At 39.0% G+C, this 66,520-nt stretch overlaps 9 protein-coding genes across 9 annotated transcripts; 4 read left to right on the forward strand and 5 right to left on the reverse strand.

Moving 5' to 3' along the window:
- Positions 1–213: 213 nt before the first annotated feature.
- Positions 214–2,343, reverse strand: LOC114733247 (uncharacterized). Its single transcript, XM_028920669.1, has one exon. The coding sequence runs from the start codon at positions 1,889–1,891 to the stop codon at positions 512–514; it is 1,380 nt and encodes a 459-aa protein (XP_028776502.1). The 5' UTR covers positions 1,892–2,343; the 3' UTR covers positions 214–511.
- Positions 2,344–8,614: 6,271 nt separating this feature from the next.
- LOC114733258 (protein SCO1 homolog 2, mitochondrial) lies at positions 8,615–11,725 on the forward strand. Its single transcript, XM_028920679.1, has 7 exons — positions 8,615–8,879; positions 9,365–9,497; positions 9,642–9,717; positions 10,567–10,767; positions 10,860–10,949; positions 11,065–11,197; positions 11,284–11,725. Exons 1-7 carry the CDS (start codon positions 8,806–8,808, stop codon positions 11,390–11,392), a joined length of 816 nt encoding a protein of 271 aa, XP_028776512.1. The 5' UTR covers positions 8,615–8,805; the 3' UTR covers positions 11,393–11,725.
- A 735-nt stretch (positions 11,726–12,460) lies between these two features.
- On the reverse strand, positions 12,461–13,413 carry LOC114733313 (PLAT domain-containing protein 3-like). Its single transcript, XM_028920760.1, has 2 exons — positions 13,286–13,413; positions 12,461–13,199 (listed from the first exon to the last, which is right to left on the reverse strand). The coding sequence occupies exons 1-2, from the start codon at positions 13,355–13,357 to the stop codon at positions 12,708–12,710; spliced, it is 564 nt and encodes a 187-aa protein (XP_028776593.1). The 5' UTR covers positions 13,358–13,413; the 3' UTR covers positions 12,461–12,707.
- Positions 13,414–23,472: 10,059 nt separating this feature from the next.
- Positions 23,473–26,165, reverse strand: LOC114733312 (probable trehalose-phosphate phosphatase J). The gene is made up of 11 exons (XM_028920759.1): positions 25,704–26,165; positions 25,457–25,597; positions 25,291–25,362; positions 25,085–25,177; positions 24,935–24,997; positions 24,740–24,841; positions 24,573–24,650; positions 24,368–24,437; positions 24,215–24,285; positions 24,001–24,093; positions 23,473–23,874 (listed from the first exon to the last, which is right to left on the reverse strand). The coding sequence occupies exons 1-11, from the start codon at positions 25,959–25,961 to the stop codon at positions 23,806–23,808; spliced, it is 1,110 nt and encodes a 369-aa protein (XP_028776592.1). The 5' UTR covers positions 25,962–26,165; the 3' UTR covers positions 23,473–23,805.
- Positions 26,166–38,358: 12,193 nt separating this feature from the next.
- LOC114733299 (ethylene-responsive transcription factor ERF060) lies at positions 38,359–40,052 on the reverse strand. The gene has a single exon (XM_028920746.1). The coding sequence runs from the start codon at positions 39,649–39,651 to the stop codon at positions 38,701–38,703; it is 951 nt and encodes a 316-aa protein (XP_028776579.1). The 5' UTR covers positions 39,652–40,052; the 3' UTR covers positions 38,359–38,700.
- A 2,563-nt stretch (positions 40,053–42,615) lies between these two features.
- Positions 42,616–44,712, reverse strand: LOC114733292 (uncharacterized). Its single transcript, XM_028920736.1, has 5 exons — positions 44,531–44,712; positions 43,859–44,418; positions 43,710–43,763; positions 43,398–43,582; positions 42,616–43,058 (listed from the first exon to the last, which is right to left on the reverse strand). Exons 2-5 carry the CDS (start codon positions 44,286–44,288, stop codon positions 42,975–42,977), a joined length of 753 nt encoding a protein of 250 aa, XP_028776569.1. The 5' UTR covers positions 44,289–44,418; positions 44,531–44,712; the 3' UTR covers positions 42,616–42,974.
- A 2,013-nt stretch (positions 44,713–46,725) lies between these two features.
- Positions 46,726–49,882, forward strand: LOC114733272 (acyl-coenzyme A oxidase 2, peroxisomal-like). The gene is made up of 6 exons (XM_028920704.1): positions 46,726–47,168; positions 47,380–47,495; positions 48,009–48,889; positions 49,218–49,397; positions 49,482–49,648; positions 49,750–49,882. Exons 1-6 carry the CDS (start codon positions 46,747–46,749, stop codon positions 49,880–49,882), a joined length of 1,899 nt encoding a protein of 632 aa, XP_028776537.1. The 5' UTR covers positions 46,726–46,746.
- A 3,108-nt stretch (positions 49,883–52,990) lies between these two features.
- LOC114733275 (putative ETHYLENE INSENSITIVE 3-like 4 protein) lies at positions 52,991–54,322 on the forward strand. Its single transcript, XM_028920708.1, has one exon. It carries the CDS (start codon positions 52,991–52,993, stop codon positions 54,320–54,322), a length of 1,332 nt encoding a protein of 443 aa, XP_028776541.1.
- Positions 54,323–61,304: 6,982 nt separating this feature from the next.
- LOC114733273 (inositol-3-phosphate synthase) lies at positions 61,305–64,239 on the forward strand. The gene is made up of 10 exons (XM_028920706.1): positions 61,305–61,492; positions 61,658–61,726; positions 61,838–61,973; positions 62,081–62,328; positions 62,437–62,663; positions 62,749–62,864; positions 63,017–63,193; positions 63,281–63,469; positions 63,570–63,632; positions 63,853–64,239. The coding sequence occupies exons 1-10, from the start codon at positions 61,305–61,307 to the stop codon at positions 63,970–63,972; spliced, it is 1,533 nt and encodes a 510-aa protein (XP_028776539.1). The 3' UTR covers positions 63,973–64,239.
- The last annotated feature ends 2,281 nt before the right edge of the window (positions 64,240–66,520 follow it).

Genomic DNA, 66,520 nt, shown 5'->3' on the forward strand with positions numbered 1-66,520 from the left:
AAATTAATTTTTTAAAAAAAAAAAAAACAAAGAAGAAGGAAGGAGAAGTGGAAGAAGGTAGATGGAAGGAGCGAGATTGGGGACAAAGGCCTGCCACCAGGAAGGGAGGCGACGTGGGTCCGTTGTTCATTCTCTTATTCACACACAAGCCAAATGTAAGGCGCTATGCCAAATAGTAGAGAGACGGATTTGAAATTCCAGCAATAAACAATATACGAAACCCACCACAATATTCCTTTAGTATATATATGAATGTATATGATCAAGAGCATAGCTGAAAATCAAGAGCGATATATAGAAGAAAAATGAGGAAGAAGGGAAAAAGCTAGCTGCCAGCTATTATTTACACATAATTTGAAGGGACCCAAAGGACCCAAAAAGAAAAAAAGATTTAAAAAAACTGTTTAAGTCGATGGTTAAGATGAGAATACGGAGATTCCCTCTTTCATGCATTAGATTGAACAGATGAGATATTAATTCTTATTCGTTTCCTTTCGGTGGATGTTGTTAATTAATCCGATGAGCAATTAATCCATGATTCCACCATACCTTCACTTCTCGGCACAGCAGCAGCACACTCCGGCCCTCTCTCTCCATGAAAATTATCCGAAGAAGCCAAGTAATTTACTGTCCCGTTCGTGACTCGCTCAGTGTTACTGTAGTTGGGGCCGCCGAGAGACCCCACAATCGATCCATCATCTCCTCCGTTGTTAGCACCCATGCTCCTCCTCCTCGTCATTGCTCCGTCCGATGATGGCGAAACCATGTTTCGATGAAGCCCGCCGACGTTGGCGTTAACATGGGCGTGGGTCAATCCCAATTCCCCCAAGGCGCCCATTTTGAGATGTGAATCAGCAGAGGGCGGAATTTCCAAAGAGCCTCGGGATTTAGGGGCGAGAGTGGAGGAAGAATTCTGGGTAGGGAATTTAGGTGGAGGTTGGAGGATGGACTGGAAGTTGAGAATCGGGGTGTGCATGTTGTTCACGTTGAGAGCAGGCTGCTTCAGAAGGCCCAAATCAGAAGACAGTTGGTAGTTAATGGAAGTCGGAGAATTAGTAGTGGGATTAGAAGGTAAGGGGTCAACCATGGAGGACGTTGCCGGAAATGACTGCATTGGAGCTGAAGAAGAAGAAGACAAAAAGGGGTTTGGGGAGTGAAGTTTGTGGGGAAAAGGCCGGAGAAGATAAGGAGGCAAGGGAGGGTCCAAATGGGGAGATCTTAGAGCAGAAGAAGGAGCAGCAGAACCAAAGAGATCCAAACGGGCTCTGGGGAAAGAAGAGGAAGTGAACGGAGGGGCCGGAATTCCAGTGAACTCCTGAACCATGGCACGGAAGTTGGTGGTATCCGTAGTGAGCACAGTGGTGGGTGCACGCCTAGAAGCTCTAGACCTCTTCTTTGGGTTTCGAACGGTGTTGCTATTGGCGCTGTTGGAGTGGGCTTGATCAGTGGCGCCTGACACGGAAAGCAATCCTCGTGAACAACTTTCTTGAGGCAGACTTTGCTGTGAAGCGGGAAACGCACCGCCTCTGCTTTGACCTCCCAATTGACTCAACCCAAAAGCTTGGTTCTGTGCTGACGACGAAGGCGGCATCAGGGCGCCAAGATCCGCGGATCTGCCGGGTTTAGACCACGCCATATCCAGGTTCAGGAGCGGGTTGGGATTCGAAAGCGACGGTGATCTTTGGATGCTGTTGGGATTGGGATCGAAGTAATTCGACAGAGGGTCCAACATATGGATGTGGTTGAGCTGAGGCTGTGGATTAGAACTGGCGAAGGGGCCGACGTGCGCGGATGGGTTGTTCAAGTAGGCGGAGATGGATTCGGTGCGTGAATCGTAATCTTCGTCACCACCGCTGGAGGATTGCATACTGCCGCTGTTACCCGAATCCATGAGAGAGAGAGCGGAAAATGGAAAGACGTAAAGGTGAGAGAGATGTGGGGGGTGTGGCAGAGAGACTTTGGCGAGTTACTTACACATGACCATTTAAGAGGGGGCTACAGAAAGAGGTATGGAGCGAAGAGAAGGAAAAGGGAGATATTTCTGGTTTCTGGAAGGAAAGCTTTCAGAAAAGTACCCACGTCTTTAAGGCTCTGATCTGCAACCCAAACAGTGCTACGTCTTGCTTTTTGCTTTGTCTCGGAGCAAAAGGATACACGTACAGAAAAGAATAAACATCAATTTATTACCCGAAGAGAGAGGGCGTACGCATCGGCATCGGTCGATAAAAATTTCTGTGTTGGGGTTTTGGGACTTGAGAGCATTCCCTTGTCCCGTATTAGGGTTTCAGAGAAAGAGATGGTTCTCTCAACCTTTTCTTTTCTATCTTAAAAGGTTGGCCGCTCTGACCCGGAAGAGATCAGAGTGGGGTAGCCATGCCAAGGGAGGGAGCGTGGTGATGGCGGAAGGTTAGATGGTCAAAGTATGCGGGAGTTGTGGTTTTGATTTGCTGTGTGAACCGGAAAATATACCGGTCTCGCAAACATAATACACGATTCTTTAATTCTTTCAAATATTAATATTTTTTTTTCTTGCTCGTATTAGATTTCCCGGCACAATGAGGTGGGCAAGCAACCAAATCAGAGCGATGGTTGTTGAATTATATTTTGCATAAAGTTAAGATTGGCCCTAAAGAAATGCGGGAAAATGCGTATATTGCATAAAGGTGATTAGCGAAGCAGACGGCTCCGTTGCCTTCCATCCATACCGCTTCAAGAAGCCAATACAAATACGTACAACATAAATCTATTAACTTATGAGCCATAAAACAAATCAATCATTTTAAAGAATAATCCTCCAAATAAAATATCCATCTGTCTAGCCACATGTAAAAATAGCAAAGAAGTGCTATATATAAGTGAAGCTTCTATAATTTTCCGATATATTTGACCCAGCCAGAATTTTTAAAATACAGGAGAGACCACCGTCGTTTATTAAAAGGCTGGAACGGAGAATCTCATACAGTGCATGTCCACTCCGGAGGAAGAAAAATGGCGATGTATCTTTTATATAACGTAAGGGAATAGGTTGGGGGTGTTGTATGTGGCTTTAAGTGAGATGTAATGTACTGGTGCGTAGTGGTACGTAACTGTGTGGTGTAGAAAGGGAACAAAAGTGCAATGGGCATTAGGATTATTTATTGGGAGGTGGTGGCTTGGCTGGGCGGATGAATCAGTTGAACGACATCAGATGAGTTCGCTGCAACCATCGGAACCAAAAAAACGCCTTTAACTTCATACAAAGCCGACGACGGGTATCTTCAAAATAGTCAACCTGTTTCAGTGAATAAAGCTGTCGTCCTTGCTATATTTCTTTTACCATTTTATGGATTTTGTATTCTTTCGCTCCAACCATTTCTCACGTCTCTTCAGTTTACACGTAATTCATATCTTACAATTGATTGATTCCCCCCTCACACTATTCTATTATTTTATCTCTTCTAGCCCCTCCAACCACCGGTCAACCGTTCTACTCATCCTCAACGTGCATCAACATGGCCCTCGAATTAACCCTCGTTTGGAATTTTTTTGTTTTACTGCATTTCACATTCTTTGCGACAGATTAAAATAAACCTACAAACTACTCAACGTATGCATTTACCGCGAGTCAAAAGGTTACATAATTAATATCTTTCTTTGTTTTCCCCCCTGTGAAAGTGATGATAATAAATACACAGCAAAAAACGACTCCCAACAGCCTATCAGACGAGTCAATATTACAAAATATGAATGGAAGGCGGATATTTTTGCATCAGTCTTCATCGCTCCGTAACTATTTCAATTTCCGGAGACATCTCCATGTCTTCCACGTCTGTTGTTTTTCACAAAATAATAGATGTGAGATAAATTCATATACGTGTGTGCGCGTGAGAAAAAGAGTAGTGAGATTGCAGGGATGGAGTACGTAAGAATATTAATTGAGGAGAGCCCTAATTGACAAAAACAGATGCGTACAAGAGAGGTGGGCAAAACTCAAAAGTTGAGGGAGGGGGTGCTACTGCTTCACAAGTGAAGTATAGGAATAAGGACACGTGGGGGGGAATTAATGAGGCCAAAGCTGATGAACCAATGATGTGTCCATGAAGTTACTTGAAGGAGTAAAACTAGTTTAATTGGTGAGCTGAGGGGGGAGGAAGATGTATGCTCACCGTCCCTGTACCTAGAAAAGATATATAATAAGTCTTCACACACAACAAAGAGAGATTAGGAAATGATGATGATGGGACCAGGTCGTCTAATAATCCCCCATTTTTATCATTAACAGTGCCCTTGGCTTGTTGCCTGATTTGATGATGGATCATATATATCCTCAATTATAGATTTTATCGAATCCGCAGAGAAAAAGAGGTCCAGAATTCTGTGACACAGGGACCCCTGCTCCTGCCCTTTGTCTGCCTTCATGCTGTTTCCGCATGTGAACCTCATATATATATACATACGCACAGCGTTCCTTCCTGATGATCATTAATTAAACAGTCTCTAAACATGTGAATGTGATTCCAAAAAAGGCTCCGCACCATTCATCCTTCGTCAAACGGCGCGTCGTACATGCGTTGGGGGAGGCCTTAACCTGCATGTCACGTAAATGGCAGATACACATTAAAATTAAAATAATATATATTTATATTGCACGATGTGTATACACTATACGCCTTCTTTTGTTCCCGAAAGGCTATATCATAATATAATATAATACAATACAATATGCTGATTATATGTTGGACAGATAGATTTGTGATACATGAACCACAGAAATTAAACGAGAGAAGCTAGCTAGGCGGATAAAGCAAGAAGCCGCTTAATTTAATTTACTGACTCGTACAGTCGTAGTATTTAATTAGATATGGAATCCAGTTATAATTAAATATGTTATTCTTTACGGACAGGTAGCAGAAAGGAACCCTTTTGTTTGATTCAGCCTTAAAATCAGCTGCTCAATAATTTATATTTTGACAACGGATTAGAAACCAAAAAATGGACTGCGAAAATGACCCGTCGCGATTAAACAAATCTTTCTCGGCTTGGATGTTTCCGTTCAGAATTCAGATGGATTAAAGCTCATTTCTGTCACTCAAAAATATTTATTGTAAAAATCTGAGAAGGCAAAAGATGGACAAATAATAGCTTCTATTGATTAAATACGTGTGTTTGCGTATCAAGTAATCTATGATCACCATGGATTTCTTTTTCTCCCAGGACGTCCCTCCGCAAATTAACTTTCGAGTTTTATGCACCGATGCGCAGGACAAAAGAGAATCGTATGCTTGTTTTTCTTTTTCAAGTAATCAAGTCGGTACCAAAAGTGCCTTTTTATCATGTGAAGAACACTCTAATATTAATGAACGATCTTGATGAGAGTTCTTTACAGAGTTGTTGTTTTTTTTAAAAAAATTTTAGGCGTATAATGGTGAATAATTGAGAAATGCACGATTAAAAGCGGTGCGGATTAATACATTCCAAATCCCCTCAATATATTCTCCAAATCGAAATGCCTCTCCAGTATTCAGCAATCAGCTCCACTTATACGAATATTTTCTTGCCTCGCCTTTTTATTTTTATCAGCTCCGTTATTCTTCACCATCCATCAAGAATCAAACGCAACTAAAAAGATGGATACCGTAATAGCTTCAAAATAATATTAGATTGACACACAATGTTATGCCCGATAAATATAACAATAGCAGCAATAAAAATCATATAACGCTAAGGCAAAAAAAATCTAGTCAATGATATATACACCCTGTTATTAATAATTTCCTTGTTTTCCTCCGATCGATGATGTGCGATCAAGCTGTATTGCCAAAGCGGCAGTAGAGTTTTTATAATATCTGGGTTTGGAAGAGTTAAAAAATTGTTCATACCCCAATCCGTACGTTATTCAAAAACATGGATTTTTATTATTAGAATTTGTTCAGTAGACTAGACCTTATTCATTTATTTTCCTCCTCTTTTAAATTTACATTTTCTGACCGGAGAGGTATTTTGAATCTTGACCTGTATAGTATATATCTGCAGTGCGGTGCAGAAGAACAGAAAGGGACGGGGGATCATGCTGAATTTTTTTAATGATGCTTTTACCTAATCAGGCCAACAATTTGAAGATAGAAATTGATTCTTAGATGTATGATTAGACACCACTAGTTAACTTTTTTTAGTTGTTTAACTTTATTTTTCAAGGAGAAAAAAATTTGAATTACATGCCAAATCAATTAACTCGATCAGTTAATTAATATTTTATCTGGCCAGGTCAAACAAGTTGTGGTTAGGTTCACAGGCTGCACAATCAAATTTAAGTTTAATAAAAAGAAATGGCAGAGGGTCAAGCAAAGTGTCAAAACTTGGAAATATAAATAACATTTCAGAGTTATAGCCTCGTAGGATGCCTCTTAATTAGAAGACACATAACCAATAGATGCAGAGCTCTTTGACAATTATATCTATTATTCTTCCAAGTTAACGGAACTGGTTTATGAAATACCTCATCATTCTATTCTAACTATACAAATTAGTTCGGTGAATGTTGAGGAATATTGTGTTGAGAATTAATTTTAACGAAACAACTACTGCTAAGGAATAACAGGGAAAAAAAAGCGCACTATTGGATATTCAACGTTCAATGAAAGTTAGTCGTCTCACACATCCTATCAATTATAGTAAGTCTTCCATTGAGTTTGTGCGATGCCCAGCTATACATTTCAAAGAAACATATAGCCCACTAAATTGTATATGAAAATTGAGAGAAGATCCCCAAATTACTGGCACTTGGTGAGGACAGAGGTAAAGGGAAAAGAGTTTAACTCTTTAACTCTTTTAATCCTTATTTTTCCTGGGATCAAAACGATGCTGAGGTATATATTTAGAAAAGAGAACCAAAGCAAGGTGGGAAGAGCGAAATGAATAATTGAAAAGGGGAGTGTGATAGATGTGTTTTGGTGAGCGTGGGATATGGCGTGGAGGATAGAAGAGGGATGGGAAAGGAGGCAACGTCAGTTGTGGAGGCTGATTTGAGATTGATCAATAGATTTGATTTGGAGATAGCGATGTGAATAGACAAACATAGTTTTCAAGTCGGAATCTAATGTGACCCGGTTTTCATATAATCGATTCCAGTCCTTGTTTTGACAAGTCTAATGCTACCTAACTGTTCTACCACCAATTCTCTTTCCCTTTTCTCCCCTTCGTTTTTTTGTTTGTTTTAAAAAGCCTCTAATTATTCTTCGCTTACATTTTTAGCCATTTCTAGAAGTCGTGAGGCCGAACGATACAAGGACATTAAATTAGTAGCTGAATGAGTGAATTGTGTTGTTTGTAATTTAGTCATTTAAAGTTAACATGAATGAATCTATTGCAGTGTACGTGTTTGGATAAGTAGAAGGAACAGGAATTTCACTGTGAAATAAGTAGGAAAAAGGGGACCATGGACGGAGAAGGAAGGAAGGCAAGGAATAGAACAAGTCTACGGAGTGGGTGAGATGAGGGGGTCGAGCACACTGTACACAAACCACAAGGTGTCCTTCGTAGACGCAAGAAACACCCCAGCTTGTGCTTTTCAATTTGACCATTCTCTCCTCTCCTCTCTCTTCATTTCTCACCCTAGCTTATTCACCACTGCTATCACTTTAGTATTCAACATAACTTTGTCTTATATATTTCTATCAACCAGATGAAGATTTTATATCTTATAAGCATCATTTTATAAATAATAACGTTAATGATGCTATAGACACATGCACCAAGCCCAGACCCATGGGCCCCTTTCAGAGTTAGCCCGAAAGCCATAAGAACAATGATGACAAACTATACACCCGGAATAGAACAGCGGGCTCCATCCTGCCATTAATTACATTGACTTGTTTATGAATGAAGCAGAGTCAACTGCTTTATAAGCCATGCCATTTCCTTGAATTTTGGTCTCATCTCGTTTGTTTGGTACAAAACATTAAAAATGAAAAAAATAAAAAGAGAATATAATTGAGAAAAATTATTAAAAAAGTCTTTAACATAAGTAATTATTTATTACATAAGATTAGACAAATCCATAGAAGTAGGATTAGGAAATATCATTTATCTTCATGATATTTTCCAATCCCAAATACATAGGTTTGTCCAATTCTATGTAACAAGCAACCTCTTATACTAAATACTTTTTTTAATATATTATCACAATTCCCAATTCCAATCCCTACTTTTTTTTTTTTTAATGTCTCAGACCAAACGGGGATCTTAGAGCAGTTGCTGATAAGCTTATTTGATATTACGAGTGACCACAGCAGAGGAGTTTTCTTTCCTCCTTAAGTTTCGCTCTAGTTTATGGGGTTTAAAAACAACTGTAAGACCCCCCCCCCGGCGGGCGCCGGGCGGGGGGGGGAGTGTTATAAGTGCGTGATTGCTGGCATCTGTTTTCACCCTTTCTATTCCCCTTACTTTCAGAGTTGGACCACTCATATTTCTGGGCCGAAGCTCACTATGCACCGGTTTGGAAGAGAGGTGTTTAAACTTTGCGAGTCATGGGCTTCGGTTTCGTCCAAAATAGAAATTTGAGCGGTGTTGTTAATTAATCTCCGACGAGATCCACTCATAAAATCAGAGGAGGCCAAAAAAAAAAAAGGCAGTCGGGTTTGGGACCGGCCGGGGAAATCCTGAGGTTGGGCAGCACGAAAACCGTGCTCCAAGTCTGTTACGGTGTAGTTGAAGAACAGGCGGGCGTCAGCTGTTGCTGACCTGCTGCCCGGGAATGAAATCAATTCAGCCTCCTCAAATCCATTGCTTGTAGTTTCATCGGAATTTAGAAATCCAAAATCCCGAAGCATGCCCGTTTCTAGGTTTATCCTGTTTTCGTCCAACCGTCGCTTCACAAGAGAGGTTTTCCGTCTTCTTCCGAGGTCATTTTCTGCGTCCCTTCTTTCTTATCGGTTATTCACCTGTAAGCTTTGGTATTTGGACTTCCAATTGTTTCATTTATTTGCGTGATGAAATGAAACGAACACATATGAGTTTCTTTTTCCTTTATTTGAAATCATTAGACTAGAAGATCACTTTCTTAATTGGAACTTGCCTGAGCATTTCCGGTAATTTGGTATTGGACTCTTCTTTCATTCTTTGTTTATTTTTTCCTTCTAAATTTAAATTATTTATTTATCTTTAAAATTTCACTTATAACGAGCATTTGGAGTCCCCTTTGATGTTTGCTGTAGCTGATACCATGGATTTTTTTTGTTGGGAGGGGGGGGGGGACAGCTTAATTTGGCTGTTTCCGGATGTAAATCATTGTCTAAACTGTGATCCTGGAACAATATCATGGTTGCTTTTGAACCAATTGTTATCATGTACTTATTTTTTACTCTGACTGTTAATGGAATTATATCAGGTCTAGCCCCTCGAAGAGAGTTCAATCTTTTAGCTATACAAAATCATCAGAACGCTGTAAAGGAAAACCGGATTCTCCTTCTGTGGTGCATTTAGAATCGCATGCCTCTCGTACACCGGCTACTTATGTTATTGTATGTTTTTCCTGCGGCATTATGAGATTGCTGTGCACTGTTTGTTTCAATGACTTTTATTCTCATGCAACGGCTGCATCAGTGTCTATATTGTGTCTACTTCATTGGTTTTCTTGCATCATTCGCGCAATTGATTCTGTGCAGCCAGCTGCTATACTAGGGTTTGCAGGGATAGCAGCATTTTTTCATTATAACGATGAGAGAAGAGCTGTTCCTAAAGGTACTTCTATTGTTAAGTTTTCTCTATTAATCTTAGCTAAAGACTCTTAAGTACAACCAGTCGGTGACGGCATTTATTTCTCTCTATAGCAGCTTCGAATTGTTTTGCCATCCTCCCCGTTCTTATGCAACATAAGCAAAGTTAGCAGTGATTCTTTTCCATGATCAGCCGTTTATAATGTGCTAGCGTTGTTTTCCTGATAATATTTGCTGCCAGGGAAAAAATAGTGTACTGGTTTAGATGCATGTCTTAACATGAAGCTATCTAGTTCCTGTAGACTATGGCTTGCAATATGATTGTAGATATGTTTAGTGAGGGTGAGGTTGCTGCTTGTTCATGCAGACCCATTGAATTTCGATTTGTTGAAAGTATGTATATGCTTTCCTGTGGTACAAGTATCTCAAGTAGTTTTCTTTATAAGATTTTGTGCAGTTTCCTTTTCATGGGTTGAACGTTTTGTAAATTTAGCACTTGACATTAGAGTGGGATGGGAGCTAGGGATAGGTTTAATTGCCATTGATTTCTGACTTTATTGGAACTGTTATATGAAAATGGATGTAATATATGGGAAAGAAAATCAGATAATTGAGAGGATAAGAACCAGCAAGAACCACACCATCATCTCAATTTTTTTTTTAAGAATATTTTTAACAGTCGCTAATGATGTTTGGACTTTGGTGGGAGTACATTGTCTCATCCTGAAGTTCTCTCTTTCTGGTTTGAGGTATCAAAGCTTGTTGACTTATATCGATTATTGAATTAGACGCTTTAGTAATGTCAAAAGAGAGTTCCAAGCTTAAAAATGGAAGTTCAGTTTACAGTCTTATTTTCTTTTTTCTGTTGGATCAGGTCAGGCTGATCGCCGTTCTGCAAGTGCTGTTGGGGGACCCATAATTGGGGGTCCTTTTACTCTAATTGATACAGAGAAGCGAACGGTTACGGAGCATAATTTTCTTGGAAATTGGGTTCTTCTTTACTTTGGGTATACCTCATCCCCCGACCTGGGGCCAGACCAAGTCAACATTATGGCCAAGACAATTGATATGTTAGGTGCAGCCCTTCTACCCCCACCCCCTTTTATTTTAATAACAAGTTGTTTTTCTTTGATTAACCTTAACAAAGTGAATTTTATTTGGATGAAGAATCAAAACAGAATCTTAAGATTCTACCAGTATTTGTTACGATAGATCCTCAACGTGATACTCCCTCTCAACTTCGTGAATACCTTAAAGGTTCGATTACCTGACACCCAAAAGTCTCACAGCCTATAATTTTTCAAATTCTTTGCTAAGATCTGCTGTGTAGTTTTCCCCCATTAAGCTTTCCCCTCTCCTTGACAAATTGCAGAGTTTGATTCGAGGATTGTCGGGCTCACCGGACCTGTGGGAGCTATCAGGCAGATGGCCCAAGAATATCGGGTTTATTTTAAGAAGGTAGAGGAGGAGGGTGGTGATTACCTTGTTGACTCTTCCCATAACATGTAAGTCGCTCTTCTGACCTCCAGTCCTTTGGGTAATTTTATGAGCATGGACTTCAGATGGACAATAATTGTGTAAAAACAATCAGGTATTTGTTGAACCCTAGAATGGAGGTTGTGAGATGCTTTGGAGTTGAGTATAATGCAGATGATTTGTCAAAAGAGATATTGAAAGAACTGAAGGTAAACATGTCTTGATGCACCCGATGAATGGTCGAGGGTTGACTGTGATGCCAATTGCCTGTTGATTGAGCACCGTCTTCTTCCATCTCATCTGATCGAATTGATTTCTCTGTTTTGGTCTTTTGAGCATTTTTCTATCCGAATTACGCCAAATTTCTGAATTTGTAATTCATTTGAATATTGCTGATGCCGGAAAGTAGGCCGGAGAAAGTGAGTGAACATTCGCTAGTTAGAAAAGTTACCGAAAGTTTTTCAAATTCGTAAAGGCGGTGTTCACTTGTTTGAGTGCATTGTGGTCTCATGGGTTGTCATCGAAATCCATGGAATGCGTCCCTATTCCTTCGTGCAGAACTCACATTCTTGGATGAGGTGATCATAGATGGACTCACTATTGGGAAGTGAGAAGCGCGGCTGGCTACTTCGTTTATTAAAATGGATGGATGGGCTGTAAAATTACAAGGACTTTGATGCGCAAGTTGTGATTGTATTATAATTTTATATCGTTAGTTTTACAAAAATAAAAATAATGAAAAAGTAATACAAAAATACAAAGGAAAGAGAGTATATGCGATGAGCAGGGATGACAATTCATTGTCGAAGTCCACTTTTTATATGAACAAGCTAGAACTTGTTTTGCTTTGCACTAATCCGGGATCTTTTTTTTTTTTTTTTAATCAGCTTGGCATGGAAGCTTAGAACGCTAGATTTTCTATATTAATTGCTTCTGACTTTTCATCCAAGTGGTCCCAGAAAAGAAATAGGAGATCGCCCCGTCTCTTAGCCGCATTCCCCCGATGGTAATGGTTTTTTTTTTGGGTCACACCCGATGGTAATGTTTTAAATAGTGAATTCATATGACCAACAAATATTAAGAAAAATAAATATTGAATTGCAAAGAGATCAAGATTCGCGTGAAGAGCTAATGAATTCAAAGGAGCAGGTGTCCAACTGATGTGTTTCTTTTTCCTTTTTTTTAATTGGGGTGGCCGGTGTTGTGATGTTTTAATGATGTAGTGTTTTTGTTTTATGTCACTTGTAATTGTAACGCTCGGACGTAGATTATAAAGAACACGTGGCGTTGTCTGATTGCGGCGATCGAGTAGGTAGGTCCCGCACCATGAAGGGCATTTTTATTGAGTTACAGTCCGGTGACCGGATCCGCATCGCCTCCCTAGCGGCGACGCGTTATGATCTATACAGATACCAAGCATAGATCAACAACAAAACCGGTACAAGCCCTCAGATTCCCACATCCATTACACAATAATACACAAGACGAAACACTGACGACCATCTCATGAGTTTCAAGTTTCTAAATTGCTAAGCTCGGTCACACGGTTGTGAGGGTGGGCCTCAGAACGGAAAGTCCAGATCTGAAGCCATCAACGAGAGTGGTACGATCCTGATCAAGCTTGGCGGAGCAATAGTCCCTTGCCGCCCACAGCTGATAGGGCGATGCGTCCAGAGCGAGCCACTGCTCCACCGTGAACTGCTTCTGGGCGCAGGACATGTGGGGTCCAGTGGTAGTGACCTCCACGTAGTTGCAGTACCATCCGTGATGGGCACCAGCGCCGTCGGAGGTGACGTTGGCGGCGCAAACGGGGCTGTTGAGGCAAGGACCCCTGCCGCTGAAGATGTCGAGGTTGCCGCGCTCGAAGTAGTCGTAGTTGTTGCCCATTAAGCCGCCCCAAGCTTCGAGGTCTCTGATGTAAATGCCATAGCCATAGGAGTCGTATAGCTTGAGGCCGATCTTAGAGTCGGTTCCTCCCTTGAAGATGGATCCAGTCCTAACGTACACCGTGTACACGCACTCGTACTCGTCCTGCATTCATCAGTCCCATTTCGATATTTCGATATTGAAACACAGAACCAAGCGGATGAAGAGAAGAGATGAAGAGAGCAACTTACGGATCTAACGATGGAGGCGAAGCTGAGTGAGAATAGAAGAACGAGAGAGGACAAGGCAATTTTGAGAGCCATTGTTGTGTGCGGTGAGGACGGGTAGCGAGAAGACTACATCGATGCCTCTTTATAATATGGGATGCCTCCATTGGCCCAAACAATAAATGGATGTAGATCGGCACCACGTGGTCAAGGTGTGAACGTCTGATCATTCCTCATTTCCGCCTGCCTCCTATCCTCTAATCTCTTTCTTGTTTATTTAACTTTTTTCTTATTAAAAACATTAATTGTGACGATAGAATTGTGCGAATTAAGCAGCACTGTGCGAACCATGACATTATTGAGTTTTTATTTTTATTATGAAAATCTAATTATGTCTTCGTTTATTTATTCCCATTTTTGCGTCGTCCTAATTTTATATCATAATAGACATGATGGATTTGTGTTAGACATTTTTTTTAACTACGAGATGGATTTGTTAAAATTAAATTTTTTTAATGAAAAATATGACAAATTTTTATTTTTTTATTATAAAATATCTAAATTAGACATGTTTGCTTATTCTTTTCCTCTTGTGAGTGGTTGTGAAAGGACAAATACGAATAATTTCTGGATTCTGGTCAAAAGAAACAGGACAAATAAATATTATTGTGCACCTGGGTATCTATCAGTGTGTACGCACATTAAACACATCATCAACGGAAGAGAATAATGTTATCAATAGATATTCAAATATTTTGAACATTTAATTAGCATTAAACTAAATGTTTATTCCATAACAAGTCATTTTTTAATAAAATGTGATGCGAATAATACGGTTTTATGAGAAATGTTTGAGGTTTTTTAACTCTTATTTGTGCCTCATTCCGCTTTTTTATGAGCTGTGTGTGACATGGGGAAGTAATGTAATTTTGCGAAGTACCAGTGTACTTATGCGTATGCAGGATGACGGAGTCCGTCCGGGGTGCCTTGGAATTAGAAACGCTGTTATCACGGGGAAAGGACAATCACAAAGAACAGGACGAGATTAGGAAGATGCTTCTCCCAACCAAAATCGGTTGTTTATTTGGGCCAAGTAATGTGATTCCACACGGCGCAGACCACATGCCACGGGGTAGTCGCTTCTTCACTGCGTATTTTCTTACTTTCTTTTAATTTAAAAATTAGAATACCGTCCGTAGATATTAATTTTATTTCCCACAACACTAAATCAAGCACGGAATACACCAACGGCGTATTCGAACGGTAGAATGATGCAGAAGAAGACAACCCTGAGCATTGCTGGCTAATTCAATTCACAGGGAAACTCTAATTTGCACAATAATTACAGAAATGCAGTGCCATGATTCCTATTTTTTTAATCCAAATGAGAATGATGGATCAAGTCACTTTGTTAATAATATTTTATACAATTAAACTATACGGACAGCGTGAATAGATCAGGTGGAGGAGTGATCGTGTTTGGATCATTACTGATTTACTGTTACTGAACATCGCTCTCTATTTTCTATTACAGGTGCGGTTTCCTGAAAAATGTGGAAACACGATAGGAAGAGCTTAGAAGGAGTGGGCGGGGCTAGACGGCGCCCCACTGGAAAATGAAAGGGGGACAGGTGTACATCTAGGACTGGATAGGTGCTGTAATGCTAACACCTTCGATATTCAGCTCCGGACTTGCATTTGTCATGTTATAATAACATTTTTTGTCCCCGTCTTCTTTAACTTCACACGTGGCTACTCCATATAAGAGCTCTTCCTCTTGGAAGGAGTTTTTTTTTAATAGTTATTTATGAAATACGCGAAAAAATTTGTATACAAACATGTTTCCAAACAAGTTATTAATAGTAATGCAATTTAATTCGACAAATTATGCAAATAGATGGATATAGATTATCCTACTCATTCTTCTGATCCCAAGGAGCATATTCCAATGGATGCAAAATATCCACCTAAGCAGCTCCTTTTATCGGCGAAGGCCAGCATTTTTTCCTGGCTTCAGTCTCAGAGAAGATAAGTGCCCAAAAAAAAAAGTAGCTCCACGCAGAACACGCGATACACGACAGGTTGTGATGATTTCCGGCATGGCCCGCAGGCATAGATAAAATTTTAACGGAGGCAAATCTAAAATTTTTAATTTGTACCGCCATTGGTCTTATTTATAAGACTCAGTTGGCAAATTTAAAAAGATTAAAAAAATAAGTTAAATTAGTTATTTGTAATAAATAAGTACTGTTTTTATTAAAATATCCTTACTAATCATGTATATTGATTAAAACTACTATTATTAGAAGGATTACCTTAGAAAAAAATATAAATATGAGAGGTAACATGAATTATGATCTTATATTTAGAATCAAAATAAAAATTAAATAAGATCATATATTAAGAATCGGAAGTAATAATTTTAAAAATTAAAATAAGTTTTTTAAAATAATTTCTATTTTACAGCTATTTTTATCCAGAGTGTCCAGCTTTTAATTAGAAATCAGTATGATGGGGCTCTGTATACTGTCACAGCAAGCGAAAGCTCATAATGAGTTTCCCTGCTTTTCTCCGCGGAAAACGGTGATGGAAGGTTTTTGTTCCTCACCGTTTCCAAAAAATTTTCCCAATTAAAAGCATCTGAATTTTTTAAAATTTCATTCCTTTTAAACTAAAATCGGGAGTTTATCAGAGTTAAAGTATGTTTCTAAACTCGCAAAGCACTTATAAAAGTATTTAAAGGGAGTATTTGGATAATCTTAGAATCACTTTTTATAAGTGTTTTTTTACAAATCGAGGCAACCTCCTTCGTATATTTACTTCACATACTGTAAAAACACTTTTCAAATTATGGTTTTATTTTTACCCAAATACTCTCAAAAATCATCTACCAATAAAGTCGTTATATTTACAGCAGAATTTAAACCAATCTTATAGATTACGAGTTGGTTTCTTACTAACTGACGTAACTCAGCAAAGTATAATGTATTATTGACAGGGCTTCCCTCCGATAGCATGATGACTGACGAGGGGCGGGGAAGGAGGAGATAATGGAGAGCCCACGTTTGACAAAGACAAGACAAGTGCGCTGTTGGGGCACGTTTCCGGCAATTGTACTGCTCTTATTGCATCCACAACATAAATACAGTACAGTTGATCTTTCCATCAACCCCAACGGCCGCGATCCACGCTGTCCACGAGAATAACGTGGTCCGGGCCGGGTCTTCTTTTCATTTGGGCCGAGACTCTTTCCATCCAAAGATCAGCCATGGACTCCAATAGCAGCCCAATTCCCCATGAGTTACGATCCTTTCTGGACACCCGTTCTCGCGTAAATAGGGGGGGGGGGAAGAGGAGTTTGGTTGTAAATTATAAACTGCTTGAAAAGTAAATTGAATAACATCTTTTTTGTTGTTCTTAATTTAATTTCACCAAATGTAAGAATCATGTTTTCAATCATAGTTCAAATTAGATTGAATTAATTTAAATATTTAATTAAAATAATCAAGATATTCCTCGTAGTGAAGAATTTGCAGAATCAGCGTCTAGGAAATGTTTAGGCACTTCCAAGTTTCAACGTCCCGACCGACGCTCCCGCTCCTCCAGCAGCTCCCTTCCTCAGCAGTTGCGGATACTAATAGGGGCTTTCAAAAGACAGAACGCACGTAACTGAAAATTAATAACCTGCTGTTACGTTCTACGGTCTTTGTGTTTTCTGTTGCAGGTGACTTCGTGGTTACTTGATCTGATCTGATCTGATCTACCCGCTGGTTACTTGAGGCCAAACAAGTCTCCCATACCCCACAAGTTATATCGTTCCCCGAGAACAAGGGGGATACTTCTGAACTTAACCTCCCCCTCAACTGTATAATTATTGAATTATATTAACGACATGATAGCGATTGAAATACCAATTTATATATGTCATCGTCAATTCATTTGTCCTGGAACTGTTCTCCTATATCTAAATATTGGTTGGAATCTTTTCTTTATTCATTTTTCTGTCCCGGGCGAGCGTAAAAACTATGGATAGCGAGAGTATTAAAATTGATGAATTGATTAATTATGACAAAAAACAAATGATAAATTGATATCCTGACATAACATCCACGTAGCATGATCTTAACCCAGCATAAAATATGACAAAGCAGGTCGGATTAAGGAATATTGGGATAGGATAACCGGATAAGCTCACAGGATATTCCTTCTTCCGTCGCAAATTAAAGTATAACTGAGACCAGCACGCACACATGTTCACTTGCAATTTAGTAGTAGTATTTAAGTTTCCCTTGAACGTTCCAATCGATCTATATTCTCATATCCAACGCATGCTCCCTCGTTGATTAATTAAATCCCAAATCCAAACAGTCTAGGGACAATACCCTGCCTCGTGACACAATAATATTCGAGTGCGAATGCGTTACGGCGTTTTGTTTGTTAAGAAGATTGTAGAGGACTTCTCCTTGCATAGCATGTTATTCTATTCAATTATAATACGACGTATCCCCACAATAATTGCTGGGATTTATATGAAAAAGACTATCTTGTTTGACCAACATTGCACAGAGTTATATATATACACACAATGAGTGAGTGAATATTGTCCCATTTCAGCTGACTATTCTGATTAGTCCTCCGGCCCTCCCCAAATAAAATAACACATGCCCGTCTGTCTCAGACTAAATTTATATTTGTCTAAATCTAACTTAGGGTGCCACATAGCTGTCACGATAATTGACTGAAGTTGACTGAAAATTACTTTAATCAGCCTGGGCCCGACATGCCCATAGGCTATGAACACAATCTGAAGTGGCAAATTTTGTCCTTTCTCAACAATAATCCAAATCACCCAAAGCTAGATCTACTAATTAATTCCTTTATTAACCTATAATCAAACATCTCTGTAATTGACCCCTCAATTCAAAACGACGCCACTAACCCCAGATGTCTTCTTACTTTCTTTTTCCCTCTTTTGTTAAGCACGGGCACTTCATGATCTTTACAGATGTGTGAATAGGATACATGGGACTATAATATAATATTTCTTCTAGTCTTTAATATAAGACATCATTTGACTTTTAATTTAATCATAAATATAAGACTCTAATCCACTTTATCTTTCATATTTATCTATTTTTTTTCAAGGTAATCATTCTAATAATAATAATTCTAGCCAACACACTTAATTAGTAAGGATATTTTAAGAAAGACAACACGTATTTATTACAAATAACTAATTTAACTTATCTTCTTAATCTACTCAAATTAGTCAAGTAGTTTTTATATTTAGGATCAAAAGTAGTATGACACGAAGCAGGTGTCCCTTTTTCAGGGCTTATTCTTAATTATAAAGCGTACCTGTGAAGCAGGAAAATTGTTCTTCGTAACTGAAAGCGTTCAAAGAACTTGGTCGCTAATTTGAAATATTGAGGCCTCCTGTGTCAATTAAGCGGTGAATAATGGAACTCTTTGTACACCGTACCGAAAGTTCATCATCATGGCTTGGAAAAAAGTCCAATATCCAAATGCAACTTTTAAAATTAGCCACGTCTCCCATTGTATCAACCTAGAAGGATAGTAAAATAACATGAATAAACCTCCTCATCAGCACATCGATCAGAAACCCACTCCAAGATCGGTCTAATCAGGATTATGCGAATGTAAAATTAAATTAGAACTGTCGCAAACTTTTCTTCTTATGTTAGAAGGTCAATACATATGAATATTGCTTGGGATCTAATTAAGATTGCCATTCCAGTAATCTCAATCCAATTAAATCTGCCGATCGATAACCAGTTTTTTCGTACGTACCTTCGGTTCTCATAACGTCAATTATCAAGAAAAATGCAAACATCTCCTTCGTTTCACACACACACACACACACACACATTGTGACATGACTTTTTTTAATGCTGCCCCGGTGATGTCTTATGGGTTTAAATCATTTTATATATCATTGCTTTCTTTATTCGGATAGTGCCAAATTCATCTTGATTAGACTGTGCTATTACCTTCTGTGTTTCTCGGTGAATGGAAGCATATCACAAGACATATAGCATAATATTATGAGTAGAAGTCTAAAATAGAAAGCGAAGATAAATGCTTACTTTAACTGTTTTATCCAGCCAGTAATCACGATTAAAAAAAAAAATTTCTGCATACCACCAAGTGTCAGCATCTAAAAATGCATACATACAAGAGGAAAAGGTAATTAATGGGCCAGTGAGTGGAGGAGGAGAGAAGCCAAGTTAATTTAAAGCTAAGCTTTGCGGATGGCAGAAGCAACGGTTGATCTTTACTTTTTCATTCACTGGGGGAAAATGCTAAATGATTTGGAGTTAGGAAAGGGAAAAGAAGGAAAAGAATGTTGGAATTAAAGGAGGAGAGCTTTAAAGTGGGTATTATTTGAAGTTTTGGAGGATTCAAACTTTTAAACAGAGGTCGGGTAGCTATCAGCGAAGGGGCTTACCCTTCCCACTGCTATTCCTAAGCTACTCAGCACATGCTTGGTTGGGAATAGCAACCACCCTTTTCCTTTTTTCTCTTCATGCCTGACCTCCCATGTCCTTATTACCACTAACATATATGATATATCGTTCTCTCTTTTCTTTTTTCTCCCCTCCTTTTCTTAAAATTTCTTTCCACCCCCCCCTAACTCGCTGTCCCACTGTGTCGCCCTCTTTTCGGGGTTCATGCATGTCCCTTTGCCCATTTCGGTTCTTTCCTATATTTTGCCTTTTAGATTTAGTGTCCGCTTAGTTTCTTAGTTTGTTGGTTATAATTATTGGCACATATATTGCCTAATTATGTCAGTATCGATACATGTTTTACAGGCTCAGAATTCCAAAGTTTCTCGATCACCGAAAGACACATGTCTTGTTGGATGCCTTATTCTTCATTTCCCCTTTTATACCACTTATAACTATCACATATCACAATACTTTGTTTTGACAAAAAGTGTTTTCTTTATGGGCAAATTTACTTTAATTTCTCATTAAACTAAGCAACGCGTGCGCCCGCACACGGATTATTTCATTTTTAAAGCTGTATTTGATATATTCATTAATTTTCCGTTCATTAGCACATGTGCGGTGAGTCAAATTTAAAAAATTCAACTGCGCGTTACTAAGGCTAAAAACGAAATGAATGGTGAATACTACTTATATATTTTGAGGATTTTGAAAATTCAACTGCATGTTTGTAAGGCTGAAAATGAAATGAGTAGTGAATACGCATGCAGATACTGTGTGGCTTTGTTCGATGTTGGGTATACGGTGTTTTTCTGATTTTGAGAAAATGGTGGGAAGGATATAATATTGATATATGAGGTGATACCGTGATAGGCAATGAAGAGGGAAGAAGTATAAAAAGTAAGTAGGAAAGGACCAATGAGAAAGCAACACACGCTCAATCATGCAGTTATCTGACAAGGAATACGTATCAAGGAGAGAGCAAAGGGATGCACTAAAGAGTAACTATACCATACATAATATAAAATAGAAGCATTCACAGAAAAAGAGGGACAGGGTACTTTGCTCCCCACGGGCAGGGCATCTGTGCCCCCATGTGACCACCACTTGCACTTGGGCCTTTCACAGCTACTGCATAAACTCACGCACCCAAACTCAGCAATTATTAAACTTCTATTTTTCTTCATAGATCTCCTCCCTGGGCTCGACCCTCAATGCGGGGACCGATTCCTTCTATCATTTACACGTGTCCCCTTTCGCCCCTTCCCTTCAGACACGTGTACTTTGAGGACCATTCCCCATCCCCAGACAGCACAGATTCTGACACCCCTCCTTGGAGCTTCCCTCCTCTATGCATGCCCTCTCTCCCTCAACCTCTCTTCTCTCTTTCGTTTAGTTTCAGTTGTTCTTGCCTTGTGTATGAAATGCTATCAAATACTAATTCTATTCTCTTCAAGTCAACTAATATAAGAGCCAAGAACGTGGATATTACGGACCTAAAAGGTAGTTGACACAATTTGTGTGGGTGGTTGTGAGAGAAAGAGAGAAGTGGGAGGTTCAAGTTTCAACTCTTGCATCTGGCCAATAATTGAAACTGAAAAGGGCTTTAGTTAAATTCAAGGGAGAGGCATCTGTAATGGGGATGGTGGATCCAGTGGTCACCATCTTTCCACGTCCAGCACACAGCAGCATGCAGGTGGATCCATCCGAGCGTTTCCCCTCCAAATATCTATGCTTATATTCTTCACTCTTCACATCAAACCCCTACTTTTAAGTGGATTCCAACTCCTCTTTCAACCATTTAGATTCCCTTAATCCCTCTCTCTTCTGTTTCACTTTCACTGACCTAACCTTTCAGCTTTAAGGCCCCCTCCTCCCTACCTGACAAATTCTAACTATCAACTCACCCTCCTTTTCTCAGATTCCCTCCCATTCCTTCCCTCCTAAGCATCTTATCGCCTCCCTCTCTTTGTAATCCTCTGCATTCCCCCATTCAATTAAAGCATCTAATGCTGTTCGATATCACATTCCCATCATATTAACATATTTTGAAAGCTCCGGGACGTGGCAGCTTTTCCATCAGAAACCATCGTCGCGTCAATAATGTGCATTGTTTCATGCTTCCAGAACATGGGCACACAGGCACGGCTTTCGGCATGTGTCTTATATATATTTGGGTCGTTTGTGATCGTTTAAATTGTTTCACATTTTGTGCTGCCAACTCGGCTTTCTACTAATTATAAAACAAATAAAGCATGGCTTTCATTCGTATATATGGAAGTCTGACAGCAAAGCATAACCCTATAAATGTAATTATACCCGACCTTTCTGCCTTTCCCCCAATAAAGACTGCGAACGGGATCTGTTTCAAATTTAATATGTAAAACGAAGCACCTTTTAAATGGGACATGAAATTTTCCTTTCTTAATTTATGGCCAACCTACCTCCATGTGATTACACAACCTACCAATCTAACTTAAATAATCGATATCTCTATATCATTCAGGAATGTTCACATACGCTCAATTTTTTTAGTAACAGACAAAACCAGTTTACATGCATGCTGACCCAGTACTGGTTCCATAAAGAAAAGATAAACACTTCAAAGGCTGTGACAAAACAATTATTACTTTAATATTCTTCCTCTTTGGGCACCAATAATTGACTCACCTAGAACCGAGCAGCTTCTACTATGTGTGTGCATACATACTGATATTTTGGTGATGATACTGAAAACAAGAGGCAAAAAAAAAAAAAAAGCCCCATGTAAGTAGGATAAAGTGAGGAGTTCGGGAATCCAATAGTGCCAATGATCACTGCAAAAAAGAATGGAAGAGGGAAAGCCATAAATGGCAGTGTGTCAAGGCACAGACGAAGGAACAATAATACAGGCGTTGAATAATGTGGCATATAGTACAACATTGTTAGAGCACCAAAGGTCTCGCTCACAAGCCACAACTGCCACTTTTTGAGTCATCTACAGAAACAAGATAGAAAACCTTACAAGACAGTTGATAAGGGGCCCCCTCGCATTACCTGAATCTCCAAAAAAAAACCCAAATCTTAATAATGCCTGTGATTGTCTTATTTCCAACTTAAGGATATCTTACTGAGATGGGGGAAGTTATTTATCCTGCCGCTGTATTCCATACAAGTTCTGGTCTATACACGTGTCCTCACTTCACTGTGTTCCTAAGCAGCCAGCACCAGCATTGTAGATTTCCAGGATTTATACTTAAAATGGTTCTGCATTGTAGCCAATAATGAAGCGAAACGTGGTTCGGCTACAGCATAGTTTGTTGCATGTATTGAATTCATTATATATGTTAAAAATAGATTCGGAATCCGTAGTTACACTATGAATCGATCTGTCACCAAAATATTCCATTTTCCTGCGCCGGTGACTCGATATTTGGGTTCTTCTTTGCCATAGAATAATAATGTCCATTAATCAAACATTCGTCCATCCCCATCAAGGCACCTAAGAACTTTGAGAAGGGGTAACCAATAATTGACGTCTAATTAATTTAGACCTCCAAGTCCAATGAACAGCGGAGGCTGAATATAATTGGCACGGGTATAAGTGAAATTGACATCTGTGAGTTGCTCCTTACACTTTAAGAAATTCATGGGCCAACGATGTCAACCACGTAATTTAATTTCAACTCGTCATTCAACACTGGGTCAACGAAGATCGATGTTTTCAATTCTATATAATAAAATAAACGAATTGGTCCTGAGTTTTGGGGCTCGAAAACAAGACAGTTATTATTAAGAATATGTGTATATACATATGATATGGAATTAGTCATAGGAGATGGAAAACAGAAATAGTTGAATGCATTTACATGAGCCTGAGAAGCTACAGAAATTTTCTCTGCAGTCGACTGGTTACATCAATGCAGTTGAGTTTGGGAAATAAGAACGACACTTTTTGTCATTCCTTTTCCTTACATTTTTGTGTTTTCCTTCTGAAATTGAACAAAAATTTAAAAAGCCCTATATATCCTACCCCGAACTTAATATGTAATTGGCAGGGTATGGATGTACATGTCATCCATATAGAGTACACATTTACACTTTGGAGCATGTACGCTGAGATGCTTGCTTCCACTCAACCAAACGTTGAAGAAAGTCCTTCACCTGCATGCATATTAATGATTCTCAATAAACTAAAATGAGGGAACTATATATTAAGAATGCCGAGGAGCTTTTTTTTTTTTTTTAAAAAAAAAGGTAACGAATGACCAGTTGTACACTTGTACTTGCCTCCTCGGGTTCCTGCAAAGAGTAGGATGCACTTGTGTCCCTCGGAAATTTTGACACAAGAATGCCTAAACCTTGTCCCCTCTCTCTCAATTTCTGCTCATCATTAAACGATTTACACAATTTAATTAGCGTGAATTATCCCATGTTAAGGAAATTCTTAATTAGTAATCTTTCATAGAGCTCTGAAAAGTACAAATCAACATTAATGGAATACCTTAAAGGCATCTTCGTCGGTTCGATCATCACCAATGTAGACAGGGAAGACATCAGCGCAATTGGCAAATCCTGTTGAAAATAATTCGTTATTCAGATTGCTGTGCGAATTGTTTAATATTGGGCTCATTGTTGCAACCAAACCTGAACTCACCAAGTGACTCTAGCAGAAATTCTAGGGCTTTCCCTTTGTCCCATTTAATAGCGGGACGAATCTCAAAAACCTGTATTAAACAAATAATGAGTGAAAGTGAGACATTTCTCTCGATAACTTTTGTTTTGATAGGCGATCTTAAAATAAATCAAATACCCCCAGGAAAAGCAGACGAGTAAAACAAGAAAACAGAATTATGGCCCACCTTCCTTCCTTGGGTTAGACGAAGCTTGGGGTACTCCTTAAGCACCGATTTCACTTGGTGAGCCAGTTCACTCCATTTCTGTGTATGGCGCATATATAATTTCAGTTCGTCTGTAACTGAGCTATATTCACATGAAAATTTACACACGTATGGGCTCATAACCATACCTTCTCATCAACACACCGATAATGAACAGAGACGCAGAACTTGTTGTTCTCCACCGTCGCTCCTGGTGTTGATTTGGTTTTCTCAACTAACGCTTGGTACACCTGAAAATGGATTCCATAAACAACTTAAATTTAGAGCCTTGTAGATTGACATGTAACCAAGTAGAATAAGAGGGAAGGGGAAATAAGACGAACCTCATCTATCATGGGAAGAAACTCACTGGCAGGCTGAAAAAGAATTGCCTCTGCTTTGCTTTCCTGTCGATCATGATTAATGTAAATGACAACCTTTCTTGATTAGGAATTTAGAATACTATACATTACGGTATTCAACAAGTTGCTCACTTTATTGTATTTGGAGCATCTTGTTGGGCCTCTGATATCCATGCCATGGCTTCCCGCATAATATAGCTCCGCCAGGCGAACAAAGCTGTATACCTGTTGTTGGCAGATTAAAAAAATTAAGTTAATGGAGGGCCGAAACATAAAAAGAAAAAAAAAAGATGGAAACCATCATTTAATCGCAATGATAAGCAGGCTCTTAAGATTACCTTGTCTCTGCATCTGCCGCTTACTATGGCAGTGGGAAAACACCTCGCGAGTTTTCTTACTGCTTTTCTCATCTGATAAGAATATGATAAAGCTGATATTAGCAGAAATTCCAACATGGAACAGGGAAAAGGAACAGGACGACATGGTTATGAGCTGACAACTCACTTCATCGGACATGAAAGCACGGTCGGGGTCGTTAACGATGGGCGAGAGCGTGCCATCGTAATCCAGGAACATAACGATCTGCTTGCCTTTGGAGGCATCGATGATTTGCTCAAACATGTCTAATGCAGAGGGGTGGTGAAGCTGTTTCATAAACAATATTGAATGATAAACAAAAGGGAAAATCAATCCAACATTTTTACAAACAGGGAGTAAAGCGGAAGGCGATGCGAGTGTGAGCGATACTCACAATCCAAGAGCTATGTTCTTCAGTGAGAGAAGGAGTGGATTTGGCATGGGTGGGAGAAGAGGCTCTCATGGAGTCAACCCAAGCATTGATTTCGAGGTTCTTGAGCACCTTCCTCCGGGGAATGGAAATATAGGCGGAGGGCGCGGAGGGCGGTTTGTGTGCCGTGGCCGTGAAAATGGAGGAGTTTGAAACAGAGGCAGAAATAGCCATGTTGAGCCCGGGGTTCGCATCCGAAACCATCACATTCTGCTGCGTCATGATCACTGCCAGCGCAAACACAAACCCAACGAGTCAAGACAGAGTGCAAACAGAAGAATGCGAGAGTAGGTGCGGATGTACAGGGCCAATGGGTGTGCAAAGAAAAGGATATAAACCTGTGAAGGAACGAAAGAAAGTGGCAGGAACAATATAATAATATATGAATACCGGAAAGGGAAGAAGGCTGTAGAGTTCGGGGAGAGGAAGCAGAAGGGGGTGCTGTGGGAGCAGAGGAAGGGAAGAGGGTGGATTTATAGGAAGAAGGCAAAAGGCTGGGGCGATGGGACCCACAAGTTTGGAAAGGACCCGATGTCCGCCGGGGGGGGCCCGTGGGGGTGGGCGGGCCAGGGTCTTCTTGAGGAGATGGATGGGATTGACCCCGCATCTTTGCCGTAGTTGCAATGAAGCCACCGCCGTTTTCTGTGTTATTTTTAAGGATATAATTAAATGAACATTAGAGGAAGGAAAAAAGAGGGGTCGTCAACTCATCATAACTACCAGTAGTGCCCGACATCCCTCAGCCGACTCTTTCTTCACGTGGCCTACTCCCATTTTACTCTTTCTCTGCACAACCATCTCTCTCTTTTTTTTTTAATCCCTTTATTATTTTCTTTCCCTTTTTTTCAAAGACCAATTTCTTGCAACCAGTAACTCTTTTATCCGCCTAATTTGTGTTTTGGAGGGGTGAATTTATTCCCATAATTGGGCTTTGAGTTCATTAGGCCTCTTCAGTTTTCAAAAAAAAAAAAAGGCCATCCCCCTCTGACTCTCAAGAGAACGGCACGTGTTCGTTCGTTCATGCAGCAAGTAAATTTTAGGAGTAGGATGCTGAGTAAGTGAAAATGGATAACCTTGTTCTAACTTCTTATGATAAAGAAAGAGCCGCGTCTCCCGGTTAAGAGGCGGCGGGCGCCCGCCCTGTCTGCAGTAAGTAAACAAGTAAACTATGCCATAAAAACATGCACCTGTACTTTTTACAATGGGAGGGTATATCCCACCACGACTTTTTTTTCCTCTTTCAACTAAACTAACCACAAAAGGAAGCATACTATTTTTCTCCTGCTGTCAAATATTATTCCCTTGCTTCTTCGCATACTCTCTAATAATTTGCCATCGCAGCCAATAAACAAAATAAGGGAGTGGCAGGTTCATGTGACAGCAGTACATGGAAGGAAAAGGATAGCAGGGGGTGGCTGGATGGGGAAGAGGCACAGGTGTCGAAGAAGCAGAGAGAGCTTCAAAATGGAAGAGGAGAAAAGCAAATAGGAATCACCCACCTGGCCTGCTCCTTGGTCTCTAGTCTGTACTCTGGACGCTACTCTTCTACCTCTCATTATTCGATGCTTGAAGCTCTGAGCAGTAAAGCCAAACAAAGGTCCAAAAAAGCACAACCATAAAGCAAACCCACGTCTGTCAGACTAATAATATGAACCGGAATGTTGCCTCCTTTCTTGCGCTATCAGCCTGCCATGCGGTTCACCTTAAAATATAGACTACATACTGTTAAAAAGTTTTGACTGATAATTATTTTTATCGATTTTAATAAATTGTTCATTGAAAGCTAGCCGAAGCTAGTTTTCTTCCCGCTCACCAAGACCGAATGATGGTCAAATCCATCATAGTTTAATTCCAAACTGCTCCCTGGAAATGGAATGGCACCCAAAATTCTTTCTTTCCCTTTTTCCTGATTCATTTCCTTGCTGGCATTCTTGTTTCATCAATAAGCTACTGAATATTATATGGCTTGTATTTCGGATCTTCGTCGTTCTTGCGTGTTCTAAGTCAAAGAGTCAGAAGGAGACAGCGAAGCTAAGTCAGCATGTCACCAGAAAACAGAAACTATTAAAGACACTCCGTATATGAAGGTTGGCAGTCAGCATCAGCAATCAGGAAAAAAAAAAACCTACAGAATTTGTTCACAGATGGGAATGTGGCAGAATTACTTGCCTCCCAAGTTTCCGAATCTCTTAAAATATTATCAACTAAAAAAACAAATCTAGTTAATAATAAGGAGCACAAGATTCTGTTACTAGATGGTCGTCGGGTTCAGATTTATTCACATGCGCAGCGTAGGGTCTGCTTTCCCCTTGAAATTTGAACCCTGTGGTGTTCATATATATGTGTGTGCGCATGTGTGCGCACTCTGAGCATCTTTTCAATCTTTAAACATCCTTTCTTTTTGGCACCTAACTACTCCATTCTCGTGGGTTGAAGTATTGATACTGATTAATGCTCAGCATTCAACTTCAACTTTTAGAGGATCCATTCTTCTTTGGCGTCTTCTCCACCCCACAAATTATTGTTAGTTCTATTCAAAACAAGCTAAGGGGGCCTCAGACTTCTCGGTGAAGCTGAGAGCTAAATGCATTAAGATCTAAAGTTGTTACCATGTTAACCGCACCATCGAAGAATAGATTTCTGTCTCTTAAATATATACCCTCCGTGTTCGCTGAGGGGTCCAAATGGGCGTGCGCACATGTATACATAAAAAGCAACAATATGGCCAGAAATTAGGCTAATATACCCTTTCCTGATGACCCGTAAGCTCGCCTGGTTTAATTTGCTCCCGATTGAATCAACTTTTCGATTTGAATATTATTCTGGCATCGGGGTCTCTGACACGTAAGGCTTAATTTGGCTTTGTGTAAACCCGGCGAACAGAAAGTAGCTAGGAGCCTCGCCTGAGTGGGAAGGATGTGAATCTCTGGGGTTCATTATGGAGATAAACCCAATGAATTACCGATCAGTGATTAATGGCTTCAAGAGAATAAAAAAATTGTACCATTCCTTTTCATCAGTAAGGAAGCACAGAAGAAAAACGCCAAGAGGTGAATATTAGAACATAATAAGAAGTCTCACGTTTGAAAATATTCTGAAAAAATGAGAGGCATATAAACTTGCAGTAAATTTTAATTCAATTGCTTAAAGTGTTTTTCTTTTAAATGGCATTAAATATTCATTAAACACCGCAGCATAATATTTGTTATGTGTGATTTAAAAAGACATCAGCAAAATATATTGTATGTACGGAGACGGGGGGTGGCAGCAGGGAAGAAGAAATCAAAGTCAAGAAACAGGAAGGGACCCCACAGCGGGGAAGGGCATGATAGGCGATGAGGAGTGGTCAACGGGAGATGCAGTCAAAGGTCGGAGGGCTTAATTAGGGGCAGCCTAATCCCACCCACACACCACACGTGTGTTTCGAGTCCCCCGTCCCTTTCTCTGTTTTCTCCTCATCAGATACACCGTGTGGGCGTGTTTTCCGACGCGCGCGCGCGCACACACCCGCACCTTCAAAATGAGTCTGGAATCTCCTCCTTTAGTTTTTTTTTTTTAATGGATATGTTATATAGTTTATTTATTCAGATATAAAATAATTAAATATGGACCCATTCAAATGATAGCTCCTCTTACTCCGGTACTTGCCTCCTTTTGAAGGTCAAATTTAATTATGGGCACCGATGATTGAAGTGGATTAGCTTCTTACATATATCTGCGCGCATGTGTATACTCTTTACATCTAAATATATAAAAGAGCTAGTTATACAATTTTTTTTTATTTTAAATGTGAGACATCGATGAATTTTCTTTATTTGTCACAGTCATTTTTTCTTAAAATAATCCAGGGATAATTTTTAATGTAAATAACTAAGAAAATGACATTATAAGAACAGCAACACATGTTTTTCAAGAATAGCTAATTCTTTCACATATGGCAATTATAGTTACATAGCTGCTGTACTTATACGGGGGAAAGGGACAAGGAAAGCAATGGAAGAAGAAATGTGGGGGTCGGTGGATTCGGGTTCCGTTTGGTGAATAAGATCCCAAAAGTCACATGATGCGTGACGTGGACTTTCACTATATAATTGGACGCCATACATACCAACCGGACCACCCATGTTCATTATATGTAGATATACATATATATGCTCTGGATTGTGTTTGTATTCTCGATTCTTGGGAGCGCAGATTAATTTATATTGTTGGATTTATACATGTGCGTGTGCTTGGGGCGGAATATATATATATATATATATAGGGTCATTATTTGAGTGAAAAAAAATATTTAAAAAGGCAGGAGCAGTTGGATATATATATATATATATATATATTTACAGGCAATGAATTGGAGGGAGAAGAAGCAGTGGATTGGGAGCAAGCAGAGGGAGTGGAATTAATGAAGGTGTATGAATATCTACATGATTTGTGTGCGCCACAAAACAAGAAAAAAAAGAAAAACCATTCCCTTTTTCTCCTCACACTTAGCTTGCCGCCAACAAAAGCACCCTCTCTAAGCTATAGCCTTTTTTCCACACCACATCTGCCATCCGTCTGTGTCTATCCACACAAGATCATTAAATAGTATCACCATTAATTCCATGATTAATTAAATCCATGAGCACAAGATTAACTGGATGTGAAAGTGGAAACTGAAGTCGGTAATTTAATTGGATCACGTGTTAACAATACACGTACAACATGGATGTGCTCATCATGTGTATATATTTATATAGCAGGGCCATCTTATCAATTTTCCTTTCAACCCGACCCACTCAATCGTGAGTTGACGACGCGGATATCTATCATGTCACAAGCAATTAAGCTGGAATGTCTACAAACAGAAACCCATTGATCTGTTGATCAGAAAAGGGCGAGCATTACTGTGATGATCGATTACCTGAACTTAAAATTGGTGAGAAGAATGAAAAAGAAATCATGAAAGCGAAGCAACGGAAGTGAAGGAATAAAGAGAGCAGGGAAATGTATGTATATGTGGAGGACGGAATGCGGCTGAGGTTGAGGACGTCGGTGCAAAGGAGTCGAAGGCTACGCAGCACGCACCATCCATCTCCATATCGCTGTCACTTGCATTATCATCATCCCGCCGCCTAATCTCTTTAACAATTCCCTGCCCACGCAAAAACAAACCAACAAACAACATCTATCGATCAATGTCGTCGTTTAATTTGTGTGAATCCTTAGAACCCAAGGCATCCAACATACGCCAGGCTTTTGTTTGTTCGTTTGTTTGAAGCCCCATATTCATTTAAACGCATGAAGCACGTCCCAGCAGGGTCCAGGGGTATGTGTGTGCTCATCACCTTCTTATTTCTTAATTATATTAACACGCGCACTTTTAATGCGTGCCAACCCATTTGCCTGTATATGCCGCTCGCTTATGTGACCACCAAATTAAAGGAGCTTGTTTTTCGTCCTTACACGTGTGTCTATACGCACAGACACACATACTTGCACCTCAGTATCCTCCTTCTTCGCAACCCCGTCTCTCTCTCTCTCTCTCTCTCTATATATATATATATATATCAGCATTGATCTCAAGTTTGCACCTGGTCATTCATGATCTGATCTCCAACTTGAAGGCGTCATTTTCAAATTTACTCTCCCGATGTTTTTAATTTCATCTTTAAAAATATTTACTCGACTCACACTCTCACAGTCATAGGATTCGATCTGTGACCAATAAGATAAATTAGTATTAACTTCATCTTTAATCCTTTTTTTTTTTCCTTTTGGCATAAAATAACAAATATAATATTTATCTATCTATTGTTTTCTCCCCTTTTTCCGTTGTGGCGTCTAGTCATTTATTTGATGCGTGCCCACCCTTTTGTCTTCACACTCTTTTGCTTTGCAGGTTTTATCTTGCAAATTCTTTCTTTTCTCCTCAGACTTCAATGATTGGGAAATATGGGGGGAAGCAAAGCACCCTGTTTACACAATATGTACAAAACCATGATGACTTTTTTTGAAAAATAAAATAAAATAAAACATGTCACTTTCCTCCACTGGTTATCTGCTAATGGTGCCTTTTGAAGGAAGAGGGAAACTACAGAGAGAAGGCATGAACATATTATAATGATGCTTTATTCTGCCATACCCCGCATCTTTTCGTGCATTAGGACTAAATGATCGCCAGATTCAATGGTGAATTGACCGCCACTCAAAGCTAAGCAAAACTAAATATTCTGAACCGTTATGGCTTGAAAGCTGAACCAGCTAGCTTGCTAGCCAGCTCTATAACAAGATTGAATGAATGTGGAGAAATAACAAGAATAAAATTGAGAATACTACATCCGTTAATCATCTTAATGATATATGCATGGTTTCATATTTTTGCGCAACTTATTCACTCCTTATCAGCAAATGAGTACATTAAGAATGTCGAAATTTACAGAGAGAGGGAGGCATATATGCAGTATTATTTCCTGTATTCTATGTATAGGACACATATGCAGGGTTTGACACAAGGAGGGGAAAAAGCTGCTGTAATTTAAATGAATGTGTGAGCAAGGCGAGGGATGGGATGTTAATTTCGGGAGTGGATATAATGAAGCGAGTTATACCCTTTATCTTTGAAAGGACTAGCATAAAATGAGGTTGAATCCCCAAGATCTTACTAAGAAAAGAATGGTTTTTTCTATCGCATCAATCTAGGATTCGTCTTTCTTTAATTTCTGACCCGTGCACTTCAAAGAAGTTGATCACGAATCCACTATCTGTGCATATGTAAACAAATTCTTTGCAGTATACAGCTTGATGGTCCATATCCTTAATCTTTCTTTTAATTGACACAACGTCGATCATCCCCCTCCCCTTTTTTATTATTAATTGAGTTCCTTATCCTCACTTGTTACCACGCGCGATCCATAATATACTGCCGAAATCATAATAGTTGGATTTATTGAACTAGTAATATAATTCGTGATTAACATAATATAGCATCAAGCTATTTTATTCTCTCACCTAACACTGTTATGTTTGAGAAACGGGAATAAAGATTTAATCCTAGATGCGTCCTCCAGCTTGTATCATATTGGCCGGCCGGTGGAGTAGTATTCATTCGCCATCTTTGGATCTGTACTTTGGAGTAAAGAGGACTGAGTTTCGAAAAATAAGAATAAAAGAGAAAAGGATATGGAGATGAGAATGGATAAGAGATAAAAATCCCCACTTTATATATTTAATAATTGATCTCTTATTCTTCTTCTTCTTCTCTTTCTTTCTTTGTTTTTTTCTAAGTTTTGGCTTTTATATGTAATTAGCTTTAGGGAGATCACTTTGAGATGATCTAACTGTATCGCAACTGAAACAGTTGGTGGATGTGACAGAAAGGGACGTTCCTACGAGGCCCCAGGTCGGCATGGTGGCCTTCCCACTTCGATGTCCAGTGCCGTCCCCATTCTTCTTTTTTCTCTTCTCCTTGATGCCATTTTTTTAAGGGGAAAAATCAAATCACTACATTTGCTTGTTTTTACAAAAAAAAAAAGGGAGAGAGATTAAGCATTAGAAAGCTAGACCAGGGATGTGATTTATGCCTCCCCACTCCTTTTTAAAGTGTGCGGTTCTTATTTCTTATGCGGGCAAGCCACGTGCTATTCCCCCTTTCTTCTTTTTAATATTGTTTTTATTGGATCTTTTCCTTTTTCAACTAAATCACTTTAAACCCTCAAAAAACATACGATTAATGGAAAAGAAATGAATGGATATTTCCAAATGACTATACGAATTAGCCTTTTTGTGTTTGTTAACCATTCAAATTATGTATTCAATGTTTTCTTCTGTTAAGAAATTACATGTATAATGATAATGTGTACCCACCTATCAAATCAGGGCTCATCTGAATTAGAGGTGATGAGATTAATTTTGGGTATTTTAGCAGAATAGACATTGAGCAAAAGCTGGTATGTATGGCTTATGACAAAATCAGAATTCTGGGTCAAAAAATAGATTTTGGCATGATATGGATATTTCGAATACTTTGAAGAAAGTCAAGGTTTTGTTGTTAATATATAATTGATGATTTTTAAATCAATACGACAGGCTCTTAACAAGTACTGCAAAATCAGTTGTACATTTAAGTAACAAAAGAAAATGATGATTTTGTGACGCGTGTGGCTGTGTCTGCATAATAGATGCGCATTTCACACGCACACGCACTGACGAATCATTATACATACAACAGTAGTTAGCTTAATTTTTTCAGTAATCCGCGCTTGTCGAATTTTGTGGGAATCCCGCGTGCATGTATATGACACGGTTAATGAAGTTTTGGAAAAATAAATGTTTAGGGAGGCAGTTATGTGGTTTTACAGTTTTAGAAAGACGAAGAAAGGAAGGGAATAAGGGAATTTATGCAGTGTGAGCCACAAATTATAATCACAATTACTTCACTTATGAACCATATCCATACTGATAGATACAAATCACACGTCCCTATGTCGCCCATCTTTGCCTAATCATATATCACTCCCCAATATATATGCCTGCCTTCCTCCTTACCAACGCCTTTTTCTTTTTAAATAAAAAAAAGGTTTAGGTGAGTTAACAACGTTTATATTTACTACTTCTCAGTATTATTCAATACTCCTCTGGTCCTAAATATAATATTCTTATACTATAAGAGTCTTATATTTAGGACTGGAGGAGTATTATTTTCGGAGCAAGGGGAAATTGTAAAGACCCAGCAGGGAAATTGCGCATATATACTGTCACACATGCTGTGAGAGCGGTAAGGGCCTTTAGTATATATGGTTGTGGGGGAGAGGGCCACTGTTCCAGTTCCATTAATTTGAAAAAGCATGTTATTATTCTATTTGCGGGTTTCCCAGATTAATTCCAGATTCCAAAATTCCAAATGGGATGGACCAAATCTGTTGGATTAATTCCCCAGCTCCAATTATCCCTTTATTAAATTCGAATCTCTTGTCATTTCAATTGCAAGATCTTCATATGTAACATACATGCATGTCTCAGCCCCCTGGACGACCACACAAGTGTTTGGAGGCCATATTATACATACAAGCAGCGATATATTCTGCCTTCGACCGTACATACTTATTTTCAAACTTCTCGTTTAATTTCAAAGATATTTCCGCCTGTGTGTATAACTAGCTAGCATCTCCTATATATATTGACTGCTAATTTGACCAGAACTATGATACTTCGTATGAACAGCTATTTAAAAGAGGGGGGGGGGGGACCACGTGCGACCTTAACAAACAACTTGCCCTAGTAAATACTGGCTCACACATCATGCCATCCTCATTTGCATCTTGGATCGCGAGGTTCGTTTACTTTTTGAGTTTTTGTTCGTCCTTTTGATCTCTTTCAAAGGAAGCAGCTAGCTAGGTGCACTGTATTCCTCAGAGTCCAAGGTTCGCACGGGATATATATATATTAACATTTATATTATTCATGATCTGGTTAAAAAACAGTTTCTCCAATAATAATGCATGCCACATTGTGGAATCCGCGTGCTCAAAAAGATTAGGAGAGATTACCTGTTCCAAAGATTTGATAATGTTAACGATTATATTCCTTGTTATGCAGAAGATGTTAATAATATATGGCACGCCATCCTCATGCTGATTCCGATTCTCAGTTTACTCCAATTCCTTTGCCCCGTATAGTCCATTTCTCTGTGTAATTCCTGCCTTTGTTTATATCCTTTTATCAGCGTTATATGGATCCCCAGGATTCTCGAGATGTAGATATCCCTTTTCTTTCTGGTAAATCACTCGTCCCCTTTACAAGGATTTCCATTCTTTTTAGTTATCTGTAAGGGATCTTTGGCGCATAAAATCTTTTCGATTCACAGGATCATCCCCGGCACTTGGCATGATTACCCACCCTATATCGAAGCATAATAATATAATACCGATCGATACTAACTCTTTGTTGAGATTTAAGAAGGTGCTAGTGCCAGTTATCTTATGCAGAACAAATTATTATTACACGGTTCTTCTCAAGTGATATGACCGTCTCCTAATTATTGAGGAAGACAAATTAAGAACAGTTACCTATCATTAAGACACAGTGCGCAGGAGCTAACTAACTAACCTAAATATTGTTTTGGTCAAAAACTTTCTTCCAAAGTGAAGAAACATAATGATTGAGAAAATTGGTTTATTCAGGTAAATTCATCATTTTCAAGATATTAATTGGAGAGACTATCCACCTTTTGTGGCGTGCTATTTTTTAACCCATCACCTACTAGCATGTGCGTGAGGTGACACTGACAAGTGTGATCTATCTCATTTTATTTTGTTCATGAGCAAGACTGAAATATATTTTATTTGGTAATAAATGAGAATATCACATAAACTTCGAACGGGTTGCGATGCCCAAAAAAAGAAAAAACTTCCAACGGGTTGCCTCACAATTATTGGAACCACGAATGTCTGTTTCTGCAATGGCGTGTGTATGCTTCTTTCACCAACCTTTTGTGTGCTCCATGGGCTCCAGTAGACTCCAGTCATCCAAATAAAAGGCCTGTAATGGGCCTGTCATATTTGGGCCTGATTGATTCCCCAATGAAGCCCAAGTCATTAAATGCTATCAGGTTTGAAGCGCGACCAGCAAAAGAAAACTACTCCTCCGATCCCTAATATAGGATCTAATTGTTAAATTAATTATGGTCTCAAATATAAGACTTATTTCTCATATTTACTAATTTTTTCTAAATTATTTTTATGGATACTTCTTCAACCACAATCAAGTAAGTGAGGGAGGAAGGATATTAAAAAAAATAATTATAATATTTTAGGAAAAATATGTCATATTTTTAATAATTAACTAAATTATCTAACTTTCTTAATTTAATCAAATTAATCAAATAGGTTTTATAGTAAGGACCAAAAGAGTATAATCTAACATCGATGACCAAGGGATTTTAAAACATGCACATGTGATTGAAAAACTGACTTAGGACTCTGTATCATCATCTTCGTCGTCATTCTCTCTCTCTCTGTTTTTTTTTTTTGCCAACCATTTTTTTCACTCCCATGAATGAATATATTGGATTGTATGTTTACTGAACTTCCATAAGCGTAATAAATGTTTCGGATATTGTCTAGTCTTGAACGTTCGATACTAACGTCGAGAGAAGTAGGGCAAAATTTGAATGATGACTGATGGGAAGTGCACAATGGATATAAAATAGAAGACCGGGAAAAAAAAAAAAAAAAAGAGGAATGAGAAGTGAAAATGAGGTGAAATTATATTCAAAACGGCTGCTTTTGGGTACATATGGTTGGGCCCGCTGTTGACGCAAAAAGGCATGAGACGTTTCCTACATTCTGAGAATTGGCCCGAATTCATGAATGTCTTGTTATGGGGTTTTGAAAATTGGTAACAGAGAAGGGAATTGTTGCACAATGAGCACGTTTGTAGGGGGAAAAGCCTGAATGGAATTGAATTGAATAAAGAGATATTAGACAGCTCATCTCATCCTTATAATTCTTGGCGAGATCAATTTCAGTGTTTACCTCGAAATGCTTATCCTATTTGGTGATATGATGTTATTTGTTTTGTAAAGCATTAATTAAACTGAGAGCTTGCCTTGGTATTAAAAGAAAGGGGAGCATGGGACACAAAGATGTGATCTTAACTTGGTGCGGAAGCATCGTAAGGGTGACGTTGGAGCCACATCAGGAGAACCTGTAAAGTGAGAAGCAACAACTTGGATGGCCACCAGTTTTTTAATTCCCCTCATCAACTGCAGCCTTTCCGTTCCGCAACTTTTTTCTATAAAGTTTGCGCATCTCCGTCCTTCCCTTTCACTCTTCTAATAATGAATTTAATTCTGGAGGCAATTACTATTACAGGCTAATTAACGCAAGTTATTAGTGAAGGAAAAGGGCAAAGTTGCTGAGGTTCACAACGTAACATTAATTCAACAGCTTCTTCCATTTTACGCTTCCTTGCCTACCCGTCTTCATCCTTTCCTCCTCCCTAAGCTATTTCTTCCCATTCCTTCTCCTCCCAATATTTCCCATCTTATGTATAAAACTCCTTTTCCCCATTTTATTCCGTTCTGCATGCCCACTGAAAAACACGTCTGCTTCTCTCCTGGGCTTCTTTATCTTGAGTATTTAATTTTTGTTTTCTTCTTTTTTGGGGTGAATCATCGACCCTAGTGCAAGAGCGTGGTTGGTTGTTTATTTTAAAATATAAGCTTATAATATTTGTTTTATTTCTTTTTGTCAATAATTGCGCGCCTTTACCTATTTACATACTACTTCCGGAGACCTGTTTGATTTTTATTTTGATCATAAATATAAGACCCTAATTCATTTTGTCTTTCATATTTATATATTTTTTTTCTAAGAAAGTCTTTCTAATAATTATAATTCTAGTCAATATAGTTGATTAGTAAGGATATTTTAGGAAAGACAACACCTATTTATTATAAATAATCAACTTAACTTATTTTCTTAATCTACTCGTTCCGTTTGACGGAAACCACTTGGAAGGAGTCACTGAAGTCAACCCCTCAGCTTTGAGTTCAGATGAATTCGCTTTAAAGTTTAAATGCGTGCAAATTTCCATCCTCCGTTGATGCAAATCGTTGCGAAGCAGAAGTTGCTGCGTGTGAGTACAGAATATAGAACTAAATCAGATGATATCACCCACGAGATTTATACACTGGAAGGTGCTATAATTACATTTATTCCGAGTACAAGTACGACCTAAACCTAAGAGGAAGCTCCCTTGGTCGTGCCCGGATTAAAAAGCACCGGCACAACAAGGAGTATGAGCTCCTGAACCCCCTTATTTTCTACCCTAATTTTGCATAACCCTCTTTGGCAACGCCTCTGCAAATTCCTAAAATTTCATTGCAGATCGCTGCTCAAGACACCCAAAACTACAACATACAAGTACATACATACTGGATCTAGAACAGGACCATATAACAAGGAAGATTGATGACATCTCAAATAGCAGACCAATCAATCTCCACGGAAGGAAACTTCTCCAGGCCGAAGTCGATGGTGTCATCCTTGGAATCCGAGAAATCCAAGAAAGTGATGTCGGATTCAGGGGAAGACGAGCCAGCCCAGGATTGATCAGACAAGGGCGACGATGCTGTGTTCTCCACCTTACAACCCTCCGCATCACTTTTCGATTCTGACTCGTCCGACGCCACCTTGGGCTTTGAATCGCCGACGGAGCAAGGCTCCCCTGCACTCCCCTGCTTCTGGGAATTGGCCAAACTCTCACAAATAGCTTGAAGCTTGGCATCGACGGAGGAATGAAGAGGTTTGTAATTCCCAAACTCCCCAAACACGTGAGCTCCTTGGTGTCGCAGATGAGGGAAGTTGAGGCGAGCAAAGTCACCCCTAAGCTTATAAGCAGCGTTGTCATAAGCCAAGGCGGCCTCTTCGGCAGTGTCAAAAGTGCCGAGCCAGAGCCGGGTTCGATTCCTTGGGAGTCTGATCTCAGCCACCCATTTCCCCCAATGCCTCTGCCTCACTCCACGGTATAGTTTCGCGGGTTTCGGAGCAGTACGGACGTGTTTCATGGGGACAGGTTTGGGGCTGAGGAGGCCCAGGGACTGTTGTTGTCGGGCCTGGAATTGAGCCTGAATCTGAAGAATTTGAGATGGGGTGAGTTGGTTTAGCCCTATGCCACTCGAGAACCCCGCAGAAAATATGTGGGAGCTCGATGCTGTGCGGAGGTTGGGATGATAACTGGACATAGGAGTGGGCGGGGTATGAGAGCAGAAAGGTGAAGACAGAAAAGAAACAGAAGACAGAGAAGACGCTGATGAATCCATTTTGATAAAAGGTTCAAGGGCCTTCATCAGATCTTCACTACGCGGGTCTAAGAAATCTGACGCCACGCTGCTGCTATTATTATTATACATACCTATAGTTGCCGCCATGCCACACAATACGAGAAAATCACAGGAAAAAAAATTCTAAAACCAAATATATGAGAAGACCTGCCTCAATTTCAAAAACAGAGCACAGGTTGGGGAAAAGCTGCAGCTTGAAGGGGAAAAACTAGAAACGTATTGAAAAGCTGAATCTCTCTTCTTCTTCTTTTTTTGACACAAGAAAAGCTGAATCTCTACCTGAATCGCTCGAACTCGAAATTGAATCTCGAGGACAGACAAACGATGACAGAGAGGGATCCAAGAAGCGGGTAATGAGGGGGGGGGGGGGGAGGGCTAGAGAAGAAAGAAGACGAGAGACGGAATGGTGCAAGTCTCAATCACTTGTGATTTTCTGGGTGGGGGGCCTCACTCGGGTAGAGCTCCACTCTTGCGATATGCTGGCTAGCCTTCCTGCACTTATATAGTCTGAGATGCCAATGATATTCAACGGCCTGCGAGCCTCAAACTTCTTGTTTACTCTAATCCCGTTATTTTTTTTTTTTATTTTTTTTAAAGGGGGGAAAACTGATCTGTTGCCTCGTCAACTTCAACGATACTGATGCTGGTATTGGATGGTGGGCATCCTATAGGAAAATGCCACGCGTGATGGGTGACTGGCAGGTGCCACACCCAAAGCGGTGCGGTACACGTGTCGTCTTCGAATTGGATGAAATACTGCTGACAACATACGCCGTGTGTGCCCTCTGTAATTGTCACTTTTGTTATTAAATGCGTTTTCGTCTCGCCTTCCTTGCCCTTTTTTTTTTTTGAAAAAAGAGTTGTGGTGCATATTTATACTTGAAAAGAATAAGGGAAGCTGGCGAAATGATGTTGTGGGGAAGGAGAGAAAAAGAAGTGAAATCGTGAGGCGATATTGTGAAAATGAAAGTGAAGATGATGATGGGGAGGATTGGGGGAAGGACCAGAGATTTGGAGGAGTTGCGCTTCCAATGTCCAAACTCCAAACAAGGAAGAAAGAGCGAGGAGGCCGCAACCATGTGGTGACTGGTGAGGTCGCTTTAACCCAATGCAGCTTCACATGAACACTGATTGGGGCCCACTCGTGTGTCACTGTGACAGCCTCCCCGAAGTTTGCTTTCATAACTCATTATTTTGTAATTATCAAAACCCCCCCTTACTTGCCCCCGCATTTTACGGCGCCGGCTTCTCTCAGGCTTCCCGCATCTTTTTATCAGCCTTTTTTTAAAAAGAAAGAAAGAAAGAAAGAAAGGGAATTAAAGGGAGTTGAATAAAAATTAGGATCCCCGGTTTTAAAAAGAGATCAAGATGCCGCATGCAAATAGGAGGATAGGACCCTAGGGGTGGCCGAATGGACAGCTCAAGTTGCTCACGCAAATCTATAAATGCCCGAATGGGATCTTTAAAGGGTGGGCCGTCATCTAAATAGCCCAAACAACTTCCATCAACGAATATATTCTCATCATATTTGACTTTTTTTTTTTTTTCAATTTTTGGGAATTTCCGTCAAATTAGATTATCAATTCCACGCTAAATATTCATGTCCCCACACACCCCCCCTCATGTTATCTTATTAAATGCGTTCATGTTAATCTTGGTTAAGGTATACGTGGTCTTTTTTCCACGATCAAAGCTTGGAAGAGTGATGATTAAGGACTCTGAAGGAATATTAAAATAAAATAAGTGTTTTTATGTTAAATAATTGAATTTACAATTTAAAAGTCCTTGGTTTGTATTATTATTCATTCAGGGTTTTCAAGTGTCATTCCGCCTGTAAACTATTGTGTAAATATTCAAATTGAAGAGAAGAGAGGATGATAAAGGCTCAAAATTTGTGAAAATGATGAACACAAGATAAATGCCTAAGGTAAGGCTAATGCAGGTCAAAAGGTTTGAAGAAGCAAAGCGTGGCGTGGAAGAAACGGGAGAGGAGAGGGTGCGCATTCATTGGACGAGATTCCTTCTCACAACCTAATGGTGGGGCCCCGCATCACTTTCAAGCTACGCAATCCCAACTTTCTGATTCACACTTTTGAATTCGTTTCCTTCCTTCAATTTTTTTTTTTTTAAAATTTTCCGATTCAATGGCGCTTTCCCATTAAAAAACATCATCCTCCTCCCACCCTTTCCCATAATTCGCAATCCTTAACTTTTTTTATATATCTTGCTGCGTTACCATCGCCACCAATATGTGAATTCAATCACAAGAGAGGGCGGGGCGTTAGTGAATTATCTATGTGGAATACCTCAAAAAGGGTCAACCACAGCAGCCATTATGAGTGGCTGAAATTCATGATAAGCTTTGCTAACGTTGGATCCAATCAGTCTCATGGGGGAGTTCCATCATCAACCCAACCCAACCCAACTCAACTCTTGGAAGTATTCCACAATTAATTCATTAACTAACTCATCATAGTACTCAAACATTATTAAATAATAGGAAGAAGGGGTCGTGACTCCACGCCCAGACAAAAGTAACCTCTTACCTAAACTCATCCAAACTCAGCCTTTGCCATACCTTATTGGGTGCATTTTTTTAATTAATGGCCAGGTCATAAGCCATCTCTTCATCCATCCATGTGCCATCATGTGCATCTTTGAGCCCTTTCAGTATTACATTGCCCCACTGACATGAAATTTCGTGAGGCGGACAAAATATTCTCCATCGTCACGTTGGAGAGGAAATGCGTTGACCAAACAAACCACATCGGTGCCCTCCAGTTTATGCATTAGCCAACGGCCGAAGTTTCATCACTGATTTTGCTGAGCATCCTCCTCCATTTTTTGGGTATTCTAATTCAAATCTATCTATACTCATGGGCCGGGCTACGATCCTTGAAATCTGACATACGCGAGTGGTCCATAAACTCGCTCCATGAATTCATGCGCCCCTTTTCATATATCATAAACAAGCTCTTGCGGATCAACCCATTCATAGAACTCGTATTTATGGGCCCATTATTCTAGTTGGCCAAGAAAAAAAAAAGCCACTTCCTACTATAAACAATACAATATACAAGCTCAACTTGTACTGCTTTCATAACTACCACCAAACAGCCTTCTAAAGACCTGCAGAAACAAAATTGAACCATGCTAGGGTATTTAATATCTAAGGGCAAGCAGACTAACAAGTCATCCTCCAGACCCGAAGGCTTTAGACACATGCCACTACTCCCAGAGGAAGCAGATTCTCTTCATGTGAGGCGAAGGAAAAGGCTCGTTTCTCCGTATGATTTTCAAGTACTCTACAGATACCATGTCCGTTATAAGTACCCATCAACACAGGTGAACGGATACAGATTAACATGGATATAGATGTCAACCTTACATTCATAAGAAACATTTGACCATTAATGACCGTGAGAGCGCCCCTTGTCAACTTGATCATTCTTGAAGCTCTCCCTCAGATCTTTAAGTTGTTCGAAACTTGATTCCTGAAATGCATGTCAAACATTAGGGGAAAGAAAATAAAATTTATAAGTTGTAAAGCAAAGAGAAGTCAAGTTTCGTCAACAAAGCAGCATATCTATAACAATATTGATAGAAGTATATGCCAACTGCCAATACTGCATTCGTTAAAATTAGAATATGGCTCGGGCAGAACCCGGCGTCTGTTTGACATGCGACTCCTTAGTCCTAACCCTAACAAATTCAATATTTTCTTGTAGCTTAGTGAACTACAGAAGAGCGAATGCGCACTTCAGAATTCAGAATAAAAATTGGACATTGTAAATCAAACGAAGCTCAAATCAGGCAAAATTCATGTAACTTACAAGCTGGCTACTTTCGTGAGCCAGGTTCTTCTCCATATGAACAAACAGTGAGCTCCACTGATCAATTAGGTCCAATTCCAGTTTGAAAGACTCCGCAGAAGTCCGTTGGCCACGCACAGCATTGTCTTTTGCTCCAGAAATTTTCTGAACCAGCTTTGCTGCTTCTTTCTGACTTTTCTTCAGAGCTGGCCAAAACCATTTTTTTTAGGAAGAAAATGAAGGAAACTATATGATGGCTAAATAAAGCATGGTATAGCATGCGGCAGAGCAAGGGGCCTAGACACGGAAATTAAAAATTCGGTAAGCACTCACCGCTTAGTCTACCTTTGATGTCCTGGTAATGGAGGTCCGACCACATATAAGCAGCTATTTGTCAATATAAAACAAGCATTTTAGGTACTAAAATAAAATGTAATCCAATGTGTAAAAGATCAAAAACCATAAAGAAAAATTGAAACTACCAGTGGAGCACACAAAACAAGAGCAAGCTTTGAGAGGATCCCCGTCCTCAGTTGAATTTTCACCGCCATCGCCCTTAAGTCCTACACATCTTTCCAGCCCAGGAAATTTGGAATCCAGTGAACCAGAGACTGTTGCCCCGCATTTGGAGGATGCCAGTTTGTGAAGACTTCGGTCCCTTTCGTCATTTTCCGGGGCATGAGTTGCCAATCCTTGTGGAGCGCCGGCAGCGTGTCCGCCTTCGAAACAAACCTTCTTTGCAAAATGGAAATCCCCACCAATGTTATCGATCTTGCGATGCCCATGTCCAGATTTAGGAGCCGAATCACCCGAAATTAATGAAAACGCCCTCTTGTGGGGCCGATTCGTGCAATCAGCAAGAGCAGTACGGGTTTCTACAATCCCATCGCTGAAATTATCTCCACTCCCCATAATTTACTTCGAGGAGAGGGATTAACAGCAAAATTCACGACGCCAGTTTAAACAAGATCAAACAATTTCTTGAATCATCCTCATCCGATGTCTCCCGCTCAGAAGTGCTATGAGTACAATGCAGCTATACCTAAGGAACAAGGGAAACCCTATGTAAATTGTATGTAACGATACCCATTACCCAAAAAGACGGGGGAGTGGTTAAAAAAAACCCCAGCGAGGTTTAGACGAGAAATACGGACCTTGTTATGTGGAGAAGTGGTGGATGTGAGAGGGAAGTAGAAGAAGCATCAACGGGAGAGGGAAGTGCGCATTCAACCAAACTCCGATCAACAGCACAGACTCGAAATCACTTGATTTTGCTTAAGCGGGGAAAAATGAAGGGAAACACATCCGAAATGACCGCGATTTCAACTTTGAATTATACGCATTCATGAAACTAGCACGCGCCAATGTAAATTCTCTCTTCCCTGTTTGCTGTATTTTAGGCGCTAACAATTTGTTGGACCAATGCCCTACTAACCGACCCAATTCCACACCATTCGGCCCGTTAGGCAAAAGATCTTCATTTAGGCCCAAAAAACATAATTTTCTTATGGAAAGAAAATGTGACCCCAGTTTTAGGGTGTCCAGTGCGTCCAGGGAAAACAGTCCTGTCAAGCTAACCGAAACCTAATAATGAGTTCAAGTGAAAAAAACAAATAATTGAATTTTAAATTTAATTATATCAGCCCGAGAAGTCAAATAAAGCATATGTTCGTTTCAAATTTATGCAGCGCAATATACAACGGCATTTCAATTAAAAACTAATTTAACATCAATCTTGATTACGTCGCGTCATCATTCGGTTCAAATTTATCTTCAATTATTATGTTATCTTAATTTTATTTTATTATAGCATTTTCTCAGGCATGAAAATAAATCTAAACATCAACTATGATATGGTTACTTAGGCGATATGAAAATATTCGACAACTGACGCTATTTACCTGTCATAAGAATTATCTAAATATAATTTATTTGGAAATCAATAAGTACTTCCCAGCCAAAACAAAAGAAACCATCGATCAATTATCAAATAATATTGATATGTACATTTTACAGCGCTAATATAGCATACGTTGATCTGTTGATGAATTGTTGGAGATAAGATGGGCGCAGATTTGAATTGAGAAAAAGATTATTTTAGATCACATCATCTGATTAAAAACCCCAGTAAATTATTTCTGCGATTGAAATATATTAATTTCATTTCAACGTTTTTTTGCTAACAATTTCATCTTAACATGAATTATTGATTTTAACTTATTATAACTACTCCTAAATATGGAACCAAACCACAAAATAGTTACAACCATCTCCTGGAGTAAATTTATTGTTTTATAGATTAACAATAAAATTGAATTATAAAATATCTAGATATACTACCTCCTATTCTTAATACAAGGCCTCATTTGATTTTTATTTTGGTTCTAAATATAAGACTTCAATTCACTTTATCTCTAATATTTATAAATTTTTTTCCAAAATAGTCCTTCTAACAATAGTAGTTCTAGTCAATACACTTGATTAGCAAGGATATTTTAAGAAAGACAATACATATTTATTACAAACAACTAATTTAACTTTTTTTTTAATCTTTTTAAATTAGTCAACTAATTCTTATAATTAGAATAAGAAGTAGTATCAAGGAAAATTGCAAAAAAAGACCTTGGAATTGCAAAAACGCAGATAGAGACCTTGACAACTTCACTTTGGGTTTTGACTTCAGGACATATTATTCTTGTCAAAACCCAAAGTGAAGTTGTCAAGGGTCCCTATCTGTGTTTTACAATTCCAAGGTCTTTTTTTGTAATTTTCCCTAGTATCAATTTGTTTTAGTCAATTTTGTATGGTGCCGTAAAAATTGAAATAATAAAGAACGATGGACTGTATATTGAGCTTGGTCCAGATTTTGGATATTTCAGAAAAATCTTACCCGGTCAACATTTGCTTACAAAATTTTAAATTTCAGATCTATGAATAAATTAGAAAAACATAAAATAATAAACTTTAAGCAAATATATGTCTTAAAATTTCATGAAAAATATGTGCACGCACATTATTCTTCTCTGAAACAAAAAAGTAAATATAAGCTGATTATTAAAAAAAGTCCCAATCAGCTCTCATAAAAAGAAAAGAAAAAGAGCCAAACAAACAAATCCGCCCGGAGGTTGACGTCTTATCCGCTTATGGTTACGGCCATGACGTTGGAAGGCGCGCCAAGAAACATGATCCGCCAACTTTTGATCCCATATGTATCCGCCACGTCATCAGTGTGCCGTGAAAGAAACCATATGTCCGTATCATTCCCCTCAAACCCAGCGTTTTCCGGCTTACTCCAACCTTCTTCCTGTTGTTCAATTCTACCCCTCGTCCATTGGCTCTCCTCCTCCATCAATCCACGACACACCCAAAAATGCAGAGCGATGATGACTCCCAGGCGCTGTCCAGGCGTATGCGTACGTTATCTTTGCACCTCACCCCTATTCCTCGACCGCTCTCTGGTCCCCAATCCCACCTGCAGATGCTTACCTGCGCAAAGGCCAAGCTTGACGTCGACCCTGCTGTTCTGTCCCAGTACGTCAGGGGTAAGCATAGAGATATTCAGGAGAGAGTCTTGGAATACTTCAATTCTAGGCCCGAACTCCAAACCCCCTTGGAGATTTCTAAAGATGCCCATCGTGACCTCTGTATGAGGCAACTTCTTGGCTTGGTCAGGGAAGCGGGAATTAGGCCCTTTAGATACGTGATCGAAGATCCCTCTAAGTACTTTGCCATTCTCGAAGCTGTCGGTTGCGTCGACATGTCTCTTGGGATTAAGATGGGTGTGCAATATAGGTGATCGCGCTTTAACTTTTGATGATTTCCATCCCCTTTTCTTTCTTAACAACCTTACATTGCTTTTGAATAGTAGATGAATTTTCGGTTCTTTATTATAACGCCTCTAGAAATTCGAAGGGCCCCGCAATTTTTAATCCAAACATTCTCTAAATGCATGACTGATTTATCCATCGTCTTCTGATTCTGATGATTCGTCTTTCGTTTGCAGTCTTTGGGGAGGTTCTGTTATCAATTTGGGAACCAAAAAGCATAAGGATAAATACTTCGACGGCATTGATAATTTGGACTACCCTGGTTGTTTTGCTATGACTGAACTGCATCACGGTAAATTTTGATGCGTGCATTTATTTTACTTCTCATATATTGCTCAGATGCTTGTAACTGCTTGATTAAATTCCAAACGAAAAAAAAAAAAGAACTTTTAACCCTTCTTTCTTCAATAAAAAACATCGGATCAGTACCTCCCGCTGTTAAAAGTTTGGCAACGTATTTCCTCTGTCGGATATTCTGAATAATTATTACGTATTTCCAACTTATATCTTGAGGACTTGGCGAAAGATTTTCTTTTTGATTTGACTTTTGAGGAGATGTTTTTCAAATTCGCTTTATATTCACCTGACAAAATACTCGCGTAATATATAGCAGAAAAGATAGCTAGATGGTAATGTTCATGTCGTTGGGACTTTGTCCGTCTAGTTCTATATTGTTTTCCTTTCCCTTATCAGAGTCTTTTCTGTTGCTATTCAGGTCGTTAGGTTATATGATATTATCACCTAAACGTTTTATCATATGGCTTTATCACACAATGTTCTAAACTGCTATTTTTGTGCTTAAAAGGTTCGAATGTGCAGGGCCTCCAAACAGTTGCCACTTTTGATCCGATCACTGATGAGTTCGTCATCGATACACCTACTGATGGTGCCATCAAATGGTGGATCGGCAATGCTGCAGTTCATGGAAAATTTGCCACTGTCTTTGCTAGGCTTTTATTACCAACTTATGATTCGAAAGGTGTTTCTGATATGGGTGTCCATGCTTTTATCGTCCCTATAAGGGATATGGAGACTCACAAGACACTTCCAGGAATTGAGATACATGATTGTGGTCATAAAATTGGATTAAACGGTGTAGATAATGGAGCATTAAGATTTCGTTCAGTAAGAATACCTCGAGATAATCTTCTGAATAGGTTTGGAGATGTCTCTCGTGATGGGAAGTACAGTAGTAGCCTTCCTTCTGTAAACAAACGGTTTGCTGCAACATTAGGGGAGCTTGTAGGTGGTAGGGTGGGGCTTGCATATTCTTCTGTTAGTGTCCTGAAGGTTGCTGCCACAATTGCCATTCAATATTCTCTACTTCGTCAGCAATTTGGACCTCCAAACCAGCCTGAAGTTAGTATTCTTGATTACCAATCTCAACAACACAAGCTTATGCCAATGCTGGCTTCAACTTACGCATTTCATTTCGCCACTGCGTATTTAGTGGAAAAATATTCAGAAATGAAGAAGTCTCATGATGAGGCATTAGCTGGAGATGTCCATGCTCTTTCAGCAGGTCTTAAGGCTTATGTGACCGCATATACCGCAAAGTCACTGAGCACCTGCAGGGAAGCCTGTGGAGGCCATGGTTATGCTGCTGTAAATCGGTTTGGTAGCTTGAGGAATGATCATGACATTTTTCAGACATTTGAAGGGGACAACACAGTTCTTCTCCAACAGGTACTGGCTAGACCCATATAATTTGTTGTCAGAAACATTAGTGAAGCAGACCTTACGTTTGTTTTGCTTGAGAACCAACAAGATATAAGAAACATGAGTCTATGACTCAGTCATCAACATGTGATTTTGTAGGTTGCTTTCTATATTTCAATCCCCTTTGTGATTTTCTACATTTGAGGTTTACAAGTAGTGACAGTTTACATTTTCCTTCATGACAACATTCTTAAATCGGAAAGAGCAAGCTCAATAATGAAAACCAAATGTTCTGTCAAAGCTCTGTTAATGGTTCCTGTGGCATGAATACCCTTTTTTCCTATTGCAAATGCAGGTTGCAGCTGATCTACTGAAACAATACCAGCAGAAGTTTCAAGGTGGGACTTTTGCAGTCACGTGGAATTACTTGAAAGAATCCATGAACACATATCTCTCCCAACCAAATCCGGTGATTACTCGGTGGGAAGGGGAAGAGCATTTACGAAATCCTCAGTTCCAGTTGGATGCTTTTAGAGTGAGTGTCATCTTCATTCCCTGTTTACAATACACTACATGGTGAATGAAATGGATTATATTTATGTAAATCTTCACATTACAGTACCGCACATCAAGGTTGCTTCAAAGTGTCGCTGTACGACTTCGCAAGCATTCTAAAACTCTTGGGAACTTTGGTGCATGGAATAGATGCTTAAATCACCTTTTGACACTTGCAGAGTCACATATAGAGTCCGTCATCCTTGCTAAATTTATTGAATCTGTGCAGAGGTGCTTTCTAATTCCTACTATCTGCATTATGTTCTCCGTTGTTATTATTATAGTTTAAAGAAGATCTGTTTTGTGTTTAACATGGTTTGTTTCTGTATCAGCTGTTCTGACCCAAGTTCCAAGGCAGCTCTTAAGCTCGTCTGTGATCTTTATGCCCTGGATAGTATTTGGAACGACATAGGAACCTACCGTAATGTTGATTATGTGGCACCCAATAAGGCCAAGGTATGCTGACACCTTTGTTGATGATGTGTTTAGAGAGTCAAAAACCAAAATCTTCGGTGTCTAGGAACCAGTGAACTTCAGAGTATGTGCTAGCTCACTGTCATAAAAGTTTTAAGTTTTTTGAAATTAGATAAGATGTGATATAAAATTTTATGATTCAGACTTGCGGACTTGTAAACTTTCTCTACAGAATTTGTTGAACATGGGTTTCCTCTGGGGATAAAATCTTGCTTTTGGACAATTATTACCTTGTTGGGGAACCTAAAATCCAGCTGCGTCAGCGCAGCAGGGAGGTTTTTACCTAGGATAGCAATGGATATATTTGCACATTGCTTTTGTTGTCAAAGATGTGGATTGATGAAGTTGTTTCATTTGGTAGGCAATCCAGAAGCTCACGACTTATCTAAGTTTCCAAGTGAGGAATATTGCAAGGGAACTTGTGAATGCTTTTGATCTCCCAGATCATGTTATACGGGCCCCTATTGCCATGCAGTCGGCTTACTCGGAGTACACCCAATTCGTGGGATTCTAATAAACTCGTGGAGATACACCAGAAATTGGATAAATTTAGAAACTCGTTGTTAATGTCGAGTGCAGATGAGAGAATCATGAAAGGTTATCTCGGAAAAGTATGATTGTTGAAAGTGGACAAAACTGGCATGTACTATTTGCTTTGCAGCTGTGGCGGTGAAGCCAGCATTGGTTACTTGTATATAAAATGGTGCTTGGTTCTTTCAAAAAGGGGTGCTTCGGGTTGCAAGACTTGATTGTTCTTGATATTGGTTTTTGTTTCACAATTTTACTCAGTATTATTTATTTTCTTGAACCCCCTTTGCTGTTCCTTTATTCTGTTCAGTCATGCTTACTCTTGGCCACCTTCAAACATGCTTATCAAATATTCGATCAGGAAGAAAATACGAGATGTCCCCATTTCATGTGTCATCGTTTACAATTTTTTAGCAGATACGGTGGGTTGTTCTTACAATATTCAAAACATCTAACTTTCATTGAATCCCCTCCGCTGAGATGAAATATGCATGTCGCGCTTCCGGGCAGAATCCTCTGTTTCGAATAACCCTCTCTCTCCCTAAGGAACATGTTGGTTCATCTCCAAGAAAAATGCACGAACAACGAAATGTTGTCATGTTATGTCATTTGAAGAAAGATTCTTGCATTTGGAACATAAAATTTCAATTCTCCGAACCTTTACATGCTTAAAATATACCCTTTGTTCGTTTCAAAGATAATGTTTTATCTGTCCAACTCTGAACATTTAAGAAGTGTAAGTAAATAATAAAATAGCTCACATACAAATAAAAAAAATTAACAGAATTTTATTGCCTGAAATATATGAAGTGTAGCACGTTAAAAGGAATAAAACGCTTGTGTAAACGTAAAATGCCCAGGGTAATGATTAAATAGGTGTTTGGATATCTAAAAATACTTTTTAAAAGTATTTTTTTGTAAATTGAGATAAACTCCTCTATAAATTTATATTTGTTTGATTTTCATTTTAAAATCACTTCTAAAACCAAAAATATGATTTGATTTTCATTCAAACACCTTTTAAAGCCCATTCTCAATTCCAATAAATACATCTCATCACAGGAGTAAGAGAGAGTACGAGAGCTCATTGCTAGCTATCCTGTTTCACTATCACCTGGGAATCGGTTTCAGTTATTATGAGCACTGAAACTGATTCTTATTACCTGTTAATGGAAATGTTTTGGGTGGTGATTGAAAAATTCCTTAATTAATTAAGGATACGATCATAAGAATCCATAATCAAATCAAATGGTGTATTTCTGCTCAATCGCAGTTAGTATTTTGAATGATACATCATTTATTTTAAACTCCCCCCAACACTCAGAAATAGCAGCGCCGATCTATATAACAACAACAACAAAGCCTTATCCCACTAAGTGGGGTCGGCCATATAGATCGCACGACGCTATTGGGCCTTATCCAAAGCCAAATCTTTAGATAGATTGTTAACTGAAAGATTTCTCTCATGACTTCATTAAGCGTTGTCTTTGGCCTTCCTCTACTCATTTTTAGAGGACTACATACTGTTTGCTCAATTCTTCATACCGGCACATCCCAAGGTCTTTTTTGCACGTGACCAGACCATCTCAAACAGTTTTATACTATTTTCTCAATAGCAGCCACTCTAACTTTTCCTCTTATATGTTCATTACAGATCTTGTCTTTTACCACACATCTATCTTAACATTCTCATCTCAGCAACTGCCACTTTATGTTCATGTCGTCTTTTTAAAGCCCAACACTTGCAGCCATATAGCATTGCCGGTCTTATAGCAGTGCTATAAAACTTTCTTTTGACCTTAACTTTCCAATCATAGATAACTTTGTCGCTTTTTTCCATTTAAACCATTGAATTCTATGATCAATATCTCCATCAATTTTTCCTTTTTTTTCTTTGTACGATTGATCCCAAATAACGAGGGAGTGAGCTTCTCAGAATCTCCTTAAAATATTAGTAGCCAATGGCCCGTCATTAAGTGAAGAAGAGTGTGGCATTGTAGGCAATTGACGGGTGGCAATCACGTCTGGTCAATCCTTATCACTGGGCATATGGCACGTTTTAATTATCTCAGCAAACCTTTCTTCCGTAGACTGGGAAACAGGTGGAGATTTAGTATCTCAGACTTTCTTCTCCGACTTCCCTCTGTGATTCCAAGACGTACCATGCAGTAATGCTTATCATCTCTATATTTCTCTCGTATGATTTTGTCGACAACCTTCAAAATCAGAACCGTGCCCGTTCGTTGTCTGAAAAGTCACAGGTCTCCCGATATGGCGGAGGGCAGAGAGCATGGCATGCAGAGGGGAGAAGATGGTGATATCATTTGCAACGCAATTAATATTCGCGTCATCCCTGACGAAAACACCTCACACGCGCCTCTGTTTCCACCATTTCCTCCATCGCAATTTATCATCCCCTCTCCTTCCTTCCCTGTCCTCTTCCCACCACCGCCTCTTCGTCCTTCTCTATATATTTTAACTCTCAACCATCGCCTTCTATTTCATCACGTGATATCCTGTAACTCATGAGATCTCATCTACGTACAAGTAACTTCAATCTCTGCCACAGTCATGGTTGAGCTCCTGGAAGAGAATGACTCGTTCTCTAGTCGTGCAGAAACTGAAGAGGAAGTCGAAGCCGAAGAAGATATCGACTATGAGCAGCTCAAGAAGCGCATGTGGAAGGACCGGATGCTTCTACAGAAGCTCAAGGATAAACGTCTCAGAGATGAACCCGACCAGAACGCAAAACAAGAAGCATCCAGACGGAAGAAGCTGGCGAGAGCACAAGATTCGATCCTCAAATACATGGCGAAGATCATGGAAGTCTGCAACGGTCAAGGTTTTGTTTACGGGATTGTCCCCCAGAAGGGAAAGCCGGTCACCGGTTCCTCGGACAGCCTTAGGGAGTGGTGGAAAGAACAAGTGCGCTTTGACCAAAATGCCCCTCTTGCCATTGCTAAGCACTTGCCCCTGGTTGAAAAGGCTCAGGCGGACCCGGCCTCCTGCATGCACCTGCTTCACGAATTGCAGGATACTACGTTGGGCTCTCTGCTTTCTGCTCTCATGCAGCACTGTGCACCTCCTCAGAGGAAATTTCCTCTGGAGAGAGGCCTGGCTCCTCCGTGGTGGCCCAGCGGTAACGAAATTTGGTGGGGCGAGCAAGGAGTGATGGCCCAGGAACATGGTCCTCCGCCTTATAAGAAGCCCCACGATCTGAAAAAGGCCTGGAAAGTCTCTGTCTTGGCCGCAGTCATAAAGCACATGTCTCCTGATTTGAACAGACTGAGGAAGCTGGTGACACAATCCAAGTCTTTACAAGATAAGATGACGGCCAGAGATACTGCGACCTGGTCCAAAGTCGTCAGTCAAGAGGAAGCACTGCTAGCTCTGACAAAGAAGTGCCTCAGAATATCACTGTCCGAAGAACACGAAGAAGAAGAAGAAGAAGGAGAAAAGGAAGGGAGTGAAGGCTTAATTGTTCATGCTTTGAACAGTGGTAATTTTTGGCAGAAGAGTCGATATGCATTTGATCGAGAAGCTTCTCAAAATGCAGAGAGTTCCCATGCGAGTGAATTAAGTGCGGGATTCCCAGGCGGTGCTGCCTGGGCTTTCCGGCAGGTTGCCTTGTGTGATTATCTGTCGAGTGATGCACAAATGGCAAGCGTTGCAGATTGGATGAACAAGGAGCTAGAAAAAGCTAATGAGATGAATTATTTGAATGCAGAGGGAGATTATGGAGGCTATTGGCTAGATGGGATTGACAGCATGGAACTGCGTTCTGCACTTGAGATGGTACGAGATGATCGCGACCTCTGGAATCAATTTCCAGACCAACACAATTCTGATGCCCAACAACATACATCCATCTGGGATTTGGCCTATCAAGAAACTGATGATTAAATAGTACGTGTCTTTGTCTTTCCGGGAAATACAAACATTGCCGTCTTCTACCTGTTAATTCAAAACTTCATGAGTGGAGGTGCATCCTATACGTGTGTTTTTATAAATAAGATATGAATGTTTTGTTTTCTTCAGCGACAAGTAACCGAAGGGATATTTTGGCCAGTAAATGCATTTCTCTGAAGTCAATGGAAAATAGTCTCAGATTACTATAAACAATCAATATTAAAATTAAATGCTCGCCTACTGATGTATGTAGAATCATATAACGTTCTGAAGTTTGATCAGGAACAGTGACACACGAGGTCAAAAAATTTCTTCAAGTTTACCGGTGTTGTATCTCAAGACTCAGAGCGTCGCGATCAAGCTAAGCAATTACTATGGAAAGCAATTATATCTATCTCTATGACAAGCCACCTACAAAATCAAGTAAAATTTTGGCGATCTTATCCTTAATCTAAACACAAGACTGTGGAAGAAGCTAAAGAATTCATTTGTTACGTAACGCGATTCATAACGTGCATCGCCCGGAGATCAGAAAAAGCGCAGGTCGATCCAAATTAAATCTCTGTTGCAATCTAGGAAGTACCAAAGCAGCTGCTTGTTGGCAAACTGTGAAGGACGTACGTGGGAAGTATATACTTATTCTGTGTTTGGCATGTTTCAAATATAAACATCAGCTTTCTTTTTCTTTTTCTTTTGGGGGGGGGGGGATCACATCCTTACGATTTAAGACAGACAAATAACGTTTTTAGGGTTGGGGGGCGGTTGATTTGGATGAGAAAAGAAATAGTGAGGAATTTAGGAAGTGCCAGTAATGATTGAATGTGATTCTACAGGAAGAAGACGTGCGTGATGGATGAATGAGAGGGTGGCAGTGTTGGAAGGGACTACTCGGAAGACAATGGACCTGTTTGGAGCAGTTTATAAGTAGTTTTTTAATAGTAATTTACGGAATACAAGATAAGTACGTAAGAAGAGTTTTGTCTCAACTTACGTCAAACAGACTCATAAGAAATTTTTACCGTTCAGCCGAAGGAGGCCAATATGGCAGAGGGTGATGTTTCTGCATCCTTGTGAAGCCCATGGTGGAGGCCGATTCTGCCCCAAAACACAAAAGCTCTCATGTTGGGTTTAACCTCATTGGCGTGAACCTCGTCGTGGACGCCCAGAAAAAAATGTCAGGCCCACATACAGTTTTACGTGTCAACGTATTGACAATTCCAACAACCTATATCGACTTAAGCAAGGCTAATAATTCTTTATTATATAATGAATCAAGATTTGAATACATATAAAAAAGATGTTCACATTTAATATTTGACATTGTCTGTATATCTATGTGCAGCAATTAAAAAAAAAAAACAAATAAACGCGTTGTTGCTGTAGTATGGATTCTTCATATTTTATGTACTATAATTAGCTTGGCGCTCCTTGCAGTGCACAAAATTATATTGGGCAAAAAAGTGATATTAGTCATTAGATAATGTCACAGGGTTTATATTTTTATTTCAATTTTCCCGCTTGAATATATTTTATATCAGTATCAAGGTAGCAGATGTGGCCAAAAAACACAAACGTACTTTCACTTTAAGTACTTCAATAGGCATGTTTTATACGCCACACGTAGATTTAAATAAAGAAACTATAAATTTACAGGGCTCACGATTAATGAGAGATGTGACCTGCTAAGAGTTTCCGAGCATAAAACTGATGAGTGATGGCATGGGAAGAGGATACTCTCAGCGTCCAAATCACAGCCGTTAAAATAAATCTAGCGCGGATTATATTATGCCACATCATGGTGCTATTAAAAATTAGAAATAAATCTTAAATATAGTGTAGAATTTTTTACTAAATTTCAACTAGGATATTTTTAGCATGAAATATCCAATTTTTTTCACCAGACTTATTTTAGTTAAAAAATTTATGAAATGTTTAGACTCCAGACTTATTCAGATAATCATAAAGAATAAAAAAACTGAACCATCATATATTTATATATAATTTTTTGGATTTATTCATCTTAAACTGGAAGATTTATCTAAATTCAATATGATATAGATCGAGTTAGACAGAACTATAAAGAGTGGCAAAACTATATCAAGTATTTTATTTTTTAAAATTTTTAATTAAAATACTTGATGGCAAAACTCTACCTTTTTTTATTATTCTATTTGACTCAATTTATATTAATTTGAACTCTTATTAAACTCTACAATTAAAACAAATAGATCCAAGAAATTAGATGGTGCACTCAAATTTCTTTTTTCAAAAAAATAGTTCTTTTTTTTTAAAAAAAGCAATTTTATAGCATTAATTAGATTTTTTAAATTTTTAATAGCTTGATGATGTGGCATATTGTGAGCTTATAGATTAATCTGATGGTAGATATTGGGACGTTGAGGGACGCGTCGCTGAGACAATCCGGACCGATGGCATGTGAACAACCCTTGTTTAACCGCACGATCATTGTTAAAGTTTTGTGAAGGCCAAACACCGGGGAATTGGATTCTCTCCACTACTCTTCCCATCCTCTTCCCTCCACTACCCTCTTTTTCTCTTCACAACCATTGGATCAAAACTCCAATGGTCCAAATTTAACATGTTATAACATTTTATAAAAATAAATATTATGATAAAAAATAGATAAATAAATTTAAACTGTTAAAATCTAATCTGAACAGTTCATAACTACAGACTGTTATTATAAAACAAATTTTTTTAATTTTTTTATTACAATTGTAAACTGTTCAGACCAGATTTTAACAGTTTAAATTTTTTTTAATAATATTATTTTATAAGATGTTAAATCTGGACTATGGAATTTTAATCCAATGGTTATAAAGAGAAAAGAAGGATAGTGGAGAGGAAGAGGATGGGAAGGTAGTAGAGATGATGCAACTCCAAACACCGGGGGCTTTAATGAACGGAAGCTCTGCGCCACTGGTGATCACGTACTCTCTTTCTCCACTGCTTAATTATTATTAAAAAATACTAAATTTTAAATTAGGCCCAACATTGAAAATTAAAAAAGTATTAATAATTTACAATCGACATTCAATTCAATGATGCAGATGATTAGACGTCCATGTGATTTTTCAAAAAATGTAAAAGCAGGAATATACATAAAAAAGCGGGAGGTGGGGTCGACGTCCTTGAGAGAGACTGGAGTGGGGCCTCGGCATCGGAAAGGTAAAAGGGCTGCCCGGGTCATGGGCCCTCAACCCTGTGTGAAAAGCGACCCTCGGAAGATGCTCGAAGCGTCCTTTTTTTCTTTAAAAAAAAAAAACAAGAGAAACTAAAGAGCCAGTTTAGTGTGGTAAAAAATATAAAACATTTACCAACAAGTGTTGGTCAATTTAGAAGAGAATTGGACATTTTAAAATCATGTTCTGATTTTGATCTTTAGAATGGTGTGTATTTTTTAGGAGGGGTCTTCATTGTGGCGTCTAATAGTATTATGAGAAATTAGTCTTTTACCGTTTAGGTAAGAAAATATTCTGGGCAATCAAAAAAATAAATAAAACATTCTTTAGTTCTTTTTTTTTTTTGCAAGATTTTTTATGTTTTTATTCCTTGTTCGAATACATTATTCAAATATGGACATGAAGGAATTTTAGCATCCTCCATTCTGAATAATAGTCGTCAATTTAGATTTTGCACACAAAATTGAAAAAAAAAAAGCTACTAAATAAACCTACATTTTGACAAAATGTTTTCGTAGTTATATTATAAACATTGCATAATTTTTTTATTCTAATTATATATAACATCTTAATTTAGTTTCTTGATTTCGTAAATATATTGTTATCCTTTAATCCTAACAGTATTTGTCTCAAATTATTTTTTTAGCAACCATTACTATTTTTAAAATTAAATTTGATATATTAGTATCTAGAATGTGAACGTCAACTCTGGGGAAAAAAAAAAGAATGTCAACATTTTTGTCAATAGTGTTAGGATTAAAAAGCTTAAAAGGCGCTTTATAAAAAATAAGGAACTAAAATAAAATTTATCTGAAGTTGAAATACTAAAGATGGACTTTTACTTTGATTAAATAATAAAATAGTTAACATAATTGAAAATTTAAAGTGACAATAATAAAATACAGAAAACGTCAAGAACCATAATAGTATTCATCTGTCCGCGGGTTAATTATGGCAAGTTTGTAGTTTGGTTTACATATTTTATTTCATATATAAGGAATAACAGTAATAAGTGAAGTCCGGAACTAATTAGGCATCAGGTGAAATTATTATCAGGAGAATATGGTAGATTTGCTTGTTTAATTCTAGCATCACTGGCAATTTGTTCGTTTTCAGTTCCCGATTATGAACGTGATTTTATAATTTTCAAGACGAATTATCTTCACATTAATTACGTTGGTAATGTTTTAGCTCAGATCAATTGATTGATTTCAAAATATACTAAAATCACCTAAAATGTTATGCAATAAAAGTGTGACTTATGTTAGTATTTGTGTCTTTTAAGAATTACTACAGAGTTTTAAGTAAAAAGTATAATTACCAAAAACTTTTAATAATAACAGAATAACTTGCAATAATAAGTTTTAAGACAATAAATAAATGACAACTGTTTACTTATTATTAAAACTTATTAATAATTATTTTTTTAAGATTTTGGAGTGTTTGGTTTATTTTGAAAGTACTTTTTAAAAATATTTATACATGAGTTGAAATAAAATTTCTCTTGGCGTACTATATAATCATTTTTAAAATTATAATTTAGGTGAGTCTCCCATGTTTTGTTTTCGAGCGGTGCCCTGTGCGGTAAATACGACAGATGATCAGCATCACCATCGGAGAGACGGCGTGGTCATTCCTCACGGAGAGGGCGCAAAGAGCCAAATTACTTTATTGAAAAATTGTGCATCCTATTGATTTGTCTGACCTCACTTTTCAACGTCGGTCCCTGGATGGATGCCCAGTATGTGGTCACCATGGCCAAGCTCGCAGTAGTGCAGTGCGGGACCAATCTCATTTTGAACACTGAGCCCGTTAATAATTCGAAAACCGAGAAACGATCCATTTATTAATTACCTAATAATCCCAACTCACCCTCACAGATTCATGATTCTGGAATTGAAAAAATAAAACTAAATAATATAATTAGTAATCAAATCAGTGAAATTAAATATTATGTCTGGGTTCAAATAGGATGCATGTCACAACAAAGACACACCAGCTTGATGGCGGTTTTACGTAGTTAAATTAAAAAAGACGTACTAATCTTTGGAGATTATAAATTAGATTGAATCTTCCGCTTACAGAAAAACTTGACTTCATTATGTTATAAGATTATTGGTGAGGGTAGTTATAAAATAACGGAAATACACCTGGACATTTTTATACGCTTGCTTCTGTATACAGTATAGATAAATCCTTTACGTTCCAGTTATGGTAATGCTATCCTTTTAAATTTTAAGATACTTCAGTTTTAAAGAATGAAACGGGTGAGGTATATATAGTGACTTCTGCCATCGCCACCTGCATTGAAAACGAATCTCAGTGAAAACCATAAATTGTAAAATTTATGATGAGTTTAGGCATTGCGTACGCTAAAGTAATACCTTTAAACTTGCCCGCAGGTTATGGTGGCTCTGCTGATGCAGTGTTCCGATGGCCGAGGAAGCATCTGCATGTCATGAAGAAGAGCGATGGTCCACCCAACTTCACGTGCAGACAAGAGTTACGTGTATCATATATTATTGTGGTACTGTATTTTTGTTCTGTGGAGAGAACAATCCAGAAGTTCATTTTTCTTATTTCTTCCTGGAGAACAATCTGGAGAGCTAGCACATACTAAAATATTCAATCTCGATCGCTCACGCGGGCGGTTCAGAAGGACAGAGCCGGGTCCCATCCCCCTTTCATTTCTCTCTTATTTATATTCTTATACTCTACATGTTCTCTTTTTTGGTCAATGCAATTTTTCCATTTGATTCACTGCTATTGTCCTCTTGTCTGTTTTCAAGTTTGATGCATATCTCAATATTTAGAATTTAACAAGCATTAAGTCAGAGACACATAATTTTAAGCTAATTTGTGGTCATTCTCCTCTTATCATGCACCTTCTCGTCAATTCCTAATTCTGTCCTCATAAAAATTATTGAATTTGGCTGTATATTTGTGTTTAATTATTTTTCACTGGCCACGTGTGTGTGCGTGCGTAATTCAATAATCTCATAGGAAGGCAAAATCATTTCGTCCTTCGGATGAGACAAAGTTGCTTGTTTTCAGATCTCTATCAAACCCATGACCTTATTCACTCCGATAGATATCACGACCAAATTCAACTGAACGAGAGAATGAAGCATAAAATGATTAAGCAAATTATGAAGTGAACAAATTTTTATCGAGACAGGATTTACTTAGGATCCCAAATAAGGGAAGTTGTGAAACTGTGATCCAAAAAAAAAAAAAGAGAGGAAAAACAGGTAACAGTGTATGTTTTTGAATGATCCTCTTCCAGAGAGAAAAGCTTGCTACCATTTTTCTTCATAATAACACTGGCTTTTACTGTAAGACCATGATAACAATGATGATAGTGAGCTCCTTGTTTTCAGCTGATTTACATTTTACCCACAATCAAATAGACAAATATGACATGATATAAAACGGGGAATTTTAGTTTAATAAACCGAAAGACTTTAAGTTTTGAAATAAGAATAATAAAAACAATTATTATTTAAATAATATGTTCTTTTCGTTTTTTTTCACCAATCAAATGCCGTCGTCTTTTCTTTTCAGTTTCACCGTATGGAAACGAGAAAACGAGTCACATGGAGGAGGGCCTACTTGGCCCGTTCTTCTCGCCACGTGTATGCCGAGAGCTTGCCATTTCGCTATATATAGAGGCTGCGGGAGCGGCGGGAAGGCGCACCATTGGTCTTCCAATAACCAGAGAAGTGAGGAGATCCACAACTCTTCTTGAAAGCCTTTCTTCTTCCCCTTCAAAAATGTTCATTGAGAGCTTTAAGGTTGAGAGTCCCAATGTGAAGTACACGGAGGGCGAGATTCGGTCTGTGTACGACTATCAAACCACTGAGCTTGTTCATGAGAACAGAAATGGCACTTACCAGTGGATTGTCAAGCCTAAAACTGTTAAATATGAATTTATAACCAACACCCATGTCCCTAAATTAGGGTTAGTCCCCTAATTCTCCCCCTCCCCTTTATGCTTATTCCATTTCACTCAACAATCTCTATTTTCCCAAATCGTATCTCCCTGTTTCTGTTTTCTGCGTGCGTATCCATCAATGATTTAATCGGTTATGTTTCGTTCTCTGTATGCTTATTTGTTGGCATCTAGGGTAATGCTTGTGGGATGGGGTGGAAACAACGGCAGCACCCTCACTGGTGGTGTCATCGCCAACCGAGAGTAAGCTGCTTCTTTGTCCACATTCGGGGTTCGGCTATGTGTTCAAGTCGAACAATTTTTTTTTTGAAACGTAATATTAATTTGTTTATCTATTATTGTACCGATTGACAGGGGTATTTCGTGGGCAACGAAGGATAAAATTCAACAAGCCAATTACTTTGGCTCCCTAACCCAGGCATCCACCATCCGTGTGGGTTCCTTCAATGGCGAGGAAATTCATGCACCCTTCAAAAGCCTGCTTCCTATGGTACTGTATCTTGGTTTTCAAATGAGTCTCTTTCTTCTTTTTCTTTTGATTCTCGTTCTTTATGCAGTGAAATAATTGTTCATATCCAATGCATGATTTATCCGCAGGTGAACCCTGACGATGTTGTGTTTGGAGGATGGGATATCAGTGACATGAACCTGGCGGACGCCATGGCGAGGGCCAAGGTCTTTGACATCGATCTGCAAAAGCAGCTTAGGCCCTACATGGAGTCCATGGTTCCACTCCCTGGAATCTATGACCCAGATTTCATTGCTGCAAACCAGGGGGACAGAGCCAACAACGTCATCAAGGGCACCAAAAAAGAACAAGTACAACAGATTATCAAAGACATAAAGTAACTACAATACTGTTCTAATAAGTCGGTGGCTTAAAATTAATTGATTAACATTTAAATATATACCAGACGCCCATTTTTAGTAACTGAAAACTTGCTGATGTGAAGGGACTTTAAGGAAGCCAACAAGGTCGACAAGGTTGTTGTGCTCTGGACTGCCAATACAGAGAGGTACAGTAATGTAATTGTGGGACTGAACGACACCGTGGAAAACCTCTTGGCGGCCCTGGACAGAAATGAACCTGAGATTTCTCCCTCCACCTTGTATGCCTTGGCTTGTGTTCTAGAAAACGTTCCTTTTATCAACGGAAGCCCTCAGAACACTTTTGTCCCAGGTACACTACTTACTTGCAAAAGGTTTGTTCATGGACTTCTCAACATTAAACCAAGTTTCTGAATTTTGCCCAATGTGCTCATCAGGGCTGATTGACTTGGCCATCAAGAGGAACAGTTTGATTGGCGGGGATGACTTTAAGAGTGGTCAAACCAAAATGAAATCTGTGTTGGTGGATTTCCTTGTGGGGGCTGGTATCAAGGTGAATCACTATCCTCAACTGTCTTTCGGTTATCCCTTTTAGTATACTAGCAAGAGCCAATTGTGTGTTTGTACGGTCCTGGTAAGCTAATTTTACCGATCTGCCAAGTGTAAAAGTGCACTTACATCAAATGTGTCTGTGATGACTGACAGCCCACCTCAATAGTGAGCTACAACCATCTGGGAAACAATGACGGGATGAATCTCTCGGCTCCACAAACCTTCCGCTCCAAGGAAATCTCGAAAAGCAACGTTGTTGATGATATGGTCAACAGCAACGCCATTCTCTATGAGCCTGGCGAGCATCCTGATCATGTGGTCGTTATTAAGGTAAACTTTGCTTCGCACTTTTTCTCGCTCCATTCCTCTACATATGTCGTCTGTCATACCTAACTCTTTGGTTTGTTACTTGTGTAGTATGTACCCTACGTGGGCGACAGCAAGAGAGCTATGGACGAGTACACTTCAGAGATATTCATGGGCGGAAAGAACACAATCGTGATGCACAACACATGTGAGGATTCTCTGTTGGCTGCTCCTATCATCCTAGACTTGGTCCTTCTTGCTGAGCTTAGCACCCGAATTCAGTTCAAGGCTGAAGGAGAGGTCCGTTGCCTTCATTAATTGTATCAATTTATATGTCAGCGTCCAAGCTTTTTTTTCCCTTTTTTCCATGCTAATACAGAGTTGGCTATGGGTTTTACAGGGCAAGTTTCACTCATTCCATCCTGTTGCTGCGATCCTCAGTTACCTCACCAAAGCTCCTCTGGTGAGTCGCCTGTTTACTCTGGTTTAGCCATTCTGTTTGGTTTATATTTGCGCACGCTTAGCTTTTTCTGTTATAACCATGCTCTAGTTACATTGCAAAATAGTTAATGTTCAGTGAATGATCTCTTTCTGTAAAAACAAAATACATATTGCCTATTCTACTTTATGATATCCTCTAAAGTTGAAGGGATGGCTGAATGGTATGTGGTCATGAATAACAGGTCCCACCAGGCACACCGGTGGTGAACGCATTGTCAAAGCAGCGTTCTATGCTGGAAAACATCATGAGGGCTTGCATTGGTTTGGCTCCTGAGAACAACATGATTCTGGAGTACAAGTGAAGCTTGACCCGATGGGAATCGGGATCATTTGGAAACTGATTCCCCTTTTCTCTTATATAAATATGTTTGTTAATGAATTTGCAAATGTAATATCATGTACGATTATGTTTGATGGATGTCTTTTTGCTTCCCTTTTCTTCCCGTGTAAGAAGGGTGCCTCTTGTGTACGTAGCTTTTCTGTCTGCGGCTTCTCCACATTTGAGAGCTGGCAATCTTTTGTACTCTATAAGTAGATGAAATATAAATCAAGGTTTTAATTACTCCTCAGCTCTTAATATCAGATACTATCTTCTTTCTTCTCCGTTCTATCCCTTGACATTGTAGCACTAAATGTTGGGGGGAAATGTATTTAAGTACTTTCTGAACGCTAACGAACTGAAGTAAAATAAAATAAAGGGAGATGAAAATATATTAAAATACACGGTAATTAATGATTAATGAAATCTAAATGAAAGTAATGAAGGGATTGAAAGAGTATTTATGTATTTAATTTTGTAGTGTAGTTGAGTAGGAATGCCAAAAGATAGCAGCTGAGATTATGAAAAAACCTTGGAAAGTGCTTGGAAGTTTCTTATGTTAAGATGTAAGTTATCTTAGGCCACAAGCTTGAAGACAGCAGTGTATACGAAAGAGGAAGTGTAGAGGGAAGAGAACGGTTGTTGTGAGGTGGTCCTCCACTCCTCCTTTGTTTTCCTTTTTGGCAAACACTGGTTACACTGCTTCAGGAAACGACGTTTGAGGGATAAAAGTTAGTAGAAGAAGAGAGAGCAAAGAAAAGAATGAAAGGTGAAGAGACAGGAGCCAATCAGATGGCAACACACACATATATATTCTGGGATGTAGGAGGAGGACGTTGAATGATGTTTTTTTGGGACCGAGACGCTGCATTATGGGTGACAGTTAGAAAATAACAAAGTGCGTCCCAATCAGAGGGGGACCATATGTTCATAACCAAATGAATCATAGTTCCACGTGGAGGGCTAGAGTTTGCATTATTTGGTGTATGAAGGAAAGCAAGCCACAGCATTGGATGGTACCGCCAGCACTAACAAATAATAACACCCTCCTCGAGGCACCATCACGGCTCTGCTTCCTGTGTTTGAATACCAGCCAACCCCACCCGAAAGCCGAAAGCCGAAAGCCAAAACACGTACCCCTCCATTATTGGACTTCCATCACATGCACGTCCTTTCCATTGCTCTGCCGCTCTCGGGCAGTTATTTAGTTAACTTTTGCATAAAGACACTTTGCCCGTTGAAGCATCGACCCACCATGTTGTATCAATTTGCGGGGATACGATTAGTCATAAAAGGTACTCTTTCGGTCATTAATATAAGACTCATTTAACTAATTTGATTAGATTAAGGAAGTTATGTAAGTTAGTTAATTATAAGAAATGTGACACATTTTTCCTAAAACACCATAATCATCTTTCTTAATACCCCATCTTCCTCTTCTACTTGGTTATGGTTGAGGAGTATCCATAGGGGTAATTTAGAGAAAACTGATAAATATAAGAAATAGGTCCTATATTTAGGACTAAAACTAACTTAACAATTAGGTTCTATATCAAGGACCGGAGGAGTATTAGCAACGGAATGACAACCTTAACAAGAGTCCAAAGAGGATTGCAAGACACGAATCTGTTCGTCTATATGACCCAGATATCGATCGTTTTGCGGAGTCTTCCTTGTAGAACAGATGTTGAGCCCTTGTTTAACCTCAGATGGTATCGTGGTTTGCAAAATAGGCATGTTGTGGTGGGCCTTTCTCTCTTTCAACATCCAAGGTTTGTCTGATTTTCAGGCTTTTACTTTTTCCAATGTCGTTTCCAGTCTCTCTCATTTTCTCATATCTTCGCAGCCGTTGTGCATTATGTAAAAATGAAAGGGTTGGTCTTAAATGACTCCAAAAAATTAAAGTGGGTATTTGATTCTCTTCAAGTTTCTTTGGTTCATGAATCTGTTACTGATTCAACTTGATCTTGTATCAAGATTTGTCTCGTAGAAGCCACTTCGCTACTTTACTCTCCGGCCGGGAGGGAAGCAGTTTATTATTCACAAATGATATCACCACAACACAGTTTCAGTGTAATAGATCTCCCCTGTCTGTAAAATCTGAGATTCGCCAAATGTACTCTATAAATTAAGGGATTGAATTTGACTTATAAAAAGAATGAGTGAGGAAGGAGAGCCGGTGGAAGTGGGAAACACGCTCGTACACACACTTATTTCTGCGTGGGGGGTCCTAGCTAGCATGGCAATAAGTGGTGATTCTTATTGATAGGAACTTCTCCCCCCCCCCCCCCCTCCAATAAACGTCTTACATGCTAAATGGTTTTATCTTAATAATCTGAATTTCAACATAAAATCGGGGAGTTTATGTGAATTTTACAGGTACCACGTCGCGACGGTGATGGGCTCCACGTTTCCTCAATCAACAGAAAATCCCAAAGGAGTCGGTTTCAGTTACAAGTAATTTTCAATCCATGGCTCTAACAGACCAATATACAAACAAACCGACCTCTTACTGATTCGTGCCTTTGCCA

The sequence above is a fragment of the Neltuma alba genome, unplaced genomic scaffold, assembly GCF_004799145.2.
Source record: "Neltuma alba isolate B1F8T4 unplaced genomic scaffold, ASM479914v2 tig00012991_pilon, whole genome shotgun sequence".
Taxonomy (NCBI): domain Eukaryota; kingdom Viridiplantae; phylum Streptophyta; class Magnoliopsida; order Fabales; family Fabaceae; genus Neltuma; species Neltuma alba.

What these genes read in the sequence shown, in the direction of transcription:
- LOC114733312 (XM_028920759.1), bottom strand. Translation starts at nt 25,961, where the DNA reads ATGACGCAGCAGAATGTGATGGTTTCGGATGCGAACCCCGGGCTCAAC. An exon ending in GCGGCAGATGCAGAGACAAG is followed by an intron (nt 25,178 to 25,290) that starts GTAATCTTAAGA and finishes TGCCAACAACAG; the next exon opens with GTATACAGCTTTGTTCGCCT. An exon ending in ATTTCTGCTAGAGTCACTTG is followed by an intron (nt 24,286 to 24,367) that starts GTGAGTTCAGGT and finishes TATTTTCAACAG; the next exon opens with GATTTGCCAATTGCGCTGAT.
- LOC114733292 (XM_028920736.1), bottom strand. Translation starts at nt 44,288, where the DNA reads ATGGGGAGTGGAGATAATTTCAGCGATGGGATTGTAGAAACCCGTACT. An exon ending in TTGTTTTGTGTGCTCCACTG is followed by an intron (nt 43,764 to 43,858) that starts GTAGTTTCAATT and finishes ATTGACAAATAG; the next exon opens with CTGCTTATATGTGGTCGGAC. An exon ending in CATCAAAGGTAGACTAAGCG is followed by an intron (nt 43,583 to 43,709) that starts GTGAGTGCTTAC and finishes GGTTTTGGCCAG; the next exon opens with CTCTGAAGAAAAGTCAGAAA.
- LOC114733299 (XM_028920746.1), bottom strand. Translation starts at nt 39,651, where the DNA reads ATGGCGGCAACTATAGGTATGTATAATAATAATAGCAGCAGCGTGGCG.
- LOC114733258 (XM_028920679.1), top strand. Translation starts at nt 8,806, where the DNA reads ATGCCCGTTTCTAGGTTTATCCTGTTTTCGTCCAACCGTCGCTTCACA. An exon ending in CACCGGCTACTTATGTTATT is followed by an intron (nt 9,498 to 9,641) that starts GTATGTTTTTCC and finishes GATTCTGTGCAG; the next exon opens with CCAGCTGCTATACTAGGGTT. An exon ending in GAGAAGAGCTGTTCCTAAAG is followed by an intron (nt 9,718 to 10,566) that starts GTACTTCTATTG and finishes CTGTTGGATCAG; the next exon opens with GTCAGGCTGATCGCCGTTCT.
- LOC114733275 (XM_028920708.1), top strand. Translation starts at nt 52,991, where the DNA reads ATGGTTGAGCTCCTGGAAGAGAATGACTCGTTCTCTAGTCGTGCAGAA.
- LOC114733247 (XM_028920669.1), bottom strand. Translation starts at nt 1,891, where the DNA reads ATGGATTCGGGTAACAGCGGCAGTATGCAATCCTCCAGCGGTGGTGAC.
- LOC114733313 (XM_028920760.1), bottom strand. Translation starts at nt 13,357, where the DNA reads ATGGCTCTCAAAATTGCCTTGTCCTCTCTCGTTCTTCTATTCTCACTC. An exon ending in TCGCCTCCATCGTTAGATCC is followed by an intron (nt 13,200 to 13,285) that starts GTAAGTTGCTCT and finishes TGATGAATGCAG; the next exon opens with GACGAGTACGAGTGCGTGTA.
- LOC114733272 (XM_028920704.1), top strand. Translation starts at nt 46,747, where the DNA reads ATGCAGAGCGATGATGACTCCCAGGCGCTGTCCAGGCGTATGCGTACG. An exon ending in TCCAGTTGGATGCTTTTAGA is followed by an intron (nt 49,398 to 49,481) that starts GTGAGTGTCATC and finishes TTCACATTACAG; the next exon opens with TACCGCACATCAAGGTTGCT. An exon ending in TTTATTGAATCTGTGCAGAG is followed by an intron (nt 49,649 to 49,749) that starts GTGCTTTCTAAT and finishes TTTCTGTATCAG; the next exon opens with CTGTTCTGACCCAAGTTCCA.
- LOC114733273 (XM_028920706.1), top strand. Translation starts at nt 61,305, where the DNA reads ATGTTCATTGAGAGCTTTAAGGTTGAGAGTCCCAATGTGAAGTACACG. An exon ending in GGTGTCATCGCCAACCGAGA is followed by an intron (nt 61,727 to 61,837) that starts GTAAGCTGCTTC and finishes ACCGATTGACAG; the next exon opens with GGGTATTTCGTGGGCAACGA. An exon ending in TTGTGGGGGCTGGTATCAAG is followed by an intron (nt 62,865 to 63,016) that starts GTGAATCACTAT and finishes GATGACTGACAG; the next exon opens with CCCACCTCAATAGTGAGCTA.